A 69,780-nucleotide genomic window follows, 5' to 3' on the forward strand; every position below is an offset into this window, starting at 1 on the left:
GGTGCTTAAAGTTTTCCCAAGTTCAGCTTCTGTTAGAACAATTGCCCTCTTCTTAGATGAGGAGTTAGAACGTTTTGGTTGCAAATGAAACAAAATTCAAAATTCAACACAAGTGGGCTGAAACATTAATGGGAGTATATCGATTCACGTAACTGAGGAAGTCCAAAGATGCTTCAGGCTCAGCCTGATCCAACAGCCCAAATGATGTCACATGGGACCCTGATGTGGAGAACAAAGGCAAGAGGAATGTAAAAAATAAATAAATAAATAGAAATCTCCTTACAACTTGCAACCCAAAGACAGCCACTTGAGGCAAGCAAAGTGACCTTCCTCCAGGAATTCAACTGCCTTAATGCGAATACTTCGCTAGAGGGAAAAAGCAACGGTAGCTTGACATTAGCCCAACCTCCAGGATCCTGTAAGTCTTCTTTAAAAGCCCCTATGGAAATTTCCTTTATGTCTGCCACCCCCAAGATATATGTTAACAATCATCCTTCAAACATATGGCCCACTGATGTACATCTGAAGGGTCTCATGAACCTTATCTTAACAGCAGCCCCTTAAGATCCTGGAAGCCTTGCTCCAAATTCCTTAGAGACTTATGCTCCCCCTAAACCCCACTAACTAAAACGTATATAATCAGTCACTCCTCACAATCCCTGTGCAACTCTTTCTGCACATAGTTCCTGTCGCCGTGCTTTAATAAAACCATCTTTTTTGTACTGAAAATGCCTCAAGAATTCTTTCTTGGCTGTTCACTCCTGGACCCCAAGATCACATCAACCCAATTTCTTACCCAATCTCTGCCCTGCCCTTTTGCAATACGGGCTTCATCCCCAGTCTCCACTCTGTGCCCTTCCCCATCTTAGGCGACTCTAGACTCTTCACTCATGGTATCAAGATGGTTACAATTCCAGACTTCACAGCTTCACACCAAAACATCTGCAAGTGGAGACGGTATCCTTTCCGTAGCTCCTTCACATTCTGAGATACAATCTCTCATTGCCTATCCCTGAACCAATCACTTTGGCCAGGAGGATCGCTACACTGATTGGATTAGACTTCCCAACTGCCTTCTGTTTTCTCATCTATAATAACATCTGAATGCTTATCGTGTCCCAGGCCCTACATCACCCTTTACATGTGTTACCTACTATGTTTAACACTCACAAAAGCTATAGAAGTAAGTTACTAGAATTATCCTCGTTTTACCAATGAGAAAATGAAAGCTCAGAGAGGGTAGACACCTTGACCAGGGTCACACAGCCATCACTTGGCAGAACTGTTGATGAGCAGCAGAACCAAACAAACAAAAAAGCTGGAAGGGACCTATGGGATTCTGGAGCCTGAGCTCTCAGCCACCATATCCTGCCAGTTGAGGGAGGGTGTCACTCGAGAGCCCCCAGCTCTTTTTATTCCACATCCTGTTGCCATTCTGGTGACCCAAATACCCTCCTCGGAGGAAAATATTTTACCCATAGATTCGCAGGCTTCAGACTGAGTTTACTCAAAAGTCCTGCTCCCACCTCTGGGTTCCTCTGGACTCTATTCTCCTCCACCTGATCCGTTTCCATGGAAACTGCTGGGCTCTTGCATCCCTTTTATCCTCCTTTCTGGGAGGCAAGGCCAGCTTTCCGGCACCCAGGTAGCCAGGCCTGACCATTATAAAGACCAAAGAAGCAATATCTGGAAGAAATATTTCCAGGCAGAGGGAGGAACCGGATCAAGCTTGTGGTTTTCTCTTTGATGGTCTCCAAACTAACACCAGGTGCTCTGAGGAGCTCAGCCAATTACCTGGGCCCAGTGGGTGCTGGCTGCGAAGCTGTCATCTGTTCCCCAGCATCTCACCACCTCTCAGTCAGCAGGCCTCGCTCCCTTCGGAAGGTGATTCCAGGGTCTGAGCAGAGGGCAAGTCGGGCAAGTCCTCCAGCCAATCCCTGGCGTTAGCTTGCAGTATTCAGGGCGCAGCTGGTGGGCTGGGGGTGCAAAAGGGAGAATGTTACCAGATTTTCCCCTGCTGGAGAAGGGAGGAGCCAGCCATCACCTTGAACCCTGGAAACAGTGCACACGGCATCACTCCTTGCTGCAGGGAGGCACCCTGTGGTCAGGATCAAGGAAGCACATTGCACACACTACCCAGGGGCTTGACACCTGGTCTCCAAAGAATCCATATACCCTGGAAACAGGAAACTGAAGGAGCCAGAGCTTTTCAGGATCCCACCCCCACTGGATCTTGGTTGGGTGTTAATCTCTCCGAGCTCTGGTTTCCTTATCTGTAAAATGGGCCTAATTCTAGCGCTGCACATCTGCAAGGCTAGTTGCAAGGTCCAAGCAAGACACACCAAAGCCCTCTACAAAAGTACCTAAAGTAGTAAAACCTCAGACATCTAAAATGAATTACAAGACTCTCAATTCATTGAGATATAAGCATCATCATTTCTTTCAAATACGCTCCTCGAATCTCTCTCCCCATCCCTTAGCAATTTCCTGTTGTGAGTTCATGGTTTTCTGCTCAAGTTCAGTTACATAAATTTGGTCCAGTCTAGCCTAAGACTCCAGTCTTTTCTCTGAGTCAAAGCTTCCCATCTGCCCCACTGCAGACTGGATGAGGGTCTTGGCCCCACCTGGGCTAAGCATACCATGGTGAGGAAGGGTGTTCTGGGACATCTCCTTCCCCAGAGAAGCAGGGGAGGAGCTCTTCTCACCTCTCTGGTCCCCGTGCACTGGAGCAGCTACTGCTGCTGGTGTCTGGGGAGTCAGAGGGTCCAGCACAGCGGAATGCAGCTTTTCCTATTAAGGACTGACCGGCAAGTATATGCCTTCTGCTCCTTCCTTAAACTCTGTGCACCTTTCTCAGGAGGCACAGCAACCTCTAAAAGCTACACAAAACAGGAATGGGATGCAATCCTTCTAGGCACAGGACAAGACAGTGCAGGGCTTCAGACAACCCTGAGTCAGAAATGGCACCACTTCTGTCTTCACATGGGGCCCAGGTTCCAGAATTCTGCTCCAGGACCATCTGGCCTTGCCAGGGTCCTCTTACATGCAGATGTCCCCCCATGACCTGGAGAGGTCTTCTGAAGACCCCCCAAAAAATACCTGGCTTTAGAGGAGCCACAAATGCTGCTCCTCTAAAGGCTAAATCTCCCCCCATAGGCTCCCCACCCCATAGCCTTCTCTTCGAATAGCCCGTGGCCTTAGGTGGAAGTAAAGGACAGGCTTAATGAGTCCAGAAGACAGGAGATGCCTGGATTCTGTGGAGTAACTTTACAAGTGAGGTACTTAGTCCCTTTTCAGAACAACAAGAAAAATTCCTCCTGATACCTGTGTGAATATAATAACTACCTTTTAATTAAGCACCACCAGGATTCTTGCTAACTAATGTCTTGACTACATTATTTTGGTCTTTACACTGACTTTGAGTGACTAGTATCACCTTTATTACCTCTATTTTCCTAAGGTTCAAAGAAGTCAAATGGCCTGCTCAAGGCCCTCAAAGTAGGTTTTGAACCTGCAGCTTTCTGACCCGGAGCAGAGCTTATAAGTCCTATACATGACCGCTCCTGCAGTACTTGGCTGGGGACAAAGGACAAAGGGACTTGCTTGGGTTTTGCAGCCCTCTCTGTCTGCGATGGGCCCAGGAACAGACCTCTCAGAAAGACTCCAACCGTGCATCTAAAATGAATGATGCAAGCTGTCCCAATGCAGAGCTGGAGGTCACCGGGGCCACACTAAGGACACACCCAGGACCTCCCCCAGCCAAGCCAACATCTCCCCCTCACACCCAACCCCCATCTCAGCCGCTCTGGAAAGTACAAAGCTGGAGCTCCACTCTCTCTTCCGCATCAGGAAAATCAAAGCAACAAGGAGGTGCTGGCTTTGGTCTTTAGAGAACCAGGGATGGGCTCTCTGACCCCACACGTCTGGGAAAGGGGAGGCGCCCAAGTGACAGTAACAGAGCTGGAAGGAGCTGAGCCTGGACCCTATGGGGCTGTGCAGCACTGTGGTGAAGAGCTGCTGTTTAGCCTTCCCCCTTGGCCTCCCTCTGGGAGCCGTTCAGGAGCCGTTCACCACCCCAGGACAGGGCTGCTGGCCAAGGAATATCTTGCCAAGCTAATCACAGCTGATTCTGGCTCCATGAAGGGCAGTGGGAACACCAAGTCATTTGAATCTCAGAACAATTCTAAGAACTAAATACTCACATTCCCATTTTGCAGAAGAGAAAATTTGAGAACCAGATAGGTTATGCAGCTTATTCTAGGGTTCAAAACCTGGGCACCCAGATTCTAGAGTGTCTGCTCTTAACCACTGAGCTATCCTGCCTCCCAGAGCCAGTACAAAAGAGACCCAGGGGCTTTGGTGAATTTCTCAGCTCAGTACTCTCCTGTGGCACAAAGGCAAGGGGAATGCGTACAGTCCTCAAAAGCTGGCTTTTTAGGATTCCTCTCTCCCAGTCTGTTCTTGCCAGAACTCTGAACAGATTTGCTCTGAGCAAAATCAAGTGGTTTGGGAACCTTCACTCTGTATTTCTCCTTTAGCCTCGCTCTAGGCTTGTCCCTCCCTCCAAGGGACAAGCTTCCCCCTCTGTCTCCTCCTGGCTTCTCTGCCTCAGCGACCTCCTTTTGATTCTCACTTACTTACCTCCTTCCCTTTCCTTCTCCCTTTGGAAGGCAGTTCAGCTCACACTCATTAGCATGTGTTAATGAGCATCAATCCGTTTCTCAGTCGCTCAGCAGGAGAGGGGAGAAACAGGGACTAGCAGCTGCTCCAGGGGTAATGGGTGCACAGGCCTGGAGGCTCCGGGACCCAGGCTACTGGAGAGAGTGGGGAAGGAGCCCAGGGCCCAGCTTGGGAAGTCCTGTCTTCTGTCCTCAGGACTCTGCCCTCAGCAGTTGCTTCGGTTTTCTCTGAGACCAGCACAGAACATTCCTAGGTCAGCATTGGATATTCTCTGCTCACTGGCCTCGGCAAATTCCCATGATGTCCTTAGGTGGGTGTTGTTAAGACCCGGTTCCAGGAGGTAGTTCTGCCACTCCTTTAACAATTGCCTAATGGAGCGCCTGGATGGCTCAGTCACTTAAAGCGTCCGACTTCAGCTCAGGTCATGATCTCACGGTTTGTGGGCTGGAGCCCCGAGTCGGGCTCTGTGCTGACAGCTCAGAGCTTAGAGCCTGTTTCAGATTCTGTGCCTCCCTCTCTCTCTAACCCTCCCCTGCTCACGCGCGCGCTCTCTCTCTCAAAAATAAATAAAACATTTAAAAAAAATTTTTTTAAGCCCCTGGAGCCTGTCCAGGGTGAAGCAGGTAACCAGGGCACGAGGGGGATGGGGGAGGGGGNCTAACCCTCCCCTGCTCACGCGCGCGCGCTCTCTCTCTCTCAAAAATAAATAAAACATTAAAAAAAAAATTTTTTTAAGCCCCTGGAGCCTGTCCAGGGTGAAGCAGGTAACCAGGGCACGAGGGGGATGGGGGAGGGGGAGGGCAGCAAACAAGACCTCAGGGGACAGTGGAAGCCCCTCCTCCACTTCATCTGGATCTTCCCTGGGTGTCCCTGACCCCTCCCCCCTTACCTCCAAAGCCTTGAGAATTCGCTTCTCCCCAAGTATGGGCCCCATTTAGGGATCATGAGAGTAGGTTAAAGAGCTGGGTTCAAATTCTAGCTCGGCTCCCTCTTTGCTGAACAAGTCATGTAATCATTTGAAGTCTCAAGTCCCCTCATCAAAAAAGTGGTCCCTGTTGTTCCTGCTGTGGAAGGGTCAGACCAGGACAGGCATGATCGACACACAGTGAACCGCAAAGTGCAAACCCTGTTTGTCAAGCTTACGTTATTATTACTACTAGTGGTGTTGCTGTTACTACCGTTATCACTATTGCTACTGCTAGTAACAATACCTGGTAGCTGTACTCAAGGAGGTCAGAGAGAGGCAAGAGCAGCGTCTCCCCGCTCCGTGCGCCAAATGGCCCCTGCTTCCCTGGCCTGGCGGCGTGCGGTTTCAGCGTCCGCGTGCGCGCCGCCGCCGCCCGGCCGAGACCCAGGCTGATTCTCTGAGCGCGCGCGCCCCCTGCTGGCGGCCAGGCGCGGGCGCAGCCTCCGGACTGTATATAAAGGCAGCGTGGCGCGCAGGACCTGGCCGAGTGCGGGAGCGGAGCCGGGCGCAGGGACAGCGCTGTGCGCCTGAGGTCTCCGAGCGGCTCGCCATGGCTAGCCCGCAGCAGCAGCCCCCTTACCTGCACCTGGCCGAGCTGACGGCGTCCCAGTTCCTGGAAATCTGGAAGCACTTTGACGCAGACGGTCAGTAGATCTCTCAACTTCTGTGCCCATTCGCCCCCAGGGAGTCTCCGGTGGAGGGGAAGGGGACTTCGCTGATGCGGGCAGGTGTACGTATGTCCCAGGGGGGGTTTGGGCCGCAAAACCTGCTGAGGTCAGGGTCTGGAGTTTGGGAAACACCTGGCTGCCCTGGTGACAACTGTCAGCAAGTTTTCTTCCCTGACACAGACGGCAGAGAGCCCACTAGCTTTTGCAGCCTCATTCTGGGCAAGTTGGAGCTTTCCCAGAGAGGAGGCCTGGGCCAGCAAGGCTCCCCTTGATTCCCCCTGCCATCTTATCTTCCCCTCCTTTCTCTTCAAGGTAATGGTCTGCCTTCAGCGGCTGCAGCCACAGGTCTCAAAAGCCCACTTATTTCTTTCTTGAGGTTCCCCTTTTGTTTAATACCAGGTTAGCCCCCGTCACTGTCCTGGAAGCTGGGGTGAGCTGGGGGATACTGAAGGGAAACCCCTGGCCTCCCCAGACTGATTGGGAGCGGGAGTGGAAAGTGACATCGGGGCCCGGGGCCCGGAACATCCCGTGGGCTTCGGCCGGGGGGCAGATCAGTCCCATACGCAGCAGCAATGGGTGTGGTGGGGGCAGGGTTGAGGTACAAACCTGACATATTCCCTCATGGTGATAATCCTGGGTACTTTGGGTGGCACCATCTCTGGGTGGGGGGAGGCACATTCTTAAATGCAAACGAGACATCGATATACCCAGAAATCAAGGGCTGGACTGAATGACCTTTGGAGGTGGCTCCCAGTGCTGGCATTCCAAGAGTCTATGAATGATCTGACTCAGGTGGAAAGTGAGCCCCACCCCACCCACCCCCCACTTCGGGAGCTTTTGATATCACTAGAGATGTTTTCTCCACCACTCCAAAAAAAATTAAGTGATCTGATTCCCTCCTCTGAGGTCCTGGCTGGGGTGGGCATCCAAAACGTTCTGGCATCTCAGACCACTGGCAGGGTGGTGGCTCAGGGTGTTTATCCCGGGATTGACAGCGAGGGGGATGGGAACCAGAGGGAGGATCAGTCCGTGGTTCACTTAATTCTTCCCTCCTCCTTTCCTCACCTCCTCAGGGCATGAAAATGGCAAAACAGAGGTCCTCTGCCCAGAGTGCTTGAAGAGGCAAGGGTTAATATCCAAGGACTCTCATTAATAAAGTTCTGTTCCCTTGGAGCAAACTGAGAAAGCTGGGTAGGGAGCCAAGCAGAGGACTGGGCGAGCAATACCCAGGTTAGGACAGTGATCTGCCTGTGAATTCCTGAAGGAGGTGGGCAGACTGTTAAATCTGTAAAATGGGGCTAAGGAGGGGTGTACTTCCAATCCCCAGGGTGTGCCAGAAAACTCCTTTGGTGAAAAGGGGCTGTAAGGTGCAGCCTCTTAGCATTCCAGATGACGTGCACCTTCCCTAAGGATGTTTCTGCCAGTTAATCTGCACCAGAGACTTTCTTGATGCAAGGAAAGTTACCAAGTGGCCAAGGTTACACCACCTGCCTCCTGCCAGATGAGTCAGCTATAATAAACAGAGGACTCCGTAGATCTACTCCCCCCACCCCCGCCCGGCCTCAGGGGGATAACCAAAAACACTGTCAATAATCATGCGAATCCTTACATTTATCTGAGACCTTATACTGTTCAATATATAATCACACCTTCTTGAGTCCCACACTGTGAGGTGCTGGGCAGGTTGTGGTTCTCATTGTGCAGATGAGGAACCAGACACAAGGGGTGAGTCCTCTGAGGCTGGATAGCAAGGTAGTAATGGAGCTGGTTCCCGGCCAGTGTTTATTCCCTACTTTTTGGACATGTGTTTGGGATGGAAGAGGGATTTTTCCATGACGATAGTTACAAGTTGCCTATAGAAGAGCCTCCACCACCCCCAGGCTTGGAGGTGATTGGCAGTTCCTTTAGTCTCAGAAAGGGGTCCTTGTCTTGGCTGCAGCATAGCTAAGCTAGCACTGGACATGACAGTCTTTAGAGGCCTCCAAAGCCATTGTGCCTCTGGCTCCCTCCTGCTCCGATGTGAAAAGGGGAGCTAAATGCTTGCTTCTCAGTTCCTTGTCTGCCAGGCACCCCATTGCCCTCTCTGGCCACAGCCTCAGGAAAGTCCCAAGGAGCCGCCACATACCTAACAGAAAAAGAAGACAAAATGGCTTAAAATGCCAGAGATGGTTCAGAGGTGCTTTAGGAAAATGAGGATACAGCCAAGTTGGCATTCCACTAAAGTACCCAGAATTAGGCTGTGGACTGCCTCGCTCCATACCTTCCTTATCCTACCCGTTCCGCATACCCAAAGGCCACTGGGGAGCCCCCCACCCTCCCCTGAGGTGCTCCCTGCTATATCTGGGCCCCCCTTACTAACTCTGGCTTCTATTTTCATCTTGGCGTTTCTTCCTGATACAGAGTCCCCCTGCCACTCACAGACTTAAAGAACTCTGGCAGGTCCCTGGAGCCCAGTTAGGCACAGCCACCAGGGGGAGGGAGCCACCGCCCCACTCCTCCCGGACCCCCAAGAAACAAAGACAAGGAGACCCTAGGAGAAGCTGGATGCCAAAGAGAGTGGAGATGGGGTAAGGGGCTCTGACCCTAACTCAGCCCATTCCTAACCGGGAAGAAGAGTCATCCTGGTGACTTTGCTCTCAGAGTTAGATTCTTTTCAAAGTCATCGTTGGTCTCATGGTAGCGGAAAGTAGGAGTGGGTGTTTGAAGAGAGAGAAATTGGGACTCAGAGAGGCAAAGTTCTTTGTACAAGATCACACAGCAAAGTGAGGGGCGGGGGGACCAGGAATCCTATACCATCCCTGGACCCTTCCTCCTCAGTCACCCAAGTTCATGCATTTAGGGGTGGGATTTAGATGTCATCTCTCAAAGGCAGACATAGGGAAGACAGTGGCCAAGCACATCATATGGCTCACATGCCACCTCCATGCTCTGAGTGACCCTTCCATGGCCCTATATATCTGAGTCCACTGCCCTGTTGTGACCTGGTCACTTCTTTGTCAGGAACATCCTCACAGCTCAGAGCTCACCCTGGCCCATGTGGTTCTGATCAGATGGGCCACCAGGCTCCTGTTCTGCTGACAGCCAGTGGGAATGTCCATGGAGAGTCAAGGTGTGGCCTTAAAGGGAAACACCTTAGCCTTTAGAAGCAACAGAGATCATAGGGATTAGATGGGTTCTCTCCCAGAGGCCAGCAGACATTCCAGATCCAAGTAGGGACCCTGGCCACTGTTTATTCCCACTCACCCCAGAAATCAATCTGACATAGATATACTCATACACATGCAAAAAGTTATATGAGAAAGAGTATCTTACCAAGTTCTTTGGAATACTGAAAATTTGAGGGGGAATGTGCTTCATTAGGGAGGAGAAAAACAAATTGTGTCAGTCTCTAGAGCAGAATATTATACAACTAAGCAGAGTGAGGTGGGGCTTTTGTACTGACGTGGGAAAATCCCCAAGATGTACTATTAAGATGTTTTTAAATGAGAGCAGGGCTATTATAGTATGACCCCATTTTCCTTGTTCATGAGGCAAATATGCTGTAAGATACTTGACAGAATATAACAGAGAATAGAGAACGATGGTTCTCTCTTCTCAGAGTGACTGAGATCAAATTAAAAGGCATTTGCTTTTACTAAGTTCATTTCTGTAGTGTTTGAAAATTGTATAAGAGCTCGTGCTTCTCCTGTTCAGATGTAAATAAAATGTTACTTATCTCCAGGTGTGGGAATCTGCCCAGACTCTTCTGGGCATTCGTCTGCCCCCAGATGGCCCTGGTGACATGGGGCGGTGGTGGTGGGGGGGGGGTCTCTAAGCCTCTTGCAGGGAGGAAGCCGTGTTCCCTATTTGTGTGGGCCTGGAGACCCTTGAAAATTAGGAAGAGGAAGGCCCTGCCCTGTCTTCCCCACTCTGCCCTCCTACACCCTATGGCAGTAACAGAAACATCCCTAAAACCCACGCACCATGAACACTCAGGCTCTGCCAGAGTGTGGGTCACTGCTAAGTTTGTGACCCTGCAGGGAGCTAAGCCATAGGGCCTCTCCCAGGTGGAAAGAGAGGCCTGGGCAGCTTGCACTGAGATACTAAATGAAGGCTCTTGGACCAGTGAAAAAAGATACTTTCTTTCCCAAACAAGGTTACAGAATATCCGGTATATATTATTTACACAAACACTACAACACTTGCAATACCATAGAACTGTGCTATTCGTAAGGTGACTATAGGACTCATAAAAACGGTCACTGCTTGGCACAAAAAAGTCAGAGGGGTCTTGTGCAGGAGGCCGAGGCCAGAGTTGTCTGAGGGAGGCTTGCCCAGGGCAGCCACCAGCCCAGGGAGCTAGGGTCCCCTGCCCGCTCGCCCTGTTTATTCCCCTCTAGACTCCTGTGGTTGCACTAGCTGAGCCCCTGATAAGCATATCTGTCAGGTCCGTGTGTCTCACCTGGGAGAGCAGGGCACGGACTTGGGGTTCGTGATGGCAAGATGTGGGGTTCTTTGGGAGTGGCCTCCTGTCCTATGCAGGGTAAGCCCTAGGAATCAGTCCCCTGCTCTGCTTTGCCCCTAAACCCCCTATGGAGTGTCCACAGCGTGCTGGGTGGCCCTGCGCTGGAGGCCTCTGTGTGTGCCCTGGCCCCTCAGCCTGCCTCAGGGGGTGATTGCACCAGCCAGGGAGACCCTGTGTCTGTGAGGAGCTGGGGCTCCCCAGGGAGGCAGCCTTGGGACACAGTTTCACAAACAAGACAGTTGAGCCCGCCTCACCGGGGCAGCCACCAGCCCAGGGAGCCTGGGTCCCTGCCCGCTCGCCCTATTTATTCCCCTCTAGGCTCCCGTGGTTGCACTAGCTGAGCCCCCGAGGGAGGTTTCCAGGGCTGAGAAGACCCCCCCCCGGGAAATCCCTTCTCACACCTGGGGAGCCCGAATTACTAGAGCAGACGTGAGGCTCTTTGAAAACAGGGCCTGTCCCCTGATGGCTCTCTGGGCCAATCGTACCCATTCCCTCCTTTGCCCAGCCAGGCCCATCTGGGGCCTCTGGCCTCGGCCCTCCCCCACTCCTCCCTGGCTCTCTACTGTCCTCCCTCCTCTCTCGCCCAATCTGCCCACCCTTCTGGCCTCCCCCATACCAGGGAATCGGCCCAGCATTAGGCTGCCAGATGTCCACAGGTTCAGGGGACCCAGCCCAGCTCCAGAACCACTGTTCCAGAAGCAGCACAGCCCAGAAACACAGATTCAAAGTCGTGTCTGAACATTCACCCAGCAGCTATTTGCACTGTGTTTTTCCACCCCTAGAAGTCACTGAGAGAAGTATGTGCACGTGTGTGAGTACATATGTGTGCATATGACTGACAAAGAGAGAAGCCAAGACGAATACCCGGACAGATGTGGTCCCTGGATGAATAGGACACCAGGCTGTTGAATGTGACTGATCTCTTTCCCCCTCCCTCCCCCTGCTTACCTGGCCGGGTCCTGAAGACCAGCTGAAGACACTCTTTGCAAATGGTTCACACCATGAAAACTAATATTAATATCAGAGCAGAATCTCAGGAAGCCAATTTCTAGCCCCAAAGGGTGGTGTTTGACTTTCTCGAAGGGTGCTTAGGCTGGGAAGTACAGGGCTATTTGCCTTTCCATAAATTTGAACTGCAGACAAACAACCAAGTGGCTTGGACTCATGAACTCTTTCTTAATGAGGAAGTCTGAAACTTCATAACTCCTGTACTTCATTTTCGCTAGCCTGTGCATCCCAGAAAGACACAAACTGGTGAGTGCGCCCACATCCAGGCCAGTAGTCCTCAAACTTGAGTGTGTTGGAGGGCTTGTTAAAACACAGATGTCTGGGCCTCACTCCCAATGCTTCTGCCTCAGGGGGGCTTGGGTAGGGCCTAGAATTCTGCATTTCTAACAAGCTCCCAGGCAATTCCAATGCTACTATTCCACAAACCATGATTTGAACAGCAGGCCCTTATACTCCAGACCAACTAAATTAGACTCTCCATTTTAATAAGATCCCCAGGTAATTCTTGCACACCTTAACACTTGAGACTCACTGCTCTAAAGCAGTCCTTAACCCAGACTGCACGTTCGAATCACTGAGAGAGCTTTGAAAACATGCCCAGAAGTCCCCACCTCATCAATTAAATCAGAAGCTCTGGGGTGGGGGCGGGGGGGGGGGGGGGGGGGGGGGGGGGCAGTCAGGGTGTTATTTTAAATCTTCCCTGATGACTCTAATATACAGCCTGGACTCAGAACCAGCACTCTAAACTCTTTGAGCTAAAGAGTTTACAGCCAAAGACTGGTTCAGAGGACAGTGCTTTCCATTTGAGATTTTACATTTTCCAGAATCCTCCCACAACATCACCTTGCGTGGCTTTCACAACAGCTCTATAAAATAGAAAGGGCATAAATAGTTATACCAATTTTAGAGATCAAGAAATTGAGGCTCAGAGAGATCGACTTGCTCAACATCCCATGGATAGTCACAGAGCTGGTGGCTCTTACCTCTTACTCTGGTTTCCCTTACCTGTTCAGGTCTTAGAAAATCCGTATACACAAATCTCAGTGAGAAACAGGTCAGCCTCTTTCCAGAGTGGGGCACAGCAGCCTTTGGTCAAGGCTTCCCAAGTGTCTGTGATCAGCTTAATTGTAAAGAAGTTTTGTCTCTCTTTCAATTTGGGGAAATTGAGGCACAGTGGTGGTGAAGAATGGTAGCAAGAGTGCAATAAGGAAAGATGCAGGGTCCCTGACTCCCACCCAGCCCCTTCTTCCTAACGTTCAAGGGATGTGGTTTGATAGGAAGGTGAGGAGTAGCAGTTGCTATGGTAACCGCATTCTTATCAATTCCTATCCACACGAGATTTGCTTGTGTGGAGGCCGGTCACCCCACGCCCTGATAAGAGGGTCATAGATAAAGCAATTCATTTGTCTAGTGCTAAAGTTCTCCCTGGAAGGATGTCGGCCAGCCCATCCTCCACTACAGATGGACAGTACCTGCTGCCTCGGTGATGGACGGAGGTGGCTCTGAGGGGGACCAAGTAGCGAAGGCCTTTCCCCCCAGGAATGGGGGATGCCCCTTTTGGGCCCCACAGCCCCTGCCTCCCTGTCCCACCTCTGCTCCTCTCCCTCCACCTTCAGCTGGTAGATCCTGGCAATTCTTGTTTGGCTACCTCGCCCCACTGGACCATTAAATGCTCCCAGGGAACAAGCCCACATCTAGAACTGTCTACAGCTCCCTGAGCACCGGGCACAAAGCTGAATTGTTGTTTACTTCAGACAATATATGTTTGTTGAATTGAAGCACCTTTTGTCCCTTTGCTGGGGGCACAGAGAGGAAGCAAGGATGGGATTTCCAGAAGGTGAGAGGGGCTTGCCAGCCTCTGGGAGCATCCTGCTGCCCATGCTGTGCAAGGCAGACCCAGGGAGGGGACTGCTTTCTACCATGGCACTAACCTGGCTCCTCTCCCTACATCCGATTTTATGCCTCCCTTTGTCCTCCCTGCCCAGTAGCGGGGGCTTCTCAGGGAGGCTTCCCCGCCCACCCAGCAATCCCGGCAGATCCACCTCTGTTCTGTTACCTCATCATTCCTTCTCTTTGCTGTCTGTCTGCCCCCGCCTCATCCCCACCCATTCAGAACATGAGCCCCATCATGGCAGACCTTGTCTACCTCACATTTCCACCCCTGGTGCCTAGCATATGGCAGGCACAAAGTGGATGCTCAATAATTGTTGAATGAATGAATGAATGAATGACAGAAACCGAAATCAGGAATTAGGATACTCTAGTTCTGGTCCTGCTTTGCTGTGTGTTCCTGAACAGATTGCTTACCTTCTCTGTGCCTCAAGTTTCTTTGTCACAAGAAGAGGATTCTGTTCTGCCCTGTTGTGATCCTGTGTGTCTGAAAGCGTTGTGACAGCTTGGAAGACCAGAACTAGATCTTGTACATCACCGTCTCCCCCCATGGTAACCTACACAGGGCCTTACACATAGTGAGGCTTCAAATGATCTGCTGAAGCAAAGAAAGAAGCAAATGTGCTTTGAACAATTAAAAGTGTTGTATCTGTGAGGAATTACTGACATTCACAAGTGTCCATGCTGTCTTGCTGAGCAAGGTGCAGGCTGATTGTCTGGTTCTTAAGGTTGTTAAATTACCTTAAAACTTTTCTAGAACAAGAATAAATGCAAATACACGTATTCTTTGTAAATTTAAGAGAAACCTCACAAGTCTGCACCTTTCTGCTTTTTTTATTAAAACAATTTTTTTAATGTTTTATTTATTTCTGAGAGAGAGAGAGGCAGCGTGAGCAGGGGAGGGTCAGAGAGAGAGGGAGACACAGAATCTGAAGCAGGCTCCAGGCTCTCAGCTGTCAGCACAGAGCCCAATGTGGGGCTCAAACCCACGAACCGTGAGATCATGACCTGAGCCGAAGTCGGACGCTTAACCAACTGAGCCACCCAGGCGCCCTGCACCTTTCTGCTTTTCTTCTTCCCATTCAGATTGCTCAATGGGACATGGCTCAGTGCTGATCTCAACTTCTTTGGCCTCCCTCTGCATCCCAAACTTTACTAGCCGAAAGGAAGCAGCCCAAGGCCAAGGTGTTCCCCAGCCTGGGCAGCCGGCAGAAACACCAGCCATGCTGGTAACGACCACTGACATCTTGGAGGCTCATTGTGGGCCACCACATTCTGTGTGTTATTATCCCATGAGTCTTCACCCTCATTATTCCCATTTTATAGGTGAGGAAACTGAGATTCGGAGAGGCAACATCCCCGAGTGAAGCAGTGAGTGATAGAGGCGGGAGGAGAACGGGGTGTGGGTGCCTCCACAGGAAGTGCGGGTAAGCCCCCACCTCCACCCCTCCTCAGCAGGTGCAGGAGCTAGCAGAGACCTGACAGCAGTTCGAGGCTCCCACCATGTAGAGCCGGCAGCGGTGGTGGTGAGGGGCACTGTTCAGAGATGGGTGGCAGCTGCTCCTTCAAACCCCTCCTCCTGCACCTGGGGCTGACCCCCCACGTCCGTGTCAGCCTCCTCCTAACACACTCACGAAACAGACTCACACTCCTTCCTTCACGCATCCATCCCACCCCCACCTCGAGGCCCACCTCCGGGACCTCTGTCTCTTTGAACCCCAACATGTGCTCACAGTGCCGGCTCTGAGCCCACCCACTCCAACCCAGCCCTGGGCTTCTGGAACCTGTGCCTGGACCCAGAACTGACCTCAGCTTTCTGCCACAGAAATGGGAGAATAGCCAGACCATTTGCAAGGAGCACCAAGGAAGAGAAAAATTGCTTGTTCCTTCAACTCAGGGTTCTCATCAACTAGGCTGCCTTCTTGCCTAGAAAGCAAGCAAACCTTCCCTTGCTCCCCCTCTCCAGCTGGCCTCACAGGCCATGAGATTTTATGCCTCACGCTCACGAGCTTCCAACTCTCCCAAGAACGATGGCCACTCTATGGTGTGGGAAAGAAGGGAATACAGTCTGCAGTCACAGACCTCATGGCCTCTGCCCCTTGCCTTGCCCTGGTCGTCTCCCCTGCACGTAATCCCTGTGCCTGACTCTCTCAGGTGCCCCCTGATCAAAGGACAGATGCCCTGCCTTTCTCTTCCCACTTTTCCTCTCTGTGTTAGTTTCCTGAAGCTGCTCTAACAAAGTACCACAAACTGGGTGGCTTGAAACAACAGAAATTTTTTTCTCTTACAGTTCCAGAGGCTGGGAGTCCAAAATTAAGGTGTTGGCAGGATCGCTTCCTTCCGGAGGCTCTAAGGGACAGTCCCTCCGTGTCTGTCTCCTAGCTCCTGGTGGTCGCCAGCAATCCATGGCGTTCCTTAGCCTGGAGATACCTCACTCCAGTCTTTGTCTCTGTCTTTACGTAGTCTTCTTCCCTGTGTGTCTCTGTGTCTTCACGTGGCCTCCTTATAAGGACACCAGCCACTGGATTAGGGCCTACCCTAATCTAGTATGACCTCATCTTAACTAGACATGGATTTGTGGGGAAGGGGCGGACACTTTTGTTGAGGGGGGGAGGGTGCAAGTGAACAAGGAGTGGAGAGAGAGAGAGAGAATCCCACAAAGGGCAGAGACAGAGGGAGAGAGAGAAGCAGGGCTCACCCGAAGCAGGACTTGTGTTTCACCCAAAGCGGGGCTCCAGCTCACCCGGAAGCAGGACTTGAAGTCACAAACCACGAGATCATGCACGACCTGAGCTGAACTCAGATGCTTAACCAATTGAGCCACCCAGGCGCCCATTGTGGGAACACTCTTCAGTACCCCCTCCTACTCCAGAGACCCAAATTCTGCCTCAGACCTTACTCACCCTTGTGACCGGGGCCTACCCCCTGCTGACAAACCCGGATGCTGATGACCCATTGTCCCCTGTTGGATTCTAGCTCCTGCTGCTTGCCCAGCCAGTTACGGACAGTCCCAGCTCTGCTCCCTTCTACCGGCGTGGCCCAGATGCTGGTCCCTCCCGGTGTTCTCTGACTACTGAACGTATGCCCCCAAAGACACACGGCTATAAATCTTGCAGCTGTACGAGTTGCAAACACCCTGAGAGCAGGCACCACGTCCCTAACACTGCACAGTCCAAGGCTAACCCAGACACCTGCTTGTCGACCAGGGAGGAGAAGTTCTCCATGAAGCCCCTGACTTCCCCATCACCCCCACCCTCATCAGCCTCACTATTTAGCTCTGAGGTCAATTGCTCTTTGTCCTTTGCTTTCTTCACAGGAAATGGGTACATTGAAGGTAAAGAGCTAGAAAACTTCTTCCAAGAGCTGGAGAAGGCAAGAAAAGGCTCTGGAATGGTAAGACCAGTACTCTGCCCCATTGTTTGATTTTTCTATCATCCTGTCCATGGCTTTCAGCATTGTCTGTCCCAAGTTATGCATAAGCCAGCCTGACATCTGCTCTTGACCTTCCAAATGTTTCTTTTATTTGTAAGGATTTTTTTTTTTAACTGGAATCATCCCTTAAAAAGAGAACCTTGCTTCAATATCTTTGGGTGTCTGGGATTGAGAGGTGTTCATGAATGGATGCCAGGGGTTAATGAACCCCCCTCAAAAACAAAGCAAAGCTTTGTATATGTGTATATAAAAACTTTTTCCCCCTAAGGAATAATCCAGAGCCTAAGATTCTCAGAGGGGTCGTGACTCAAGATTGGATGCCTCAGGGGTTTCAAGTGCCTTTATTCTAGACCAGAGTTTCTCAGCCTCAGTACTAGTGACAAGGCTAGGTAATTCTTTGTCTTGGGGAGGGTGGGGCTGGCCTGTGCATTGTAGGAGATTTAGAGGTATCACCGACTCTCCCTATGAGATGCCAGTAGCATCGCCTCCAAGCTGTGACAATCAAAAATGTCTTCAGACATCCCAAATGCCCCCTGAGGGAGGGCACAGAATAATCCCCACTAAAGAACCACTTTTCTAGACCAACAGAGTCTGGAATCCTCAGCAAGAACCTTGAAGAGGATTGCTTCAAACCAGTATCTGAGCCAGATAGTACTGACCAGCCTCGTTCATGGAGGTGTCAGACTGCCTTTCTCAGCCTGCCTGAAGTGATTCCAAATCACGTCCCCACCCCTTAATGGCAGGGTCATTATTTCCCATAGTACCAGGCTGGCACTATTAAATTCACTAAGGCCTTTGGAGGACCATCTGAAATACTGAAAAGCTAAGGTAATTGGAGCTGTTTTGCTGTGATTCCCACGTCTGGTTCTCAAATATACACAATCAGATCCATTCCCTACCTCCAGCTCCCACTAGTCCTTTGGGGGTCTCTACTTTCCCCTGCTGCGTGTCTATTGGCCAATCCTCTGCTTATTAGCAAGTCTTCATGGTGCAGTTTGGGAGATGAGTCACAAACCCAGTGAAGAGCTCCTGGTCCAGAACTCAGCAGAGCGCCCAGTGAGGAGGAGGTCCAGGCGCTGGGCTTAGGCGATGGAGGTGATTCATGGGTTTGTTTATCAACTGTTCCCCCATCACCCCGTCATTACTAGGATAATGAAGCCTGATCACAGAAAACACAGGCTTCAAAACAGATTCTTGGATCATGGGGTAGGCAGAGGAATGTGTTTTTATGAAGTGCTTCCAGTCTGAAATCTTAGTCATTCCCTTCCTCAGAAGCCATCAGGGGTGATTCTCAAGTCTGTCAACAACAGTCTCAACTGACACCATCCAGGACTGGCATTCAGAGCAGCTGTTCTGTGGTAGAAGTAAGATTGGCTTTAGAAGCAGGAGTCACAAGTTCCAATTCTAGCTATACCAGCTGATGACCTCGGGTCACTTCACCTTAGCCTCCATTTGTGTGTGAAATGCACGGGACTCCCACCTCACCGAGGCTGTTGTTAAAGCTAAATCGGATGACCACATCTACACTAAGGGCCTAGGATCATTCCGTGCACACTTGTAAAGCAAAACATATTGTTGAATAAATAGTGGTAAATTGAAACCAGTTCCAAAGGTAGAAAGCAATTGAAGGGATAGAGAAAAGACTCTAAACTGAAGAATTAGTAGAATTCTCCTGGGCCCAGTTCAAGGAAGCACAGAGCCCACCCAGAGTCATCAGAGAGGCCAAGAAGAGGCATCAGCTGCTCAGGCAGATTCACCACTGGCTAGGGATGAGGATGAACTTGTTAATGCATAGAATTAATTCCTCAGCACCCAAACCAGGGTAAGATTTGAGAATTTCAAAGAGCCTTAGATTTAAGATAGGCAACAATGGGGTAAAGAAGCTTTTGAAGTTCTCTGCCTTTGTAATGGTCACAATAATCTAATGGATGATTTAAATTACCTTGGCTATCTGAAGACTTTTTCCTCACATTCCTCCTGGGATACAATCCAAGTGAAAAATATCGTGGATTGCCATTAGATCTGAAAGGAAAAAATGCGCAATTCACCTTGCTCTGGTGCTGTGNAATGTTGGGGGCTTAGTCCTCACACCTGAGGGATGGGAATAAGTCCTCACCCTTCTACTAGAGCTGTGGTTTAATCCCACCTCAAAGGCAGAGGGAGGGGCATGTTTAATTACACAAATTACATGGTACAGGGGCATATGTCCTGTTCCTCTTTGAACATCATGTGACTGAACCTCAACTAAGAGACTACATGGATTTGGAGGGACCTTGGCAAGGAGAAGAGTGCAGTCCTGACCACTCAGGGCGCCGGCCCAGCCTGCTTCTGTGCCTGTGTAGTTGGGGTGCAAAATGATTTGCAACGGTGCCACGCCCAGCAGGTGAGAGATCTGATGATTGTGCCCAGCAGCACATTCAGCCCTATTTGTCTTTCCCCAGATGTCAAAGAGTGACAACTTTGGGGAGAAGATGAAGGAGTTCATGCAGAAGTACGATAAGAACTCGGATGGGAAGATTGAGATGTCAGAGGTGAGTCCTACTGTCCAGGCTAATAGCTGTGTGGGAGGGACCATCTGGGGCCGTGGGCAAGCATCCTTCTAGACTTCCCAGGGAGGTGGTGGTCTGGGAGCCCCCACCCCACCTCCAGCACCGACCAAAGAGAACAGGTGAGACTTTTTCTGTGTCTCACAAGGAAAGAAACAACAAACACTGGTTTAAGACAGGGATGGAGACCTTAAATGCTCTCAAGGTCCCCAGAGCTATTGGAAATGTGTGATGAGCCCAGCTAAAGAGAGAAAAAAGAGAGATGACTGGAGAACAAGAGAGTTCATGCCCCACCCAAAGGTATCCAAAGGCAAAATTTTTAATTAATTATTGAAACATAATTTGCATATATAGCATGTATAACATATGTTTACGTATACACACATACATTTATACATGCATAGATACATACATATTGTTAAAATATAAACTGAAGCATATTAAAAATTTAAAGAATGGGGCACCTGGATGGCTCAGTCGGTTAAGCGTGCGACTTTGGCTCAGGTCATGAATCTCATGGTTTGTGGGTTCAAGCCCCACGCTGGGCTCTGTGCTGATAGCTCAGAGCCTGGAGCCTGCTTTGGATTCTGTGTCTCCCCTCTCTGCTCCTCCCCTGCCCACACTCCGTCTCTCTCTCTCTCTTAAAAATAAACATTTAAAATTTTTTTTTAATTTTTTTAATTAAAAAAAGAGTTTATTTGAGCAAAAATTGATTCGACTGAGGCAGAAATGGTTAGGAACACTCTACCAACAGTAGCTAGGGGAAATACTTTTATAGAGAAGTGGGAGCAAAGCAAGGAATTTATTTGATTGGCTATAGCTTAAGTGGTTGCACTATTTGGGAAAGCTGAGTCGGCTGTTTTGACTGCTTGTTTCAGCTTTGGATTGCTCACATAGGCCACTGAGGCATTAAAGCCACCTCTGTTTAATGGCTTCCTTGTTTAATTAAACAATTTATATGTATGCACCCACATGCACATACACATACAAATATGCATGTGTGTGTGCACCTAACCAAACACCTCTGGTAATCAGGTGGTGACCTGTGTTCTAGAGGTCATCAAGAATAATGATAGCAGCACATGAACCAGGGCATAGCTCCTCCCAGCGTGGACCGTTTGGGAAGCTGCCTTAGGTCAGTGCCCAGGAAGTGGAGACTGAGACAGAGATTCAAGCACATGGGATGTATTGAGAGAGCTCTCTCAAAAGAAGGGAAGAGCACAGCAGAACAGGGCAGAGGAAGGAGCTTAGGAAGGATGTGGTCTCAGCTGGATCCTGGTCTTGGCCTGATCTCACAGGGAGCTCTGGAGTGTGGACTGTGCCACACAGTTGGTCTCACCTTGAGGCAAAGCATGGGGTGGCCCTCTGTACCCCCATTTCAGTTGGTCGTTGGTACAGGCAGCTCCCTTCTGGTTGGGGGGGGGGCGTGGGGAGGGGCCAGCGGTGGTTTGGTAGAGGGCAGCTCTCCTGCCAGGAGTAGCTATGAGCCATTAGCAGTCATCCTTCACATGAGGGACGGCCCACCAGCCTAGCTTAAAGGGGATCTGAGAAACATACCAAGGGCACAGATTCCTAAAGCTGCAAGTCTCAGAACATCTGGACTCAAATGGGTTTAAACCAGGGGTCACCGGAGTTTTTTCTGTTAAGATCTAGCTTATGGTAGGGGCACCTGGGTGGCTTAGTCGGTTGAGCGTCTGACTTTCGCTTAGGTCATGATCTCGCGGTTCGTGGGTTCGAGCCCCGCGTCGGGCTCTGTGCTGACTGCCAGCTCAGAGCCTGGAGCCTGTTTCAGTCTGTGACTCCCTCTCTCTGACCCTCCCCTGCTCACGCTGTCTCTCTCTCTCTTTCTCCTAGAAATAAATAAAACATTAAAAAAAAAAGTTAAAAAAAAGATCTAGATTATGGTAAATGTTTTAGGGTTTGTGGGCCATACGATCTCTGTTACAAGTGTTTCAACTCAGCCACTGTGGCACAAAAGCAGCCTTAGACAATATGTAAATGCATGGGCGTGGCCATGTTCTAGTATAAGTTCATTTACAGAAACAAGAGTTGGGCCAGATTTGGCTCATGGGCCATTGTTTACAGACTCCTGGCTTAAACTATGAGAGGCTCCTAATGAGAAAATCCATGGGAAGGCTTGGCTCCAGAGGAAGGAGTCCAGGTCCCCAGCCCTGCTTCTCTGCAGTTTTTTTTTTTTTTTTTAAACAACTAGCCTGTCTGCAGGTTTTACTTATTTTTTTTAAATATTTTAAGTTTATTTATTTTGAGAGAAAGAGAGAGAAAGTTGGGGAGGGGCAGCAAGAAGGAGAGACAGAATCTCAAGCAGGCTCTACACCAGCAGCACAGAGCCTGATGCAGGGCTTGAACTCACAAACTGTGAGATCATGACCTGAGATGATATCGTGTTGGATGCTTAACCAACTGCGCCACCCAGATGTCTCTCTGCCCCTCTTGACTCTGTTCTCTGCCTCAAAACAGCTTCATCCTCAGGCTGGTAACAAGATGGCTGCAGCAGTTCGAGGCATCACATCCACAAACCATCACAAAGGATCCAGCTCATTATGTCACTCATAGAGACAGGGAAACCTTCCCCAGAAGTACCCATAGCAGACCTCCCCTCACATTTCATTGGCCAGAACCAGCACACGCCAATCACTAGATACCCATAAGCCAACCATTGGCAAGAGAAACAAGAGCACATATAGCTGACTCAGCCCAATCAGAATTTGCCTGTGACCCGGGGCCAGAGCGAGGTAAGTGGGGGGCGGCCAGCAGTGTTTGCTGAACAAGGGTATCTGTGTTTTTAGTATAATTTACATACGATAAACTGCATCGATTTGAAGTGTAGAGTTCCATGAGTTTAGACAGTTGTGTACAACCATGTAATTACCACCACGATCAAGATACAGCATTTCTATCACAGTCAAAATGTTCCTCCACCTGGTGCAGGCCATCCTATTCCAGGCAACCACTAAGCAAGGATTAGTTTGCATTTTTTAGAATTTTATATAGACGGAATGAATGAAAAGATAGTAAGCTTTTCAGACTGGATACTTACATTGTAAAGTGGCACCACTTTACTATCCCTAAAGCTGCTCATCCTCTAAGATCTGGGGTGACCCAGATGCACCTCTCAGAACATCTTTCTTCCCTTTTGAAGGACTAACCTCAGGAAGAAAGCAAAATGCAGCTCCCACGCCGCCTTGCTACTAGCCATTTAACCATCCTCCCCACAAGAATGTCTCCCCACTCCCCACTCCCCCAGCAGAGCCCTCTGTAATGTCTCTGTTGTTCTCTGGCCCCCACAGCTGGCACAGATCCTGCCAACGGAGGAGAACTTCCTTCTGTGCTTCAGGCAGCACGTGGGTTCCAGCACCGAGTTTATGGAGGTGAGGCCAAGCCGCTGCCTTCCCCCTGCACGCCGGGGTCTGCCTTTCTCCCATGTTCAAAGCCAGGCCCAACCAGATGCCAGGAAATGGTCCCTTGGGGGATAGGAAAGCCCTTAGATCTCCACTATTCACCAAGTAGGGTCCATGGACCAGCAGCATCAATAAGCATCACTACCCCCTGGGTGCTTGTGAGCAGTGCAGAGTCCCCGACCCACTGAATTAGAAACTACATTTTAACCAAATCCCCAAATGATACGTGCAAGTCAAAGTGTGGAGAATATGGAGAATTAAGTGTGGGTCAAGTACCTTTGGGAAATGCCATGTACATGCTTATCTCCCCTTCAGGAATTGGTCATTTTTTGGCTTCAAGATCTCACATACTTTGTTCTCAGTAACATTAGTGTCCCTTGAAGTCCCTCGAGCTTCCAAGGAGCATGCATGGGGAGCATGGACTTATGTGCCATCATAAAGCTGGGAAAACCCAAGGAGAATTCCAGCTTGCGGTATCTTCCAGTCCTGATTTTTTTTTACTGTAGTCTGTGCTTCACTACCCCCCTTTAAAATGTCTTTGCAACAGAAATTCTTTGAAATCTTCATGTGAAATAGACTATCCATACTCCTGTCTTTTGAGTAATAGTCAACCAATAGATTGAACCATGTGAAATTGTTGCTATTTGACCATTTTTGATTTACAAAAATTCCAAATTTCATATGGTTCAACCAGATGAATTACTAATCCTGATACCAGCAAACTATCAATATTTCTTGCTCTTTTTCTGGGACTCTGCACCCCTGGCCATTCAATGTATGTGTCCCTCACAGTGACACTCAACCCATACCCCACACACACTGCCTGCTATGGTAATGACTGGCCTTAAACTTGACTCAAGTTGCCATTCCTCGTGTTAAATCCCTTTCCAGACACCGGTAATCCCCTCTCCGTGACTTACTGCCCAGAACCTCACATGGCATTGAGTTCCCCACATGGATAGAAAGTTGGTTAGAAATAACTGATTCTCAGGGCAGAAAAGTCATTTTGTAAGTGGCACCTTGCCTAAGCATCTGATATGAATTTCATTTTATGGTGTTTTAAAGGATTTTCTCAAGTTTTTTTTTTTTCAAGATGGCAAGATTCCATAAGCTAGTAATTGACATTCTGGATTTTGTTCTTAGTCCTTCTCTTGCCTATGAGAGGGGGGGTGAGGAGTCTGCATATACTGGTAAGAATGCTGCTTTTGTGGGTGTCCATTTTTCTGTCTGTGGGAAAGGGAGCATTATGCCTGATGGCTCCTTCTCTGATAGGGAGGCAGCCAAAGATTGGCCTCTATTCTACTTCTGATCTGGAAAATGGGGATGACGACAGCTTGCTTAAATGCTTACAGAGAAGCAAAAAAATATCTTTCTGTCTCTGTGTGTCAAAACCATTAATGGCTTCTCTCTGTGTAGCTGACAAGATTCCATATTCTTAACTGTCTTTATCCTTTAATCCACAGTATAACTGCTGAGCCAACACCCCTACCAAGTTTCCTGGGACCCCACCATCCCACAGTACCACCCCCCTGGCGTTGTTCATTTGCTCCATTTTTATCAGCTGGAAACATGAATTGGTCCCTCTGCTGCCCTGAAAGGCTTGTGCTGTCAGATAGCTCTGTCCCACTGCTAAGCACAACATTGTAATTTCTAATTTTAGTGACGCCTCAGGATTTCTTTGAGATTTTACAAAGCCCGGGTCTCTTGAACTCTTTTCCTTGAATGGGAAGGGAATGACCCACTGATGGACCAGCACAAAATGCTGGTGGGGAGAGGAGTGAGCGGAGAGCGTGGGGGTGGATCCAGAGAGGGAGGGAGGTCAGACCCAGTGGGATGATCTCTTCCAAAAAAGCGAAAAGCAAAGTGATGCTTTGTTCTGAGTGAGGACTGGGGTCCCTTCAGGTTACCCTCCTTTTAGGCAACTTGGGGGGAGTCTGCCTTTTTTTCCAGTCAAGACTCAGATGAACTAAATTCTAATGTACTAAGTACCTGCAGGTGGCTGGTATAGTCATATTTGTAAACCTGCACATATTTCTTAGTACTTTTCCAGGCATGAGTAAGAATATTTTGATGGTACCAAAGAATTTTTTTCTTCAGAGAAAAGACACTCCCCTGTTAGATACCATCTATCCAAGTTGTCTCTGATATAAGTCTGCCCTTCTGTTGGGATTTGCTCGTGTCTCATAACTTTTTAAGAAATCAGGATGAAAAGAATTCTACCAAATTTCTTGAGCCACGACTATACCATGAGAATGACACAGACTTGTTTGCTGGTATGGAAGAAAGATCCCAGGATATTCATAACACTCCTGGCAATAAAAGGGAGAGATGACATGGAAAAGGGAAGGGAGGCAGGAGATCAAAATTTGGCAAAATAATTTAGTGATTGCTTGCTCTCAGAAAACCGAGTGTCACTGGTGGCCAGTGTGCAGTCTGGAGCTGAGGGAGAAATGAGGAAAAGTCAAGGCAAGAACTCTGGAAAGAAAATATAAGACATATGATCAGGCACCAACATAGATCAAAGATTTGGGGAAGTGGGGTTCTCTGGATTGAACAAGGAGAGGGATGGTTTCCTTAAAAACAGGAAAGGGAATGCTTTTTTATCACACAGATGGGGAGTGGCCTTGGGATACTCCAAACAAGCGGACTGTACGACCAGTTCTGCTCCCATGCAGACATGGCTGCCACGTGCACCATGATGGGAGTACAGGAAGTTATGTTTCTGCCCCTTCCAGAAAGTTCTTACCCTTGTCCCCAGCCCCCACCCAAAGAATGAGAAGCTTCAAGAGCAATAAAAGGACATGCTGTATACCCACAGCAAAAATTGGATCCACCAGATCCTAGTGCTAGAAGTGGCTTGGTTAGCACCTTAGAAAACCATAACCCTATTCAAAAAACAAAACAAAACATAACCCTAGTTACAAAATGATCCAAAAAGAGACCCGGGCTTGTAGCCAGATAGAGTAAGGAGACCTTGTCCGAGCAGTTGTGTTTTTTTTTCCTTCTCTATGTGACCTTGGCCAAGACACTTTCCCCATTTCTTCATCTTTGACTTGGAAGGGACTGGGCTAGACCATCTCCATGTCCCCATCCTACTGTAATATTCTTGAACATCAAGACTGGTCCTTGGAGCACATGTACCCCAATGTTCATAGCAGCACTCTCCACAATAGCTAAAACATGGNAGGAGGCTTATAGATGTTGACAGCTCTTTGCAATTGGGTTGGCATTCCCATTACAGGCTTGGCGGAAGTATGACACAGACAGAAGTGGCTACATTGAAGCTAACGAGCTCAAGGTAGGATAGGCCTTGGGGAGGGCATGGAAGGCATGGAGAAAGGGACTGAGACCACAGTGGTGGTAGGTGTAAGGAACCTGGGGAAGGAGTAGATGTTGGGTGAGGAACATGGGTTTGTGTTCTGCCTGGGAATACTTAAGCCTGGCTCTGAATTGATGGACATGGTCAGGACAGCCCTGTGAAATCAGTAACATGGAGCTGCGGGGCCATGGAGTTCAACCCGACTATACTCCTTTGCACGTCAGTGCCCAGGACAGGCACCTCCAGGGCAACCCTAGCAGACTGGCCTTCTGGCTTGTACATCTACCCTTACATTCCTGTGGAACTAGTGATCCCCAGGCACTGTTTAGACCTGTGTCTGAGACTCTCTGATGAGCCTATCTCATGAAGTGAAGTTGCATTCAGGAGCCACCTCCAGGCCTTCCTGGTCATTCCACAAGCATTAGGGATTAGGGAATTATGAAGGATGGAAACCATACAAATGGTAGACCTGAGAAAACAACGTTAACTAGCAAGTAATGAGGGAAGAACTGACTGCATGAGTCAGGAGCTCTGAAGAGATCTTTTGTATTCTAGGGATTTCTTTCTGACCTGCTGAAGAAAGCGAACCGGCCATATGATGAACCCAAGCTCCAAGAATACACCCAAACCATAGTGAGTGGTCAGACGTGTCCCTGGCCCCTCCAGAGGCACAGGACTGGGCCCCCAAGCCAGCGGGATTTGGGGTTTTCAGGCTGCCTCTTCAGGCCCAAGTGAAGGGACTCCAGTGCAACTGACAAAAGGGATGCTAGTTCGTGGCCCCACACACCCTCTCTCTGAGATCCTCACTGAGCCACTGTGAGACTGGGAGCCTTCGTTTCCATGACAACCTCCAAAACTAAGCTCCAGGAGAGGATGGGCTTGGGGAAGGTGGCCTTTGGTGCTGGCCTCCTGTGCTTCTGTGGCACTCGCCCCGAGAAGGGGAGGGAGGAGCAGTGACCAATTTAGACCATGCTGGTCCCTGACCTCCAGGTGACCTCAGAGGAGGCATAAGCACACCCCACTCATCCTCCTTCCTCCCTGGTAGAAGGGGATAGCAGGTCAAAGTCCCACATGAGAGGTCAAAGCAAATAACCCAGGCACCTCTGTCTATCCTGAACAGCTACGGATGTTTGACTTGAACGGGGATGGCAAATTGGGCCTCTCGGAGATGTCCCGGTAAGTGCCTGACCTCACCCCCATGGTCACTTTGACCAGTCAGCAGGGCGAGTGACCAAGCTAGATTTGAGGATCAAGACCTCAGTGTGTCCACCTCCCTCCTTGTAGAACTTGCCACCAATTCCTAAGTGCTCAGACACGGTTCCAGAACTATAGGCATTGCTTCCACATCCCCCCACGTGCAAGTTGTTCTCACCTCTGCCCTGTGTCTTAAGCTCTGCTCTAACACTTTCTTTCCAGACTGTTGCCTGTACAGGAAAACTTCCTGCTTAAATTTCAGGTAAAAGAGCCACTCTGTGTTTCTTCACTTCCTCCCTTCCCTCATCCCTGTTCGCTTCACTCTGCCACGCTCCTGTCCACCCCCACATGTGTGCATGCACACATACACGTGCACACTCAGACCCATGTGCTCACTCACTTGTACATGCATGCAAGCACACATACAGGTGCACACCTACACATACACACAGGTGCTCATTCACTTGTGCTTACATGCATGCAAGCACACATACCCATGCACACTCAGACACATCCTTGCTCGCTCGTGCACACATACCCATGCACATTCAGACACATGCACTTGCTCATTCGTGCACACATATTCATGTGTGCACACACTCATACACGTGCACACTCACATGTGCTCGCTCATTCATGCACATATGCACACAAACACGCATGTGCATAGACACATGTGCTCGCTCACTCATGCACACACGCATGTGCAGACACATGCTGCAGACACATGCACAGACACATGCACTCACTTGTACACACATATATTCAGACACATGCACTCACTTGTACACACATATACATGCAGACACATGCACTCACTTGTGCGCACATGCGTGCACATACATGTGCATGCGTGCACATAAATATCAGTGCAAACACAGACACATGTATTCATTCACTCATGTACACATGCATGTGCACATACTCGTGCACACACACACATGAGCTAGCTCACTTGTGCACACATGCACATGAGCGCACTCATACACATGCAAAAGCAGACCCGTGCTCACTCATGCACACGTGCACCCATACACATGCACACACAGACACATGCATTCATTCATGCACGTGCACACACACGTGCACACAAACACATTCCTTCACTCGCACGCACACACTCTCCAGGGTTTTTGCTTCTGTCTTTAATACCTCGTGTCTTATAGGGCATGAAGCTGACCTCTGAGGAGTTCAATGCGATCTTCACATTTTACGACAAGGTAAGAGGGAGGACAGTGTGGGATGGAAAAGTAGGGGCCCCCGTCAGCAAGGGAGCTCCCTGCCAAAGGGCTCGGTCCTGTCCTTCAGAATCAGGAGGTGCTCAGTACTGCTCCCTGGGTGCCAGGTCATAATTGTGCACTGGAGCCAATTGTTTCGCTGGGTGGTTGGGAGTGAGAAGGCCTCCGGACCACCCACCAGCAATTCCTCTGCTGCCCCCACCCCTGTGACTCCAGTAGTCTTCCTCATAACTGAAGGGTGGGGGGTAAACTTTAAATAGCCCCTGCATTCATCCTGACATCGCAAGGAGTTAGCTAAATCCTTCTTGAACCTCATTTATATTTTTTATGCAAATGAAAACACCAGAATTCAAATTTGCCCCAAAACATCCCGTTCCTGCCTTGACTGGTAAAGTCAGCAAGTTAGGTGTTCTGGCACCACCTGGTGTGAAAACCTTGGGCACAGAGTAAAGGGAAGGCTAGACTCTGCAGGCTGCCGGGATGAGCTGGGGGAAGAGAGGTCAGGTCAGGGATGGCGGGGCCTGAGTTCTAGAGCTCTGTGCTGCCTCTGCTCCCCATCACCAGGACGGGAGCGGCTACATTGACGAGAACGAGCTGGACGCCCTGCTGAAGGACCTATATGAGAAAAACAAGAAGGTAAACAACTGAGCCTGGACAGCTGGGGTGGGGCGGGGGGAGTGGCTCTGGGGCACGAGAGAGGCTTCTGAGGGAGAGCGGGTAAGGAATGTGGGGTGCATTTTGCTCTTTTTTTTTTTTTAATTTATTTCTGAGAGAGAGACAGCATGAGCATGGAAGGGTCAGAGAGAGAGGGAGACAGAATCTGAAACAGGCTCTGAGCTAGCTGTTAGCACAGAGCCTGATGCAGGGCTTGAACCCACGAACCATGAGATCATGGCTGAAGTCAGACACTCAACCGACTGAGCCACCCAGGTACCCCTCATTTTGCTCTTCTGATCACCCATAACTAGGCAATGCCAGTTTTGGGGTTGTTTTGTTTTTCTGGTTGGATGATTGGCTGATTGGTTTATGTTTCTTTTAATTGTAATAAAATAGACTTAACACAAAGCTTACCATATTAACTATTCAGCAGTGTTAAGTAATCCACATTGTTGGGCAACCATCACTACCACATGCCCAGAGCCCTCTGCATCTTTTTTAAAACTTTTTTAAACATTTATTTATTTTTGAGAGACACAGTGTGAGTGGGGGAGGGGCAGGGAGAGAGGGAGACAGAATCTGAAACAGGCTCCAGGCTCTGAGCTGTCAGCACAGAGCCCAACGGAGGCTCGAACTCATGAGCCGTGAGATCATGACCTGAGCTAAAGTTGGCCGCTTAATCGACAGAGCCACCCAGGCGCCCCCAGAGCTCTCTGCATCTTTCAAAACTAAAACACTATCCCCATTAAACAACTGCTCTCGGCTCCTCCCTCCCCCTCACCAACACCCGCTGGCACTCACCAATCCACTTTGTCTCAAATTTGACTGCTCTTGGTGCCTCCTAGAAATGGACTCATGCGGTATTTGTCTATGACCGGCTTCCCTCAGCATAATGTCCTCCAGATTCACCCATGTTGGAATTTCCTTCCTTTTTAAGGCTGAGTAATATTCCATTGCACGGCGATACCGTCTTTTGTTTTTCTGCTCGTCTGTCAACAGCCACTTGGGTTGTTTCCACCTTTTGACGGTTTTGAATGATGCTATGATGGGTCACTGGCAGCTGACTGGCACAGCTCATGGAGTGTCAGCCAAATTGCCATCAAAAAAGTCTTTTTGCACAAGGAGAGATTTGAGAGCGAGGGGGCCAGTGGGAGGTGAAGATATTCCAAGTCAATTAGCTGCATAGTCTGGGGCTGAACAAGAGGCTGATAGGAGACACAGAACCGTTTTTTGCCCTCAGAGAAAAGGCGGAGAACTATGCTTCCAGGGACAGACGCCAGGTGGCCCTCCACAGACTCATCCCGGTGCCTGGGGAGCGGGAGGGGCCAGGGGTGGCAGGTGGACCAGGATCCGGCAGCTGTTTTTGTAGCTGTCTTCCTTCACCTCCTGGAAAATGCCTTTCTCTGAGCAAATAGTTTTGCTCTTTAATTAGATGATGAACACTCTATACTTGGGTCTAACTGCCTCAGCTGCCAGGCAAGAGCTAAATTTACTGCTCAATTTCAAGGGGAGAAAATCATCGCAGCCTCTGAGTCTGTCTCCCCTTCCAATTTGCTTTCTGACCTCTTCCTCTTTGTCCTGAATATCATTTCTTTCATCCTACATTTGTTTTTGTTATCTTCAAGTGCTTTTTGAAAGAGGCAGAAAATAAATTATCAGTAAGCAAATACTTCTTAGGAAGGAGGACATATTCACCAACTGTTTGAACTCAGCAGACTTTTTCCTGGCATCAAATTCTAGGAGAAAATGATTTATGCACCCTTAGGTGTCCAAGGAGTGTTGGGCATCCTAATGGAAAATATCTTTAACTGTATTAATGAGGCATTATTCTTCTCCATATGGCCCTGCTGTACACCTGAGGTTGATCAGCCTGGAGGCCAAGCGTTAAATCTTGGGAGTGATCCACTTAGGCTCTTTCTTAATTACCACAAATTACACCTCATATGGCTGCACAGGTTCACTTGAGGTGTGGAAACAGAAACAGAGTCAGGGTTTGGGTTTAGGAAGAACCCCCGAAGGTTGAGAACAAAGATATTAATACAGTTGTTTACCTGGGAGCCTGCCACCTGTACGAAGCTCCAGACGTGGCCCCGGGGGCTGGAGAGGATGAGTCGGTAGAGAGAGCCCCAGGCCTGGAAGCCGCAGCACCTAGAGCAGGGAAGGGAGCAGCCCTGCTTTGTGAACTCACCTGACAGACCCACATTCCCTTTTGACAGTGCAAGACTGCACTGTGGTTTCTGAGCAGATGCATGTTTGAGGCTCCTGGGGAGACCCAACCTCAGCATTTCTCACCACTCCTGAGACAACTGCCGCTCACTAAAGTGTTCCTCCGCTCCAAGCAGAACTTCTAGACCTAGAAACTGCGTAGCCCTGTCCCGTCATGCTGCTAAGTTTTTTTTTAATTTTTAATGTTTTTTATTTATTCCTGAGAGAGAGAGAGACAGCATGAGCAGGGGAGGGTCAGAGAGAGACGGAGACACAGAATCTGAAGCAGGCTCCAGGTTCTGAGCTGTCAGCACAGAGCCCGACTCAGGGCTCGAACCCACGAACTGTGAGATCATGACCTGAGCCAAAGTCGGACGCTTAACCGACTAAGCCACCCAGGGGCCCCTATGCTGCTAAGATTCTTGATGCCACAGTGAATCGACAGTGAGGTGGGCGGGTGGGGCAGATCTCAAGTTCCAGGTTGATATATGGGGTCCCTTCCTTGGCTCCTAATTTGAATGGTAGATAGTATTATGAACTCAGTGATATTTCCAGGGACTTCAAAACTTCAGGGAAGATGCTTCCCAAAGCTAGATATGCTTGCAAAGTGCCCTTGGGGTGGCACAAAACCGGGAACTGACCACGTGAAGGGATGTCCTGAAACCACATGATAAAAGACCTTTGAGCACCAAAAAAAAGAGGTGACTGAGGACAGGTGAGCCAGGCAAATGATTAGAAAGACTTTGGGACTCAGGAGACTGAGGATATTTATGGCTGTAGAGTTGGTCCAGCCCTTTGGCAAATACCTTAATCTTTATACTAAGTCTTCTCATTAGTTGAATAGGGATAAAGACCATCAGCCTGAAAGGGGAGGTATAAAAAATAGATCTGCCAACATTTTCAAGATAAAAAAGGAGGCGGGGGAGGTGGATTAGGAGAGAGGGTACGTCTGAGCCAGAGAGAGGAAGAGAGAGAGAAAGACAGTATAAGCCATTGATGATCTTGCTATATTTCAGACCTATTGGTTGTGTTCAAATCAATTATTGTAAAGCATGTATTCAGCACAAGGCATATCAGGTGTTGATGTCCTATTTAATGCTGGCCTCCCATTTTACCTGAGACAATGGACATACGTCCATGGGTCACCTTAGTGGGCCTTGAAGGTCACAGAAGCTAGTGAACAAGAAGTAGGCAGGTGAGCTTTGCTGCTGGAGGAGACAGGAGTTAGAATTCCCTGTTTAAATGGGTGAGGTTTAGGAAAGGCCATGGGGCCTTGCAGACAAGACCAGGGCGCTTCCTCCGCATTCTCTTCCTCACATGCAGGGAACCAGATGGAGGGACTGGAGGCCCAGTGTGGTAGAGGACCTGATACAAACTATGCAGAAAAAATTGCTGCTGTCACAATAGCTACCAATTTGGGAGTGCATACCGTGTGTCAGGTGCTGCGCTACGTGTTCACGTCCATTCCCTCCACTAACCATTCTAACACCTCAATGAGGCAGACACTGTAGTTTACGTACCCATCTTACAGATAAGGCAGCTGAGACTCAGAAAGGTTCAATACTCTCCCTCAAAGCAATGCAGGCAGTGAGTGAGAGGGTTTAACCAGAGCTTTCTGACTCCAAAGCCCATGCTTTGCTGGGACAGGATAAGAGAAAGTCTGTGGCCCAAGTGTTTGTGAATTACTAGGTGAGCCGTTCTGGGGGGCCATCCAGTGAGGGGCTCTTACTCATTCCCTCTGTCTCCTAGGAAATGAATATCCAACAGCTCACCAACTACAGAAAGAGCGTCATGTCCTTGGCTGAGGCGGGGAAGCTCTACCGCAAGGACCTGGAGATTGTCCTCTGCAGCGAGCCCCCCATGTAAATGGGGTGGGGGGCAGGAGCTGCTTCTCCACCTCCCCCAAACCCTGCCCTGGCTGCCCTGTCACTTCTACCCGGACCCAGAGATCGTGAGCGCCCCTCCTCCGCCCCTGCAACCTGCACACACCAGCCTGCCGAGCAGGAAAGGGGAGCTGGAGGGAGGGTGGCTGACGGGCCCCCCTGGAGCCCCCTCCACCCTCCCCCTGCCTGACCCGGGAAACTGCTCCGCCTGCAGTTGGGCCCCAACGGAACGGAGGTGGGCGGGGCATGGGCGGAGCTTCCCTGCCCCTCACCGCTGCGATGCATGAGCTCCTCCCATGTACGATTTAGGCTTCTGTGTCTCTCTCGCAGTGGACCCTTCCCTCCCGCTCTGCTCCCTTCCTTCCCATGCCACCAACCCACCCAAACTCCCAAGTTCCACCCACACCTTGCTAATGGCATAGCTGTCTTCTCAGAGTCCCTGTTCGTGGAGGGTGCCGGCCCTTTGTCCTCTTGACTCAGCGTGCTCGTTTTCACTGTGGGTCCCTTGTCTCCTTGTTTACCAAAGAAGAGTTTACAGACAATAAAGTGGAAACGTTCTGCGTGGAAACTCACCTAGTTCTGGTCTAGTGGTTGACTTCTGTCTACAGTTAGCAGCTCTTACTGACAAAGAGGGAGCCAGTGCAGGGTAGAGCTAGGGGGTGGATCCCACAGATTGGATCCACATTCTTTCTAGTAGGGACGCCAAGTGGGTGTGGCAATAGTGGGACTAGGTAGTCTTCCCCAGGCAGGGGGCACCTCCAGTCAGGAGTTCTGGACCACCACACATTTAACCTCTCCTCCTCAAAGTGTAATTTACCCCAGACTCACCAGATGCCTCACATGAATCTACAGAGCTGAGATCCTAGAATAGAGAACTAATTTTTTCAAATGCTGTCATTCACCGTCTACAGGATGCATTTGGGCATTATCTCATTTAATGCCACAGCAATCCTACGGGATGGATCACATTTTCAGAAGCAGAACCTGGGGCTGAGACATTAACTTGTTCAGGGTGATGTAACTCCTAGGAACTGCTGACTGAAGCACTATACCAGCAAGGTGGGAGCAGGGAGGGGCATACTGGGATCAGAAGAAGCCTCATTTCTCTCCCAGCCACACCCTGCCTGATACAGCCCAGGAGGTCACCTGACCTCCATCCACCTGCTCGCAGCTAACTAGGCCAGTTAGAGTCTCCTGGGACCCGAGATGTACATTCAGGGCCATCAGACAGTGTGTGTGGCATTGAAGCTGGGTGGTGATCGAGCTTTGGGGGCGAGAGGTGGCAATTCCTAACCAAGCCAGAACTAATGCCGGAGAGAGCAGAACTCAGCGTCTAGGAGAGGGTGTCGACCAGAGGGCAGGAGAACACGTGCAGAGAAAAACACAGGGAAGAAGANAAGTAACTGTCACTGCCCCTGGGAATCCCTGCTTCCCAGTGTTCAGCTTGGGTGCCACACACGTGGGAATCTTGTATTCATTTGCTCCGTTGTCTTCATTCAATAACAAATATTTATTGAGTACTTCCACGGGAGCTTATCCTCTCAGGTGAAAGCCAATAAACATAAAATATCATGATGTAAAGTGGTGATAAGTGCTCTCAAGAAAAGTTCAACAAGGGAAAAGGACAGAAAGGGCAGAGGTGCTAGTATTATAAGTTCTCTGAAAAGGTGGTTTTCAAGCAGAGACTGAAGTGAGGAAGTGAAACTTGCTGCCATCTTAAGAGAGTCCAGACAGAGGAAAAGCCAAGTGCAAAGGCCCTGAGGTAGAAGAGTTTCTGGCATGCTCAGAAAGGAGTTCCCTGAGGCAAGAGCAGAATGAAGGTTGGGGGTGAACAGATGAGGTGGGGGAATAGGCGAGACCAGGTCAGGTGCTGTGTTGGGAGACCATGAAAAAGGACTTTGGATCTCATTGTGTGAAGGGAAGCCATCGGGGGCTACATCAGAGAAGTTACATAATGTATTTTAAAGGCCACTCTGGCTCCTCTCTGATGACTAAACTACAGGAAGCAAGAGGAAAAGCACCATTTACGAGGAGGATGAGGTAATACAGCTGAGAAATGCTGATGACTCCGATGAATGAAGTGGCTGGGGGGGCGGGGGAGGGAGGGGATTAAATATCAATCCCTGACCTGCCTCTGAGACTAAAGCAAAGGGGCTTACTGAGGACTGGATAAGTACTATAGGTGAGAAACCATCAAGAATGACTCCCAGGCCGCTGGCTTGAGCAACTGGACACGTGGCAGATGCCAGGAACCCAGGTGGGAGAGGAGCAAGTTGGGGGAAGGGTGCAGAGGAATTAGGATTTGGGACACACGGCCTGGTATTTAGTGTTTCTGGCGAGATCCCAACAGAAAACAGATGGCACGTTCACAGTGCTGGGTGTTCAACAACTCTGAGATGGATGCTGGATGCAGGAGGCATAGTAGTGAATAGGACAGTCCCTGGCTGCCCTGCAGAGAGCTTAAAGATGCCTGGGCCTGAGAGGTGAGGAAGCTGCCCACTCAGCCTGGTAGGTGTGGATCCAGGGAAGGCAACCAAAGAGGCCCCTAGCTTAGACTAGGGGGTTGGGGGGGGTAGGGGATTCCCATGTAAGCATTCCTACCAGAAAAAGAACAAAAACAAAAAAACATAAATGATGGTCCAAGGCAGCCCGGCTCATCTGGGGGAAGGAAGCACGGAGAGATGAAGCACAGAGGGCTTATTCACATTTATTTCACAAGTGAGAAATAAAGCTCTAGGGCCAGACAGGACCAGCTCCAGAGGGGCCCTGATGCCTCACTTCCCCAGACTCCACCCTTCCTCTTCTCCTTCTAGTCTCGCTCAAACGTCACCTCCTCAGAGAGGCCCACCCTGGTTAACCTGTAGCCCATCGCACCCCAGCACTCCATAGCTCCTCCCAGGCAGTATCTTTCCCCAGGGCACCATGAGCACCTGACCTGGTATGTGTTCGGCTGTTCCCACAGCCAGAGTGGGAGTGCCTGAGGGTGGCAAGCTCACCCTACACCGGTCCTGCCCAGGTCTGCTCAACCCACACACCTACGGGCACCATTCCTTCCAGGTTCCTCACCTAGGACCCCTCAACTCCCCAGAGTTATGCCCCCCACAATATGTCAGGATGTAGTTAATACATCTTACCTGGCAAAGGGGAATTAAGGAGGTAGAAGGAATTAGGGTTGCTAATCACCTGACTTTAGGGAGATTGCCCTCGTGGGCCCAAACTAATAAAAGGGTCCTTAGATGTGAAAGAGGGAGGCAGAAATCAGAGTGATGCAATGCGAGAAAGACTTAGCCAGCCATTGCTGGCTTTAAAGATAGAAGCAGGAGACATCTAAAAACTTGGAAAAGCAGGAAAACAGATTCTCCCTTGGAGCCTCCAGAAGCCCATAATACTTTGATTTTAGCCCATTTCAGACTTCTCACCTCCACAGCCATAAGATAATAAATGTGTGTAGTTTCAAGGCACCGAGTCCGCGGTAACTGGTTGCAGCAGTGATTACACAAGCAAAGGCACAGTCCACCTCCTAATTAGTATTTGTGTTCCTGTCACATGATGAAACGTGGGCAAGAATGGATCTTCCTCACTGTATTTGTGAGGACTGGGTAATCCTAGTCGCACACACACCGTGCGCAGTGCCTGGAGCCATAATATCTCTACATGGCGGTTGTGGGGTCATATCTACTGTGGCTTAGGGTCCAAGTGCTCCAGGATTCACGTATACTCAGTTGGGTCCAAATTTGGGAAGTCCCACTCACCTTTCAGAGAAGGTGCACTAGGTGCACTGCCTCCTCCTTCAGAGATGTGAGTCCTCCGAACCTGGCCGGCTCCTCAAGGGGACAGCTCCGTCTGCCATGGCCGAGGAGCTGACCTGACACACAGACCCACTGGCAGAGGCAGGGAAGATGCTGAGAAGTGCATATGAGTGGCAAACACACACACACACACACACACACACACACACACACAAGACTGACCTCCAACCTCAAGACTGAGAGGCCATTTATGAGAGCAGCAATTCAGTTAAAAGGGACCTAGATGGATGCTCATGGGATAAAAGATCAAACTTTCAATAAATGTTCATAAACCATGAAAAAATAAAAGAGGGACATCATCAGCCATCAGGGAAATCCAAACGAAAACTGCTACTCAGCAGTGGAAACCGAGTGTCATTTTTAAATGCCTTATTTCTGTTTACAAAAGCAGAGTCTACTAAATTGTGGGGGTTACAGGGAGCCAAGGAAGAGAACAGGCCTCCTCACAGAACCAGAAAATAGAGCAATAAAACATTACCAATCATTTAAGTAACCACAATAAAATCCCCTCATCATTTCATTCTTGCTCCCCTGGATCTTAGATTAGCAGTCTGCTTCCACCAAACTGTCTTAGAGCTTCTGGAATGGAGAGTCCTGGAAATCCTGACTTGGTCCACCGGGACAGTCTTGAGAGTTGCTCAAGTGACATCAGCTCAGAAGCCTACACCCAAGGGTCTATTCTTTAAAGGCTGGAAGGTTCGGAGTACCTAGTACAGTCCTTTATCACGAGGCTGTAAGATTGTCCTTTGTCACTGCAAACACAAACTGCAGCCTGCTGCTTACAGCAGAGCCTTCAGGGCTGCATTAAACTAAACCATCTGTAAGGTGGCACAGACTGCTTACAGTTTAATTTCTTACTCTAACCAATATTTTCAGAATGGAGGAGAGTAGACGTCTCTATCTGGGTATAGTACAGAACTTGTTCCTAAGACTTTAGTCGGGTGCTTCCCCTGAGGGTAAAATCATATGGGCAGTGAGAACACTGACAAACCTCCAGGGACTTCTCATAAAACACAGACACACATTTTCTAAAATACTTACATTAACATTGCATCCACGTAAGCTTAACTTCAGGAAGGCGGAATGTGTCTTCTGATCTGACAACCCTCTTGTGTGAATCTTATAACAGTAACACATCACACAAACCGAATTATTTCTAGCAGCTCTCTTTTTAATAAGGAGCAAACACAAATCTTTTGTGATTTTCCAGGGCTCCTCTGGGGCATCTCAAAGATCACTATAGGTTGGGGGCACCTGGGTGGCTCAGTTGGCTAAGCATCCGACTTCGGCTCAGGTCATGATTCACGTTCGTGGGTTCCACCCCCGCATCGGGCTCTATGCTGACAGCTAGCTCAGAGCCTGGAGCCTGCTTCCGATTCTGTGTCTCCCCCTCNAGACAAAATCTAAAGAGTTGTCAGAAGAGATTTGGACACTTGATTAACCTGTATCACAGGTGCCTGAGAAAAACCCTTTGGTTATTCAAGTCATTAAGGGGTAACACTTAAAAGTAAACAGGGGCACCTGGGTGGCTTAGTCGGTTAAGCGTCTGACTTTCACTTAGGTCATGATCTCGCGGTTCGTGGGTTCGAGCCCCACGTCGGGCTCTGTGCTGACTGCCAGCTCAGAGCCTGGAGCCTATTTCAGAGTCTGTGTCTCCCTCTCTCTCTGACCCTCCCCTGCTCACGCTGTCTCTCTCTCTCCTAGAAATAAATTTTAAAAATATATTAAAAAAAAAGTAAACAGACCCAAGAGTACTAGAAGACACGTGTTCACACAAAAACTTGCACACAGTGTTCATAGCAGCGTTATTCACAATAGTCGAAGAGTGAAAGCAATTCCAATGTCCATCAACTGGATGAACAAAATACGATTATATCCATACAATGGGATATTAATTGCCCATAAAATACAATGAAGTACTGATAAGCAGTACAGTATGGATGAACCTTGAAAACATTAAGTAAAAGAGGCCAAATGAAAAAGGCTACATATTGTGTGACTCCATGTATATTAAGTGTTCATGATAGGCAAATCCATTGAGAACAAAAGTAGATTAATGGTGGCCAGGGGCTGGCAGCAGGGGTGAGAGGGAAGGGGCAGTGACTGCTTAAATTAGGAAATGGGGATTCATTAGGGCCTTAACAATTAGAAATTAATTAATTAGGAATTCTACCTAGAATTGGGCAGAATTAGATGGAGGGGATGGCTGCACAACCTAATAATAAAAACCACTGACCAAGGCTCTTTTAAAAGGTGAATAATACCTTAGTTTTCTTTAAAAAAAAAAAAAAGCGAAATAAACAGGAAAGTATAAATATGGAAATGTTCATAAATGATGAGTTTTTGTTCTTTGTGTTTTAAAATCACCTATTCTAGGACATGAAAAATTAAACATAAAGCACCAAAAAGTATCCTGGTAAGACACAGAATCTCTGCTATCTAGAATAACCTTCCATATTGCAGGCAATGATCAGTAAGTCAAGGAGCAAGCCTATCAAACCTGAGCAAACTTTGCTGAAATACAATATATTTCATAGTTTCTTTTCCAATGCAGATATTTATAAAGTAATATAAATAAAATTCACTTCCCAAACTCTGTCCTTCATAGTGCCCTTTTTCACATTGTGGAACAAACTGACACTTTACTACAGGATAGGAGTCTGCAGGGTCAAAACTATTTTTATAACAATGCTAAAATATTACCTATGTTAATTTGCAATGCGTTCACCATTGCTATTTGCAAATGAATCGATAACTATTTAATGCAAATGTATGTTTCGATGTCTAATGTGTCAAGAATTGATAGTTTTAACCCACATAAACAAAAGCTCTTTGGGTACTCTCAAAAGGTTTTAAGAATGGAGAGGGAAAGATTGCATCTTGAAACATAGTGTTGAATGAAAAAGGCAACAGAATGAGAAATGGCATAACAATACCATCTTTTATGTGAATTAAAAGAGCTTATGCACAAGATAGCAATGATGTTTTGTCAGAGCATTAAAAAAGAGAAAAGACAAAAGACACCCATTGGGCATTCCAGAAAGACAGTCTCCCTGGAAGAGGGAGGAATGGCCATGGGAAATCTCATCCAAAGGAATAAAACACCAAGAGAAGGACCTTGCACAGACCACGGATAATGATCTGCCAGGAACTGAGGAGTGTTCCCACACCCCCAACCCAAAGGAAAATACCTGTGGGCTCCCCCACCCAGCTGCAGCTGCGCAGGACGGAGTGGACACCACACAGAGAACCTCTCACAGGCTCCCAGCACCATGTCCCTTCCTGAAGATGCCTCACCTGGAGGATTTTCTCCAGCAAATCCAGGCATGGTAAAGGAGCAAAGGGGCATGGGTGGCCTAGGGTAGGGAAGGCAGGTGGAGGTCGGCAGATTGCTCAAGAGCAGTGCAAGTATTTTTATTATGTTCAGATCACCAACAGCGGCCAAAGAGTTTGTTCAGTTGCAGGGATGAGGGTGGGAGTGCTGGCGGAGGGTGGGGAGCATGTGCAGGAAGCATCTGTCATCCTGTCCAATGGGCATTTTTGAGGTGCATGAGCTTGAGTGCCATGGTGCCCAGTTGGGGAGGCAGTGGAGGTTAGGAAAAAGGAACCTAGCAGAGACACAAAGAATCCTGACCGGACGGCCAAAGGCTGAGAGAACAAAGTTCTTCGGAAGGCACCCAATGATCCACGAGTTCAGGGCCACAGTCATGTATGTACCAAAGGGCGCATGCTCCACCATGTGAAACCAACAAGAGAAATATCAGTGATCAACACCAAGTGAGGGGCTGTCTAACCATTGTGCTGACAGGGAGGAAACTTGCCCCTTGCCAAAGAAGCACATCCCACTGTCATTCAGCTCGGTTATGAAGTCTGCCACCGTTCCCACAACTGTTCTTTGGAGCATTCGGTACGGGCGGTGAGTCATGCTACACCCACACTAGGGGTCATCGAGTGAAGAACCAGAGCAGGTCCATCCCTGCCCGCCTGGGTCTCCCAGTCTGATGAGAAAGCAAATAATCACTTGGCTGTTCTTGCCTTCTTGAGTCCCATAGAGAATGCCTAATCTCATCCTATTCATCCCACTGATTTTAAGATGGCTCCTTCCCTTCCCATCTGCATTCGCTTTCCTCAACCCCAGCCTCTTCTTCCCAGTGCTAAAAGAAAACACACAGCTTCCTCCTTCCAAAAATTATGAAGAATTTCAAGACAATGACAGCAGAGCATTAAACAGAGCAGAGACAGCCCACCCACCCTCCTGGGACATGGAGAGAGAAATGAGCTGGAAGCCACCAGCCCAGGGCAGGGTGGGACAGGCTGGCCATCAGTGCCCAGTTCTGGTCAGTGGGGCAGCAGCCCGTCAGCTTGTCTTGCCATGGGGAGGGGGTTGGTTCTCACCATCAACGGCTCCAAACAGGACCCAGAATCTCACCAACTCCCCATGAAAGGGACAGCTAAAATGTGTTAAGAGCAGAAACTGCAAACAGAACTGAAAGGTTAAAGGAAAAGCAAGGTTTCTGAATGGTAGTTTTAAAACCCAAAGTAAAGTTCTGAAGAGTTCTTCCTGAAGACAAAACTAGGCTCTGAATCACAAAATCCCGAGCAGCCCACCTGGCTTGGTGGCAGCTGGGGACAGGGCCGCATGTCTCCCAGGGGAGGGGGGTTACTGTCAGCTCACAGAAAGGGGAAGCTGATGGGGTGCCAGCTGCCCCCTGGAGTCACAGACTAGAGGTGACAGTCTCACTCTGAAGGTGGCCTCTGTGAGTCCTGGGAAGGGGCTGCTGCTCATGACTCCTTTTCCAGGGTCACTCTTCTTGGCCTCTGGTTTCGAAAAAATCATTGACTCCTCAGAAGACAGGATATTTCACTGAAGACTCTGCAGCTGAAGCCATAGTTGGCTTAAAGGGTAAGGAGATGAAGAGCTACAGGCAAAAGAAATTGGCCCAAAAAGGTGAGGAGGCTGGGAAAGTTCTGGAGAGTTAACACCCGCCCAGCACCCCTCCACCAAAGAGACTGGACACAGTCTGTGCATAAACACCAATTCCTCATGCCATTTACCACGACTCCCAACAATACCCCAGCATCCAATGTGCCACAAGTCAGAAAGCAGCTGAATCCCAGGATGAGAAAATACAAAGTCAGATGATCATGTCAGATCACAATCATCGCAGGACAAAATACTGTCCACAATGGTTGGAGAGGGGCAACCTTTTCTGTTCCAAAAGGAGAGGGGGACATCACTATGCCATAGCACAAAGGACAAAAAAGATGTACGGCCCACACGCTACCAAAAAAATTGAGAAGAACATCACACAAGCCTTCAGAAGGCCACCAGCAGCAAGTCAGGGCTCTGCAAAACAGAGTCAGGAAGAAAGAGAGTGCTTTGAAAGAGATGCAGCCTTCCAATCCCCAGTGAGATCATGTGTCCGGCGGGCAAGAACTGGAAGAAAATGTAAAGCAATGAAGGATGTGCTCCCTGCATTCAGTCAGTGCCCACTTGGAACATGAAGACAACACCACACAGGCCCAAATGAAGGCCATGGGCAACAAGTCACATTCAGGCACACACAGTTGATCAAGAAGGAGAAAGAGCAGAAGCTGCTTGAGGAAGTGAAAATGAATCAGCAGAAAGTCCAACACCTGGAGAAAAAAAAATTTTAAACAAGAAAGATGCTCTAAAATCTACATTTGTATTGTAAACAAGGAAGCCACGAAACCCTCATTCACAACACAGGATGTTAAAAGAGCTTTTGCCACAGAGAAGAGGGGACGTGCCAATTGGAGATATGCTGTAGGACAAACACACCAAGAGAGAGAGACAGACTTCAACAAACAGTATCCCTCAAAACAGCTCCAAGAAGTAAGCAGTCACCAGAAACTTCCTGGAAGGGAAGCACCCTCAACCACCACAGCGCTCCTCTGGCCCAGCCTCCAAAACAGGTGAGACCCGGCTCCCAGCACCAATAATGAGTCAGCCTGTGCAGTCTTTCTCTTCTTGCTGAAGGAGACCACCGTAGACCTGAAAGCCACGATACCAATTCCTAGGGGCCATGTGGGGCCTCAAGTGCATGGCATGGCTCCTAGCAGGCACCGGTGGGGTCCCACCAATAGAGACAAGGAATCCTTCTCCTCTGAAGAGCTGGATGTCATAGGCCACCTGTTGTTTCCACAATTTCCATAATGTCTAAGACTAAGATGCGCAGCCCAGTGGGGAGACCACTGTCCCACCCAAAGGACCTCCTGTCCTTCTACCTTTGGTTCTTAGACCTCCTGAGAAATACAATCCCCACTTTCCCCAAGTAAGAACTTCCTTTTGCCCAAGAGGGTACATGCAGACAACAATCTGAGGTTTGGGGTTTTAAAAAACGGTGTGAGCACTATAAAGACCACTGCTCACACTGTTTCTTCCCAGCACCAACAATGAGCCAAACTGTAAGATCCTCCTTGTCCCTTCTGAGAGCAGCTTAGCCTAGACTAGGGTCAAGGCCTGCTGAGCACACTTCACACCTAGTCCTGGGCTCATCTGAGGCCTCAGCTCCCGACCCCTATCTGTGTTGCGCCCAAACCCTTCACTTCTACAGGGAAGCACAGGAAAGCCACCGAGTCCGTCACAGTGTCAAAGAGGAACCAGCTCAGGGGACACAAAAAGGGCCAATCCTGGGCCAACCCAGTCAGCATCGTCCCCCCCCCTCCCCCAAGCCTCCTGGCTCTTCCAGATGAGAATGAGGAGATTGCAGCCGCACCCTCACAGGTATGGCCGCACCCTCCTCCAACACCAGCTCTACTGTCCACACAGCAAATGGGAGGACTCCACGCTGTTACGACAATTTGCACCGCAGTCTTCAGTGTAGTTTGCCCAGCCTGAAGAGACTCCTTCTCAGAGGGGCCATCCGCAACTAACTTCAAACCAGATACCCCAGCCCCGTGGCTGCCACACCCATCTGGGAAACAGAATCTCCCACAGCTATGACGATCCACAGCATCGACTTGGTCTACACAATGCAGCGTCCTAGTGCATCATTGAGAAACTCTAGGATAATAGCCACACTGGCCCTGAAGAACCGGCTCATTGCCTTTAAAACATTTAATATCGATGCTGTGGTGCACAACCCTTACCAACCCTGGAAACCTCTGTGTGTTACCTTTGTCATGGCACTGCCGTGGTGGTGTCACAAGGGGCTAGCTGGAATCCTTATCATTGAACTCACAGGACAAGCTGTGCAGATGACAGTCCAGGTCCACACAAATGCCAAGGGGACTCATACAGCCACACTCAATGTTACAGACACGCATCTCCAAGAGCCAGATTCTGTATGGATTCTTATACTTGGGGTCAGTGACAAGATCCCCAAACCCCACCAGGCGGAGGAGAGACTCAGGGCCAAAAGCAGCCCCTGGCCTCCTCCATCAGTGGCAATCCATCACCTGGAGCTTGCTGCAAATGCAGCATTTCCAAAGCTTGCTTCTGCAGTCTACGACCAGGCATCACAGTCCCAATGATGAGACCAATGTGCCAGCAAACCCACAATGGAAGGAATGTCCAAAAGCAAGCTCCAGGAGCNAGTAACACAAGAATTCCTGGGGAGGTGTTAGAGCAGACATACAAGGAGCTAAGCAAGAGAAGGAGAGTTGAACCTTACTCACCTATGGAGGAGGATTAATCATTTAAAAGGTGGGAGGTCAAAGACCCTCATCATAGACTGGATGCCTCCCGCCACAAGGGCACCTTGAGACCACCTGCTAAACAGAGGGGACCTCAAGTGCTTCCAATTCTTCTACCATATCTGCTTCCTACTGGGCCTTCTCCCTAAAACCCTTCTCTGGTCCTTTCCCTGAATGAGGAACTACCAGTTTGAGGTTTGTGGTGGTAAAAAAAATGTATTCACCACAAAAGAAGATTACCTCAAGATCTTGTTCTCCACAGAATGAACTGTTTAATTTTCATCGTAACTCAGGTTTAATCATAAACGACTGAGTGATTTAATGTATTTAATGCTCTAAAAACCCTTTAGGTTTAAGTGAAAAGAAATACAATAAAAATCAAGTTCCAATTGATCCAGCTGCCCAGCCAGGTTAAGGAAGCAGTAATTTATGTCAAACAGGGCTGGGGTTTGGGAAGGCTATGGTCCATCAACTTTGAAAAACCCTGTCAAGATGTCATTGGACCCTCCAGACAGCTCACAAAAGTAGCCAGACACACTGAGGTTCAGAAAAGTAATCTTGGTGTATGGACTTCAGCACAGCCAGCCACTCACTGTGGGCTCACAACATAGAAAGGCAACATTGCAAGGCAGGAGTTCTCCTCCGGAGGCAATTTGTCCCCCTCTCCCCTCCCGGAGGACATTTAGCAATATCTGGTGACATTTTTGGTTGTCACAACCAGCCTCTCCTGGGGAAGAGCTCCAGATGCTGCTGATCATCGTACAATGCACAGGATGCCTCCTCCCCTTCTCCTGCGACAAAGAGCTATCCGGCCCCAAATGTCAATAGTGCTGAGGCTGAGAGACTCTGGTCAGGAATAAAGATACTTGAACCCAAGGCATCTAATCTTGAGTCATGACCCTTTGAGCATCTTAGTCATAGATTCTGTGCTTGAGGGGGAAAGCTACTTGTGCATACAGACAGGGACACAAGGCTTTGCAGCTTGGGATGCGGTGGTTCACCAGTCCCTGACATCATTGAATACTCCCCCAATATCAGTCACCCAAAGATACTGAGGTCAGGGAGTCTTCTTAGGGAGTATTCCTGTTTTTTGTTTTTTTTGTTTTTATCCTTCTAAGTAAAAGAAACCCTGCTCTAAAGAACTTCTGCCATGTATTGGCTCATTTAAACATCACAGCCATCCAATCAGATCAGATCACTATGTGACAGAGAAGGACAGGGCTACAGAGAGGTGACACAGCCAGCGAGTGAGAGCCACAGGCATGGCCGGGGCGCTCCAGGTTCAGGATGGCAGTGGATGCCAGGCGCTCTGACACCAGTCAGGCTTTCCATGGGGTTCACACGCCTTGGCCGCCCTCCACTCACTGGGAGAGAAGTCATCAAAGATGCCTGGCCAGACACCCTATCATACTGGCCTCAGCAGGGACAGCGGCTCCAGAGGACAGCGTGGACGTGGACACCTGGCATAGAGCAGAGGAGGCACCCTCCCCGTGACCACTGAGTTTTCAGGGAGAGGGACTGTGCTCTGATTCTCCCGAGTTGCAGGTCTGGGCAGCTGCTGCCCTGGGATCGGGCAGGACAGGAAGCCGCGGTCTAGGTCAGATCCTTCTCATGTCCAACCGCGCTCACCTGTGAATGTGACCGCCGCACCAGCAGCCGATTCGTGGAGCCAGCACGTCAGCTCCGAGAAACCTGTGCATCTGCAACCACCAAAGCTGCCCACCCAGACTTGTACCAGGCCCGTCTCAGCACTCCTCAGAGGCCCACAGCCAGCCAATATCTGGAAAATAATAAATGATGGTGAGTCCCCAAGGTTTCCTCATTTTCCCTCCATTAAACCTCTCCTTGGTTCCCTGAATCTGCCTCTGCTTTTGTCTCATAGCAAGAGGTTGCTCAGGGGGCAGTCGGGCTAGTTGCTGTGAGGGACCAACTTTACTCTCCTCCAGCTGCGACTGTGCCTCGGGACTCATCCTCCGTCCTCACTTCCTGGCGGTCACTCTTCAGTCTCACCCTCGGCTTCCTTTGAAAACTGCCCAGCATGGCACCTGCGCATCCCTGGAGGCCTGTGACAGGCAGGAAACTGCATGCAACTGCACATTTTCCTCACAGTTTGCAAATACACATATTCAAATCTAAAGTTTCTGTTTCAGGGGCGCCTGGGTGGCTCAGCTGGTTAAGCATCCGACTTTGGCTCAGGTCGTGATCTCACAGTTCATGGCTTTGAGCCCCGTGTCAGGCTCTGGGCTGACAGCTCAGAGCCTGGAGCCTGTTTCAGATTCTGTGTCTGCCTCTCCCTTGCTCACACTCTGTCCCTTTCTGTCTCACTCTCAAAAATAAAGATTTTAAAAAAATTTTTAATAAAACTTCTGTGTCAGAAAACAACAGCCAACTCCATTTAGACATTACCCATTTGCCATGTGTGTACAATACTACCCACATCTGGACCCAGTTTGGGCTCATCTCTTCAGAGGCTCCAGCTCCTTCCCTTGACTGGCTATCTTATAACTCCCAGTCATGCACAGGTGGCTTCTGGGAAGGGGATGGGAAATGCTCAGTTCAGGACCAGTCCCCACAGCAGGGGAAGGTGGCTTTTCTGGACTCTGGTCCCCTAAAGGCACTGTCTGAGGCCACAAAGGATGGATGGTCTACAGAGCACCACCACATCCCGGCATGATTTGGGGGTTTCTGGATCCTGGAATAGGCTGGAAACTATGGACCCTGCCATGTGGTGGAGAAGAAATAGGCCCAGAGAGGGGAAGTGAATGTGTCAAGATCACATAGACAGTCAAATGTGTCAAAGTCAGGAATAGACTTGCACCCTTGGCCCCGGGGTCTTAGTGTATTTGTGAGCTGGTGGCATCATCAGAACCTTCTTACTTTTCATCCCAGAGAACAGGCCGTGAAGATGAGGGTCTCCTTCCCTCACACTCAGCCCAGCTAAGAGGAGCCAGGCCAAGTGCATCAGTGCTGACTTGTGGGCATCCTGCCACTGAAATCAGCATTTCTGCTCAAGATGGGGAGGATTGGAGCACCAGAAGTGGGGACCTAGGTGGGGCCAGAGCGCCCCCTGCTGTCTAATTGCTAAGCGACCCAAGCCTCAGGTCTGCCTCTCAGATTTCTTGGGGTCCCTGCCCAGGAAAGCTGAGGGCTGGGTTCAGGGCACACTCCATCCTGGGGATTTTCTCATTTCATTCTTGACAACCCAGGGGAAGTCCCCAGGCTCCCCGCTAGCGGGAGAGTCATGCTCACGGCGCTCTACTTTTTCTCTCTTGCTGCACCCATGCATGTGTCCAGTCAGCACCACGTACTGAGGGCTTTCTGCGGCCCAGCCACTGGGTCTGGTACTTTAAGAACCAGAAATGACAAGCCACTGTTCCGGGCCCCGTGGAGTCTCCAGAATGAGACAGATAACCAAGGAAACAGTGAAGCAAAGATCTGACAGAGGTTGAGAGCCGCGGGATGGAGGACCGATCAGGTACCAAGGAAATGGATCAGAGGGGCTCTAGTGGCAGACGTGGTGAGCTCTGAAGAGGAAACAAAGGCAGACGGACGTGGAGAGAGGGGAGAGGCATTTCTGGGGGCAGGAACAGACACAGCCAATGCCCCCACTCACTTGTTCCTTGTCCCAACTGCTTCCCCTTCCTCCTGTTCTTCCTCCTAACTCACTATGGGTCACGACGGCTGTCCACTTCAAGAATCCCCCCACCTCTCCTGGCTGGCCTCTCTGGCCAGGTTCGTGTCTGGTGGGATTCCTGTGACTCCCCCAGCCCTCTTACCTCGGCCCTGCTGAGGAACACATGGCTTCCTGAACCCTGCACAAAAGCCTGTCTGCTTTGTGGACACTAGAGAATTCAATACGTGGGACAAATTTCTTACGCAGGGGATTCAGAAGAATCTAAACCATCCTTTGCCCCTAAGCAAGGGAAATTGTCCCAGGGAACCAGAAAAGATCCAAAGGAGTCATGCTGAGGGAAGTTTCTCTACAAGTTAGGAGGAAGGAGCAAGTTCACTCTGGGCCAGTGCACGACAAGAGGAAGTGGGGAGGGAGGGACAGGATCCCCATGGAGAGAGGGAGTTAAGAAGCAAAGACATGGAGCCGGAAGGCTCAGGAGGGGTCTGGAGGACAGTGCAAGAAGGAGAATTGCCCAGGAGGCAGCTGAAACGTTGGAAGCAGGAAAGAGACATAGTAAAAAGTGTGCCTACAAGGATTCCCAGGACAAATGATACCCAGTTTCTCTGCCCCAGCTCTGATCAACCTGCACTCCAGGGGCAACTAGATGACTCGGCTGGTTAAGCGTCCAACTCTTGAACCATGGCCTCATGGTTCGTGGGATCGAGCCCCACATCAGGCTCTGCATGGACAGCACGGAGCCTGCTTGGGATTCTCTCTCTACCTCTCTCTCTCTCTCTGCCTCTCTTGCTCTCTCAAACTAAATAAATAAACATTAAAAAAATTTTTTTCGACCTGCACTGTCCAGAAGGGTGGGGACAGCTTAAGGTCACCAGCATTTAGCAGAGCCTCAGCCCTTGAAAGTATCCTGCAAATGACCATCTCCATGGGATGCCAGTCTCTAACCCAAGGGCNCTGTAAAATTAAAAAAAATAAAAAATTAAAATTAAAAAATAAAAATTTTAAAAATAAATAAATAAATAAAAGTTCCCTCGTAAGGTTACAGTGAGAATTGTCTGTGATAATACACGGTCCTACCTGGCATCTAGTGGCTGCGTGAAATCACGACGACTCGTTCTACTTCTTAAAACCTGCTCTTCTCAGGGCTTCGGGGGCTTTACACTGGCTTGGTAGCCTCTGCAGCCCCATGACTTGCTCCTTCAATCTCCTGTTGCTCCTTAAGGAAATGACAACCTTTGTGAGTACTGTACATACATGAAAACACTTTACATATGTGAGCCATTTAATCCTACAATCGTGCTTTGAAAACAGGTTCTATTCCTTCCAGATTCAAAGGCAGGAAATTCCAGGACAGAGCTCCCACGTACACACACTACGGGTCTGAATGGACTGGGATTGCTGGATCAAACGCCCCTCCCCTGAGCACGATTTCATACCACACTGAGACTGCCCAGGACTCCACACGGGCTCCTCCAGGACCCTCGAGTCACACTTTCTCCCTCCACAGCCCCTCCTTCTGGCTGCCGTGGGAACCCATCTCAGTCTGCTTTGAGCCTCCATCTCCTCCTTTGATCAACAGACCCACATTTCCAAAGGCGTGGAATAAATGCATGCAGATATCTGTCTTCCCCTAAAACCCACCCAGCTCCAGGCTCCTGACCCTGTCCTCCAGCCTCAGCCTCCGCACCTCCAAGAGAGCACTGGGTTCCCTCTATCCAGAAGTCTAGTTCTGTGTGGCCAGGCTGGCCTCTCGCCCCCAGGAGGGGTCCTGGAGAGCAGCAACATGTTCTCAGGGGCCACTCACCGACCCTACCACAGCGAATGTCGGACTCACCTATCTCAAACCAGTCAGCCCTCCCAGCTCCCCTACGACGGCTCACAGTGCCACCTCTGCACCCATCCTCTGAGACGGAAGCTGTCCCTTGGACCCATCCCTCCCTCTCCAGCAGCCTTCTCACTTCCTCAACAGCCCTCTCGCCTCGGAACTGCCTCCCAACTGCCTCTAGGACTATTCCATTCCCCAACATTCCAACTGACCAACCGCTCATCCATACCCACCACAGCCCCTTGAATCTTGACCACACTCTGGCTTCTGTCAGAGTCAGTTCCCAGGGTGCATCTTACCCAGTGAACCATAAACTTGGGGACAGGAACTGACTCTACTTATTTTCCATCCCCACGAAACTGACTGCCCTGGCACACAAGTAAATTAATTTGGGGGTTTAGTTAAATCAGAAAGTGTCTGATTCAGAGGGAGCATTTGATTAAAAAGTATTAGTCTCGGATGCCTGGGTGGCTCAGTCAGCTAAGCGTCCAACTTCAGGTCATGATCTCACAGCTCGTGAGTTCAATCCCAAATGTTGGGCTCTGTGCTGACAGCTCAGAGTCTGGAGCCTGCTTCAGATTCTGTCTCCCTCTCTTTCTGCCCCTCTCCTGCTCACACGCTCACACGTGTTCTCACTCTCAAAAATAAACATTAAAAAATTTTTTTTAAATTAGCCTGGAAGTTCTGTGTACTTCCTGACACAGAACCATGAAATTGCCCACACCACAGCCCGGCCACCATGCCCCTTGTCATGCAGACATCACGCCTGCCCTGTTTTTATTGATTCATGTGTTTATTCTGTTTGAATACTGACTAGTCACTCAAATATTTCTTGAGCACAATGAGTAAAAGAGATGTTTAAGTTCACCTGATCCGGGGGACTCTACACTGGAATACTAGAAACACCTAGGGAGTTTGTTAAAAATACAACCCCTAGCCCCGTGTCTAAGATTTACTGAATCAGGGGGCACCCGGGTGGCTTAGTCGGTTAAGCGTCCAACTTTCGCTCAGGTCATGATCTCGCAGTTCATGGGTTCGTGCCCCGCGTCGGGCCCTGTGCTGACTGCCAGCTCAGAGCCTGGAGCCTGTTTCAGTCTGTGACTCCCTCTCTCTCTGACCCTCCCCTGCTCACGCTGTCTCTCTCTCTCTTAGAAATAAATAAAAAGCATTAAAAATTTAAAAAAAAAAAGATTTACCGAATCAGAATCTCTGGAGGAAGACCCAAGGGTTTCCACTTTTATTCATTTTTAATTTTTCACTTTTTCTTTTAATTTTCAGACTTACAAAATAGTTTGACAATAATAAAGTTCCCACATGCCCTTCACCCATCTTCTCCAGATGTTAACATTTATGTAACTGTTAACACAATGATCGAAACCAGGAAATTAACATGGATATGTTTAATCTACAGACTTCATTCAGATTTAGCCAGCTGCTCATTCATGGTGTTTTTACATGTTCCAGGAGCCAATTCAGGTTACCATCCAGCACTCGGTGGTTTTAATTTACATGTCTCTGCTTATGATTTCATGCTTTTATATGTTTTCATATGTTTGAGGACCCTTTTAATTTGTGCATTGTGTGTGAATTGTCTGTTCAAGCCTTTTCTCATTTTTCTTTTGGATCATTCATCCTCTGTGCTTCAACTTTTACGAGTTCTCTACTATTAGGGATTTTAGCTCTTCGTAGCGAAGCCCTTAGTTTTGAGTGTTGCAAATCATTTCTCCCAATTTCTTAGTTGTCTTTTTCCTTTGTATATGGTGCGTTTTGCCATGTCCAAATGACTCATTTAATTGCCTCTGGATTCAGAGTCATGGTTTGAAATCCCTTCCTAACACTGAGGTCAAGTGGAATTCACCCATACTTTTTGTCCTTCCCACTAGTACTTACTATGGTTTCCTTTTTTACATTTAAATTCATGATCCACTTGAGCATATTCTTCTGCATGATTGTGTTATGGATTTAACTTTATCTATTGAAATGACTCCCCAGTTTTGCAGCACCATTTATTAAAAAGCCTATCGTTGCCTCTGAGATTGGGGATCCACCTTTGCCATACATGAAGTTTCCATTTGTACTTAGGTTTATTTCTGTACTTTCTATTCTCTTCCACTGGTCTGTCTATTCATGTGCCACAGCCTCACTGCTTTCATTACAGGGGCTTTATGATTTGTGTTAATGTCCTGTGAACAAGACATTAAAAGACCATCTTTCTTTTCAATGCTTCGGTGTTTCCCTGGATATTCTAGCAGATTTATTTTTCATATGAACTTCACTATCAACAAACCATGTCCCTAAAACAGCTCCAAGAAGTAAGAAGTCACCAAAAACTTCCTAAAAGACACCCTCAGTGACCAGAGAGCTCCTCTAGCCCAACCATCAAAATGGGTGAAATCTGGCTCCCAGCACCAACCTGCAGGGTCTTATTCTTCTCGCTGAAGCAGCTCCACCTGGACTGGAGGCCCCAAAACCAGTTCCTAGGGGTCATCCGGGGCCTCAAGTGCATGGCATGCCTCCTAGCAGGCACAGCTGGGGTCTCACCAAGGGATGCAAGGAATCCTCCTCTAAAGAGCTGGATGTCACAGACTGCCTGTCATCTCCGTGATTTCCATGATCACGCCAAAACAAAGGTGCCCACTCCACTGAGACGCCCACAGCCGCTCCCAGGAGGACCCCTGTACCCCCCACCCCCATGCTTCCACATATAGTTCCCTTAGACCCACTTAGAAGACACAATCTGTGCCTCCCCTGAGTAAGAACTTCCTTTTGCCCAAGAGGGTGCATGCAGACAACAATCTGAGGTTTGGGTTTTAAGAAACTATCTGACCACTATAAAGACCATTGCCTAGGGGCACCTGCGTGGCTCAGTAGGTTAAGTATCCGACGTCGGCTCAGGTCACGATCTCGCAGTTTGTGGGTTCGAGCCCCGCGTCGGGCTCTGTGCTGACAGCCAGCTCAGAGCCTGGAGCCTGTTTCGGATTCTGAGTCTCCCTCTCTCTCTGACCCTCCCCTGCTCACGCTGTCTCTCGCTCAGAAATAAATAAAACATTAAAATTTTAAAAATTAAAAAAAAAAATAAAGACCATTGCCTACACTATTTCCTCCTATAAAACGACCTTTTTAGTTCAGCTCCTCCCAGTTCTAGAAGTAACTTCGAAATTTACAATGAATGTAACACCGAAAAGAAGTGCTTTTCATAGATGAAGAGCCAGCATTCCACAGTTATTCTGATGTGCAGCCGGGTTTGGGAACCAGGGGAATATAACCAACAGGATCAGGATGTGGTGGCTCTGGGGACTGCTGCTACTCTCACAGGGGCGCTCGAGAATTGCTGGACCCTCCACACCAGCAGTGAGGAAGGAAGCTCAGCGAAGCCAGAAAAGGTCCTCCAGCTCACAGTGGTCAAACGAGCAGAGATGAGTAACAGTCCTCACAGCTGCCGCTCCATGCTAGGTGGATACGGCACATTCTAGAACAATGTCTTCCTTCAATCTGCCAGCAGCCCAGCAAGGTAGATTCGGGTATGATCACCATTTTACGGGAACAGAGAGATTAAGACAACCAATCACGGCAGACCTGGAGATGAACAGAGGCATGTGACTCTGGAAGGCACGCACAGTTGTTTCTAAGACCTGGTCTTCTAAAGGCATTATGAGAAGTAGAATGGCGCCAGCCCTGGAGATTTATGGGATGTCAGTATCCCAGAATAAGCTGGAAGGGGATTGATCCTGTTGCTTCACAGAGGAGAAACAAACCCTGAAAGCGAGGAGACTTTCTTCAGCTCACGCAGCCAGTCAATGTCAAAACGGAAACCGGAGTCCAAGTCTCACAGGCAAGATGCTTGGCATCCCCTGCAAAGCATTTAGGTGTCAGAGGCAATGCAAGGCTGCCTCCTGGAGGAAGGGCTGGAAAACTGCAGGTGCCCCTTCCCGAGACCCTTGGCAGCTTCACTTTGCATACTGGTAGATTTCATGACTCTGCCCCTCCCAGGCGCTTGGGGGGGGAGGGGGGAGGGTCTCCTTTCTTTACTAGTGCCCCCCCGCAGAATCCCAGGACCCTGTCAATGAAGTCCCATCAGGGGCCCAGGACACACAAAGCAGTTTTTTCCTCTCACTGTGCCCCTGAAATCATGGACTCAAGAAACACCTTGAAGGAATGGATTTTATGTAAAAGGCATGGCGGTGGGGACAGTGGGGACAGAATCTGAGAAGATAAACCTGTCAGCCTCCTCAGAGGTTATGACCTGTTGGGTGTCCCAAGCATAACCTGTGATGAGCAGAGCTGGAGTGGAACAGAGGGGAAGATCAAATACCAACTGAAGAATCAAGGGAGGGGGTCGGGGCAGGCATCATATCTGAACTAAGAGTGAAGAGGCCAAGATTTCAGTAATGAAGAAGACAGTGGGAAGGTCCCGGGGAAACAGAGAAGGCAGGGCCTCGCCACACATTCCCTGGTGCCTGCTTTCCCCCTCAGCCCCTCACTCCCGCCCGCACCCCCAAGTCCTGGGGCAGCTCCAACACTGACTCCTTCCGGTGCGCCCCCACCCCCTGCTGCACCTGCCTCTGCTCTCAGGCTCTCCCCTCTCAGGCCCCATCAATAAACTAAAATAGTTCTTTTGTACCTGCTGCAGAGGACCCAGAAAAATTCCAAACCAACCTCTGCCCCCAAAGAAAGAAAATCGATCGCCTCAGGGAAATAGCAAAGGTTGGGGAGAAGTGACGAAGACAGAGAAACATCTTTGCTAGTTCCAGGCCACCGTGCAAGAAAGTCCCGGAATGAGATTAGGATGAGCACACAGAAAGGGAGGAAGGCAGGAAGGACCTGGGTGGTTCTGCGGGACAGTCTGTCGCGTCCGGCTAGGCAGCCGAGGGTCAGCCTTATCACTGCAGGGCCCCGACGGCTATTTCCCCTAATGGGCAGTGAGGAACCGCTCAAGCCTCAGTAACAGGATGCCCTGCAAAATGTGTTTAGAGAGACTGCTAGAACAAATCGTGTCCTGCCCTCTGCAGCTACTCACGGCGAAAGCTTGGGCTTCACAGCGCTGACAGTGCCTGAGAATCCCTGCGGCTGGGGGGTTGCCTGTCTTGCAGCCAAGTTTTCACCTCCAATTCTGGGGGCAGAATTTGTGCCACCCCAGGATGAAAGGGAGGAGAAGCCACAAAGCCAAGGTTGGGGAGGGACTGAGAGAAAACCAAAGCGAAGCCGCTGGCTCTCCATGCAGTGCTCTTTGCTCAGTGCACACTCTCCCTCCAGCTCAGAGTCTGGGCAGCAAATGGCGGCTGAAGGTGGCTTGGGGTGGGGCCTACGGCCCCCACCAACCATCCTTCTGAATGTGGTGTACTTAGGGTGGCTCAGATCCTGTCCCTGGATCACAGAACACCCAGTCAACGGAGGCAGGACAAACATACAAGGAGCAACTGAGAACAACCTCGAACCCCAGGCTGTGCTACAGGCACTGAGCGCCCTAGGAAATCGGGGCAGTAAGGGAGGGAATCAGTGGGAACTGTGATACCAGAGGCAGCCTGAAACCTGTTTCCAACTGAGCACCAAAACCCTTAAAGACACAAATAGGAGGAAGGGGCTAGTCCTACCAGATATGAAAACATATTATTTATTACTCTGGCGAACGCAAGAATTCCTCAAGAGCTGGGGAACCAATAAGCTGGCAAGTCTAACCCAATGCTCTTACCACGTAATAATCGCTGGGTAAATGGGATGGGAGATGAGTCTCTGGAAGCCATCCCTTCTGGGAATCCACAGCAGAAAGTTCCCTGCAGGAATAAAGAAGTCGGGGCAGGAATAAGGAAGGAAGGCCTCCTTGGAAATGGTTGTATGTTCTGCCCACCCATCCAATCACCCACCCACCCCGCATTTTTATCACAATGGAATGTGAAACCCTGCTTGGTGGAAATGATGCCTCTTCTGCCCTTCACGAGAGATGCCCCGGGGCGCCTGGGTGGCTCAGTCGGTTGAGCCTCCGACTTCCGCTCAGGTCATGATCTCACGGTTTGTGGGTTCGAGCCCCGCATCGGGCTCTGTGCTGACAGCTAGCTCAGAGCCTGGAGCCTGTCTTCGGGTTGTGTCTCCCTCTCTCTTTGACCCTCCCCTGCTCACGCTGCCTCTCTCTCTCTCTCTCAAAAATAAATAAAACATTAAAAAGAGAGAGAGAGATGCCCCTATTTAATTAAGGAGTATATTATTGTTAAGAGGTTACTAAAACACAGAGTTTAATAAACTGTCAGGTCCAAGGTAACCATAATTTCTTCCCTGTGTTTTCCTACTGAATTCAACTCCCAAGAGTCTTCTAGAATCTTCTCTCGCTTCCACTACGTCACTCCCACCCCATTCCCAACCTGGGCCAGGAGACCTCACACCCCCAAACACCCTCAGCCCCACTCTCGTCCTCATCCCGCTCAGTCCCCGCCCGCCCGCCACCAGGGCACTACCCACCCCTGGCTCAGGGGCGCCCCCTGCCGCCTACCCGCAGCCGGTTCCAGCCCCTCCGGCCTCGGTTCCCGCCGTCAGCACCGCGAGCCTCAGGTCCGTCCGCCCACGCGCCAGCCGGTCGCTGTCAGGACTGAACACCTCGGCTCGGACAGCCTCTGGCACCTGCCCTCCGCCGGAGCCAGGCGCGTGCCCTCTGAGGGTCCGAGCGCGCCGGCGGGGTCATCCTCGGAAGCTGTGCACCTGACGGGCGCGCGGCTGCTCGGGGCCGGCTCCGCGCAGGGCTGCCGGGGCCCGGGACGCATTCCGTCCGCCAACGCCGCTCCTCTCCCGGGAAAGCGACCCTCCAACCCCGTGTGTCCGCACGTAGCGGCGGGGACTCCCGGGTCTCTGCCGGGAGAGATGGACGCGAGTAGGTAGCTCGGGCGGCGGAAGGGGCTGTAGGCACTTCTCTTTAGTGATAAAGAAGTCCCTGACTTCAGCGGCCCTCTTGGCGCAGTGGGCAGCGCGTCAGTCTCATAATCTGAAGGTCCTGAGTTCGAGCCTCAGAGAGGGCATTGCAATTTTGCTGTGTTCCAATGGGGGCGTTTGTAGAAAGACTTTAAGCCGAAGGTGCTTAGAAGCACCACAGGAAGAAGAGGGCATAGAGGAACGGATGTCTCTGGCAGCAGCGTACTGCCCCAGGCCCCTGAGGAACTAACTCCTGGGTCCACACTCAGATCACCCAGCTCAGCTTGACTCAAACGAGAGTGCAAGCCGCAGGCCGCAGGAAGGACCGCAGCCCCACTCCGCCAAGAATGAAAAACCTCTAAATGAGAAAACATGCCTTGTTGACTCGACTGCGGGGAGATGGACATGGCGGTGCCGAGGTCGTGCGACCCCTTTTGCAACATCTGTGGAAAGCAGTCTCCTAGACCACTTCCGATCTCCCTTTTCCCCGCAGCTTTCTCTACTTGAGGCGAAGCCGTGTCCCTCCACGTTCTTTTTCGACTTGTCTCCAGAGACTGTACCCCCGCTCCATTCCAGAGTGGGCTTCTGAGAGCCGGGGAACCGGGGTAGTCAGCGCTGGTCCTCCGCGTGGCCCGGGAGCGCAAGGTGGGGCGTGGCACTGACCGCCCAGGCGAGGCCAAGCTCCACCCACGGCTCTAGCTGAATCCTTCAACTTTTGATTATGCGGTGTAGCTTCCCGATTACTTTTGATTAACTGGTAGCTTCCTATTACTTTGTGATTTAGTCTCTAGCAATTATTTAGAAGTATATTTATTTTCCAAAATAAGGGAGAGATCTAGGTTTCTTCTTATTCATTTCTATCTTAATTGGTTGCGTTGTGGATATAGGATATATACAATGTGATATCATGTATATTTATTTCTTTTTAAAGTAAGTTTTATACCCACTGGGAGGCTTGAACTCACCACCCAGAGATCAAGAGTCACTTGCTCTACTAACTGAACTAGCCAAGGGCCTGAGTCATAGAATATATTCTTTAAGAATTAAAGCCTCTGAAATTATAAATAGCTCAATGTATGGTCATTTTGTAAATGCATTTTGTATATGTGGGGGAAAATATGTATTCTGTACTGGTTGTATGCATTGTACTAAAATTTCTAATCACATTAATCTTCTATATTATTTTTTTAATTCTGTTATTTTTTGTATGTTTGAACTATTGGTTGATAGATTTTTCGATGTTGTCAATTTGTATATATTTTGAGGCTACATAAATAAATGCATAAAGCATAGAATTCTTATATCTTCCTTGTGAATTGAACCTGAATTGAATACTTAGGAAGTGTTCATCTTTATTGTAAGTATTGCTTTTCATTTTAGACTACATGTGGTCTAATATTAATGTAATATCACCTTGTTTTGATTTCGTGTGTACAAGTAACATCTTTTTCTATTAGTTTCATACTCTGTTATCCTTATGTTTTAATGCCTTTTTTATTTTATTTATAATTATTTTTTTTAAATATTTTTTTATTTATTTCTAGGAGAGAGAGAGACAGCGTGNTCAGTTTGTGAGATACAGTCCTGTGGCAGGCTCTGTGGTGAGCCTACTTGGGGTTCTCTCTCTCAAAAATCAGTAAACACATACATTTGAGATATTTGTAATCCAGTCAAATAAGCTCTACAGATTCATAGGAATATTTACTCTATTTACTTTTAATATAATTACTGATCTATTTGGATTTAAATCTACCTTTTTAATAAGGTTTCCCTTTTTGTTCTGCCTGTTCTTTGTTGTGCTTCTTCCTTTTCTTTTTGGTTGCTTTATTTTATTCCTACTAATAATAAATAAATATATTAATGAGTTAATAGATTATATTAATTATAAAGATAAATAATAACATTAGTGTTATTATTATTTTCTATTATGCCAGTTATTTTCCCTCTATTTGGAAACTGTACCCTTGTTTAATATTCTTTTAGTAACTGACCTTGAAATTCCAATGCTACTACTTGACTAAATGAAGACTGCTATTAATAGAGNGGGGCTTGAACTCACGACCCCCTGAAATCAAGAGCACCCTCTAGAGACTGAGCCAGCCAGAGGCCCCAGCACTTTTTACCTTTTGTCCCCCCAAAATTTTTTAATTCTTTTCCTTTATCACTATGGTTATGACCCTCTCAACTTACGTACTTTTTCTTTTTCCAATTTCTCTTGGACATAGATTCCTAACAGTGGAACTGCTGGTTCATAAGCATTTTGAACTACCAAACTGTTTTTCAAAGCAGCTGCACCTTTCTACAATCCCAACAGCAGTGCATGGGGGCTCCAGTTTCTCCACATCCTTACCAACACTTGCTGTTGTCTGTCTTTTTTATTCTACTCATCCTTGCAGGTGTGAAGTGGTATTTCATTGTGGCCTGAATGTGCATTTCCCTAATGACCTTGTTGAGCATCTTTTCCCGTGCTTACTGGCCATGTGTATACCTTCTCTGGAGAAATGTCCATTCAAATCCTTTGCCCTTTTTTAAATTGGCTTAGTTGCCTTTTTATGGTTGAGTTATAAGACTTCTTTATACATTTTGGATATGGACATAATTCCCTACCAGAAATTGGATTTGCTAATGTTTTCTCCCCTGCTATGTGTTGCCTGCCTTCTTTCCTGTCTCCCTTGAAGAACTTTTTATTTTGATGAACTTTATATTTGAAGAAACAAACATTGTTGAGAGTTGAAGCTCCTGTCTATGACCTAATTTCTCTGCCTCCCTCCCCAGAGATGACCACTATTCTAAACTTGATCTTTATAATTCTCCAGTTTTGTTTTTAATTATGTAAAATACACATAGAATTTAACATCTTTACCACTTCGAGGTGTATGGGGCAGTGGCATTAAGTATATTCACACTGTTGTGCCACCATCACCACATCCAGCTCTAGAGTTTTTTTCATCATGCACAATTGAAACTCTGTCCCAATTAAACCCTAACTTTTCATTTCTCTCTCAGGCCCTGTAACCACCATCCTGCTCTCCATGAATGTTTTGAGTACCTCCTATGAATAGAATCACAGTATGTCTTTGTGTGATTGGCTTACGTCAACTTAGCCTAAGGTCTTCAAATTTCGTCCATGTTGTAGCACGTGTCACAATCTCCTGCCTTTTAAGGGCTGAATAACATTCTATTGTGTGTGTACACTACATGTACATCCCATTTGGCTAATCCATTCATCTATCAGTGGACACTTATTATTATAAATTCGTGTCTATTTGTCTCTAGCCCAGTGGGGCCCAGTAGATTTACTGTTGACCTCTACCCTCTGTATCCTGTTTAATGGATTTCAGTTATGTATATTATTTAGAGGCACTCTGGCTCTAGCAGGGGTTGGCAGACTTTGACCAGCAGACTCAATCTGTCCCACTGCATGTTTTTACATATAAAATTCCACTGGAACATAGCCACATGCATTCATTTATCTATTGTCTATGGCCACTTCATGCTACAACAGCAGAATTGAGGGTATGGGGCAAAAAACATATGGCAAAACCTAAAATATTTACTAGCTGGCCCTTTAAGTAAAAGTCTGCTGTTTCCAAGGCAATAGTAACAAATTGATTCCGAAATGTGTAACAACCCAAACACCAGCTTACTTCTCTTCCACAGGACAGTCCAAAGCAGGCAGTTTTCTATGTTTAATTCATGGACACAGGATACTTCAACTTCACAGCTCTGCAATCCCCAAGGGCCTCCATGTCTTTGCCAGGAGCAGGTAGAAGGAGATGGAGAATCTGGGGGGAGGGGAGGATGCCCCCTAATGCTTTAGCCTCAGTCCAGGAACGAGACTCATTCCTCACTCATGATCCATCCGCAAGAACTAGGTGCCTGACAGTATCTCGTTCAAAGGATGGCACACTTGGTCCCTGGCTTTGTGCCTCCTCCCAGTGTCAACCCCCAAAGCTACAAACTTTAGTGGGCAGCCAGCTGTCTCAGCCATGCCAACACCCAGCAAGTGAAGAGTCAGAATGAGCAAAGACAAGAAACCAAGAAAGCAGGCCTATATGGCTTGATTTCCAGAGCTGGGCTTTTTCTACCTGGCGAGGGCCAGAGAAAATAGTATAGAAAGCCAGAATGAAGAGCAGGCCTTTGAAAGATTCAGATAAAACCAGGGATCATCAAGCAGGAGCTAAAAGGAGAGAAAGAAAGCTCTTCCTTGGGATATGGTTAGACCAGCTCATGGAGTTGTAACCTGGATCAAGAATTGAGTCTTGGGGACGCCTGGGTGGCTTAGTTGAGTGTCTGACTTCTGCTCAGATCATGATCTCGTAGTTCATGAGTTCGAGCTCCACGTCGGGCTCTCTGCTGGCATGCAGAGCCGGCTTTGGATCCTCTGTCTCCCTCTCTCTGCCCTTCACTCGCTCACATTCCCTCTCCCTCTCCCTCAAAACAGTATTAAAAAAAAAAAAAAAGAAATGAGTGTTGTTGGTCTACTGACTCCCCAATACAGTCTAAAAGTTTATACAGATACGTATGTTTCTTCTTGAGCTTCCTGAAGATTCAGGGATTCTCTAACTCCCCTCCAAAAAGTTACAAACAAAACGAAGTATGGTCTAAAATTCCTTCCACACCCTCGAAATTGCTGAGTGAGGGCATAAGCAATCCATCACGAGTTTGTTATTTGGAAAAACTGACCACATCTTAGGCCATTTTGGTTTTTGCATTTCTATTTTGTTAATTATAAAGACAGGTTTCCCCACCAAAACCCAGACATCAGTGGTAGAAAAAACAACAAAGGAAAAACCTCTAAGCCATCTCATAAAAACCTGGGAGCACCGGCTGGCTATGTGCCAGGGGTGGGATTGGGGGGCGAGGGGAGAGAATGGACAGATGAAGGACCATCGAGGGTAAGGCAGAGGTATCCGAGGCACTGACGTAGTCATCGCTCTGCCTGCTGACCTTCCCTGGGTGTTCACCAGCAGGGTCACAGCACGCGAACTTTCAATACAAGAGCTGATAAACTGTGGCACTCTTCTTGGAGCCCGTGACCAGATACTGGTTGTCAGAGGACACGTCACAACACAGGATATCTGTAGACTCCTCTGCCTACAAGGAAAGAGAAGCCAAGAGTGACTACAGGCAGGTCCCACGCTTGGGCCAGAGATGAAGGCCTTGCTTAGGGCTGTGTCAAGGCTAAGGACAAATCTAAGGCTCGATCTGGAGACAACAGGGCAGGTCTCGTGGCTCAAGCTGGAGCCCATGAGTTCACTGGACCTTGGGTCCTCATTCCCCTTGATGTATTAAACGGCCCAGATACCACCCTAGAGGTACTTTCCAGCACAGTCCTTGGGACCTTAAGTAACTGGGATCTAAGGCTATGAGCTCGGAGTGCCTGGGTGTGCCCATCCCTCCTCCCAATACCTGAAACAACCTCTGTAGAGAAGGTGCAGTTAAGCAGTAGATGGATTCATCCCGCGTGGTCACGAAATAGCTCCCTGGGGAAAGAAAGGTAGATAGAGAGGCCAGACACCAAGCTTGCATTCCAGTCCCAGCTCTGTTCCCAAGGGAACTAGGGAAAGGGCAAATCTTTCTCTGCCTCAGTTTCCCCATCTATAAAAACCAGAGATAAGACCCAAATCATTCCTTCATCTGGTCCTACCCTCCTGCTACACGTGGGATCATGGTCAATATCACTGAACAAAAGGACTATCAGACGGGATCATGCCTCTTCTGCCTGCTTCTAACTTCCAGTTGCTGTTCTGTGTAGAAAGGCACCATTACAGAGAGAGCCAGAAAGGAGAGGGATGCAGACTGAAGACAGGCAGGGCGCCAGACCACAGCGGGAGAGGAAGCAGTGAGGAAGGGTAGGTGGGTGCAGAGGCGAGAGCGGTAGCAGGAGAGTGGACATCTGGGTCTTGGCTTGGCCGGGCTTGGGGCTGGAGGGGGAGGAACAGAGCCTGCAACAAGGCTGGGCCCAGACTCTGCAGATGGGCAGACACCCTCCGGTGTGACAGGACCCCTAGAGGTATCACCTGGCTTCGACTTACCACAGGAGGCAAACTTGAGGTTGTGGTGATCTATGTATTTGTCAGAGGCGATCTTAAACTTCTCCTTCCGGTGCATGTGTAGGATTATGATGTCACTGTTTCTCAAGCCTACTAACACCCACTCCTCACTGGGATCATGGGTAATGCTGAGGATCTATTTGAGAAAAAGACTGGAGTCAGGAGCGCCTGGGTGGCTCAGTCGATTAAGTGTCCAACTTCAGCTCAGGTCATGATCTACCAGTTCGTGGGTTCGGGCCCTGCGTTGGGCTCTGTGCTGACAGCTCAGAGCCTGGAGCCTCCTTCAGATTCTGTGTCTCCCTCTCTCTCTGCCCTTCCCATGCTTCTGTTCATGTTCTCTCTCAAATATTGTTAAACAATTTTTAAATAAAAATGCAAGAAAGAAAAAAGGACTGCTGGAGTCAGTGCTCCAAGCTGCCAACCTCGTCACTTGTGTCTCTTCTTGAAAGCCTGCCCCTGCTCCCGGCCACCGGGACCGCCCTGAGCCCAGATACCTCCTCTTGTAAGTGGTACTGCTGCAGCCTCTGGTAGCTCCTCAGGTCCCAGGAATACAGCCTTGCGTTTTCACCTCCTGTCCAGAACTTATTGCCTGCAATGTCCACGCATCGGGACCCATATTCAGGGACTTCGTGCTTCCTGGTGAGAAAACAACTCAGATTCACGTGCTGGTTAAACACTGGGAAGTTCCGGGCCCAGGAAGCCCCCAGGAGTGCCCCCCCCCCATAGTCTCTGCACAGGCTCCCCTGGGCCTACCGCACAGAGCAGGGAAGCACAGGCCAGAAAGGGACATAGGCTTTCCCAAACACCTTACTGTCAAGCCCTCCCCTAGGTCGTACCTAATCAAGATTTGGTTCTGTAAGTCCCAAATCTCCACAAATCCTTTGAAACAAGCCAAGCAGATCTGGGCGTTGGAGGAGAGAGCCAGGGAATAGCACCTAGGGCCTGTGGAGGCCAGCTGCGCCCTGACACGGGGCGTGGGTGCCAGATCCCAAAGAGTCAGGCTCCGGGACACACCTCCAGCGATCAGGCTCTGCTCGTCAGGCAGCAGCTTACAGGCAAGGACACAGCTCCGACGGTCCTGCAGGGACAGTTCAACCCTCACATCAGCGCCTTAAGGCGCAGGCTCCGAGTCTCATGACGGAGATCCTACCTGGGCCCCCCAGCCCTTCCCGCATACCCCTCACCTGGAAGTCCAGCTGGGCCTGTGGGGCCTTGTTGAAGGCATGCAGAGCGCTCTCTTCCCACACCTTAATGTAGCCATGGCCACACGTGTACACGTGGTGAGTTGAGCCACTGATGGCAATGGCATAGACATTCTTTCCGTGGCAGACCTTGCCAACCTTCCAGAACTTCCATGGGACCCTCTGCCTGACTGCCACTTCGTCAGGAATGGGAGGCTGGGGACAGGAGGCAGCGGGTGGCTATCAAAGGGCATAGCCCTGGCCTACTGTCATCCACGGCCTGCCTGTCCTCTAAATTCCTAACTGTTCACCCAACAGTTCTCTCTGACCCCGGGTGAAATCATGTCCTCATCTGGGGACCCCAGACTACGGACATCCTCCTTCACCAGCCACATGGTACCCAGGTTTCCCTCACTGACACATAGAGCCATGTTTTGAGACAATTCTGTACGCCAGCAACAAGAGCAGGGTCCAGTGCAGAGCCCCGCCGCAGACACAGCTCTAGAAGAGGGACACTGTGAGCTGAAGGCCCTACATCTTGGTGACGAGGGCAGGGCAGCCTAGCTCAGAAGAAGCAGGGAGCTGCAGGACACCCCCCCCCCCCCCGGCCACACACACACCTATGGGAGAGAGAATGAGGACACACTGCACACTCTCACCTTCTTACTAGCTTCTTGTCTGGGGCCAGGCAGGGGAAGGCAAAAGTCCCAAGTTTGGAAAAATAACACACTTACAATTGTCCTGAGGAATGACGAGACTTCTTCGCTGGGAGCTGACGAGGGGCAAGGCTGGCCTGCAGGGAAATATCAAAACCCACCTACTCACAGAGACGGGCAACGGACAGCAACAGAACCACAGGATTCAAGGAGAGGGCCGCTGTCCCGACCCCAAGCCTTGAGTCTTGTCCCCCACCTTAACCTGCCCACACATCCCAGGTGGGACTTACCGCACTTGGGTCCTGGCAGGAAGCTGTGACACATAGAAAGGAGAGAGGGGACAGGGCATGAAATGGAGAGCTCTGTGCTGGGATCCCCTCTCTCACCACCAGTCTTGTTCAAGGGAGACCTACCTGGGGTCCACTTCTGCTGCGGCTTCTGGCTCCACCTCAGAGAGCCAGCTGGCCTGGAGATCAGATCTGTCTGGAGCCTGGAGGACCCACTGCTGCCGGGTCCCAGAGCTCATCTCCTGATAAACGGGGCCATGTTGCATCTGGGGACCTGGGGACTGCTGGGCCATCCCATACGCCCCCTCTGCTTGAGGCTGCGCTTGGTGCTCATGCTGGGAGGAAACGCCAGAGCTTTCTGCCACATTCCTCCTTTCCTCTGGTTCATCACAAATGTTGACTATACTAAACGAGTCCTTCTCCTCTCTACTCATGTTTTTAGATCAATTAAGTATCTGAGTCACCTGGTTTTGGGCTTCAGAAATGAGTCCATCAAACAGTTTCTGGGCTTACCAGTTCATTCTGATCACCTGTAGCAAGAGAGAACAGATGCAGAGACACAGATATGTACCGTTTAAGGCCTATTTAGGAGGCTCTAAGAACATGTCTCTTGGTGAGGGGATTCAAAAACTGGTGGCTTGCTGATGTTTAATCCTAAGTCTTGGCAGTGATGGTGTCACGAGTGAACGTTTCTCACAGACATTTTGAGATGTTAGTAGCAGGTGTTAAGTTTTTCCTTCTAGACAGACAGATGGCATTTCCAGTCCTTTGAAATCCCAGTCACCCTTTAATCTGGCAATATACCTTTCAGATGAGGACTCACCCCCAGTGTTAACATGGGGCAACGGGAAACTCCACTCACACCACAGGCTCTTTCCCTGACTTGAGGGGATCCCCAAAGAAGGCATGCAGACATGATGTTCCATTTGGATGGAGCTAGGTCACACAATGATGAGTTTGCTCGTGGGTATATTCAACTCTCCCACCCTATGTGGTCATTCTGAGTTCTGAATGGAATCCCATGTAGAATACTCAGGATTCTGTAAGGCCACTGGCAGACCTTCATTGAATGGCAGTGAGTGCATTTTTTTGTGGACTGTGCCAGGGACCAGAGCTTTGAGGATTTAAGACAGACTACCTGCTTTCCCCCAGACCGCCCAACGGGTGAGCCCCAAGACAGGCCTGGGGAGACCCAGCATCCCAGAACAGAACGAAGCAAAAGCTCAGCCACAAAATGAGAGGTGGGCTGGGGAGGAGGTCTTCCCCTGTGGGTACCATGCCTGGATGACCAAGCTCAGTCCTTGGTTCTCAGACTCCATCCTCTGCAAATGCCCCATGGTCACCCCAGAGAGGCCAGCTGCCTGCCCTGAGGAAGGCGCAGTTGCATCCCCAGACTCCACTCCTCTGGACACTTTGAGCTCTCACTATGTGTTTGGCCTTGAACCAAACAGACTCCTCACAACTGTGTGAGCCACATTTCACAGATTTTAAAAACCGAAGCTCAACTCTGGTTAGTGAACCAGAAAGCACAGGGAAAAGGTTCAAATCCCACCCTGTCTGGCTCTAAACAGTCTCCTTTCCTGCCTCCCCACAAGGAGAAGGAAGACAAATATCCACTGTCATTACAAAAGTGGCTACCTGAGTGGCTCAGTGGGTTAAGCATCCAACTTCAGCTCAGGACATGATCTCATAATTCGTGAGTTCAAGCTCCACATCAGGCTCTGTGCTGACAGCTCAGAGCCTGGAGCCTACTGCAGATTCTGTCTCCCTCTCTCTGCCCCACCCCTGATCTGTCTCTCTCTCTCTCTCAAAAATAATTTTAAAAAAGCATTAAAAAAACAAATGTGGTTACCCTCTGACCTAACACTTCCACTGTTAAGGATTTAACCTGAAGGTACCCTTTAAATATACAGAAAATGTGAGATATGGAGGTTCCTCAGGAAACTAACAATAGAACTTCCCTATGACCCAGCAATAGCACTGCTAGGAATTTACCCAAGGGATACAGGAGTGCTGACGCTCAGGGGCACATGTACCCCAGTGTTCATAGCAGCACTCTCAACAATAGCTAAAACATGGAAAGAGCCTGAGTGTCCATCAATGGACGAATGGATCAAGAAGATGTGGTTTATCTATACCATGGAATACTACATGGCAATGAGAAACAATGACATCTGGCCACATGTAGCAACATGGATGGACCTTGAGGGTGTTATGCTGAGCGAAATAAGTCAGGCAGAGAAGGACAAATATCATATGTTTGCACGTATAGGAAGATTAGGAGGAACTTAATGGAGGACCAGGGGGGAGAAGAAGGGGGGAAGTTAGGGGGGGAGGGAGAGAGGCAAACCATGAGAGATTCTTGAATGCTGAGAACAAACTGAAGACTGATGGATGTGGGGGGGAGGAGGGATGGGCATGGAGGAGGGCACTTGTGGGGATGAGCACTGGGTGTTATATGGAAACCAACTTGACAATAAACTATTTGTAAACTGAATAAGTAAATAAACAAATAAAAAGAAGAGAAAAGAAAAAAAAATCCAAAAAATATACACAAAAGACACCTGTACAAGTGGAAGCACCACAGCACTGTTTGTGACAGCAGATGCCTGGACAATTCCATTGGTCACAGGAAGGGACTGGTGAAATATCACAGTATGTGCATACAGTAGAGTACTACACAACTGTTAAAAATAACAAAGACACATCTGCAAGGACCCGGGGAAAATGCCCAGGTGTGTTAACGAGGGGAGGGGTGGATCTAAGGTTCAGACCAATGTGTATAAAAGCAGCTTTGGTGAAAAAGAAGGATAGAAATTAGAACCTATCTTTGCATATGTTTGTATGCAAGAAGAAATTAGGGAGAGCAGTTGCCTTTGGGAATGCAAATTGACCCAGAGGAAAGAAGAATGGAAGAACGTGGGATAGTCTTTGTGGCTGTGTGGCTCTTGGAATCTAAGTTTGAAACAGTTAGACCTTGAATCTTTTTCTCCACCAAATTCTTCTTTCTCACCTTCCCCCAAATGATAATTTAGGGTCCTTGTAATGCTCAGTTACTTGTTATAAATGATTTAACCAATTCACTCTGACACCTTCAGCCTCCTTTAAATGGGCCACCAGGGCTGGCTCACCCTGCTGAGGGTAGAGGCCCAGAGCACACACATTCCCAGCCAGTGTGATGAGGATTGGCAAGCAGGGACTGGCAGCGAGCAGCCCTTGGGTAAAGCTTAAAGGCATGCAGCCATTTAGCCAGGTTTTCACCCTAAAAGTAAGACAAGACTTTCTAGAAAGAGCAGAAGGAAGAGTCACTATCACTGAACCCAGCTCTGCTCTCTCCCCAGAGCTGGAAATGCAAAGATCCCACCCCATACCAGGCAACTCCTGCCCAAGCTTCCACACAAAATGCTAGTGCTGGGGCTCCATCCTGTCCGCAAGGCAAGCACTCACCAATCCCCCACGGCTGGAAGGTAACCCCCGATGGCAGAAGGTCAAGCCCCAGAAAAGGGAAGGCAGCAGAACAGACATCTGACAAGTGCTGGAACTCTCCCTCCCACACCCATGTATGACCCCCTCCTTCCAGTCTGGCTATTTTTAAACCTCAGCTTAATTGATAATCAAGCCCTGGGTCAGAACCTGGGTCAGGTGTCCCGGCCCTGAATCGTTCTTCAATTCCCAATTGGGCGTGGCCACACACTGCTGTTTCCAACTAATCCTTGTGCCCTCGGAAGAGAGATAAGATGGAGGTCTGCCAAGTAAAGTCAACGCAGGAGGCCAGATGGAGCAGGAAACTTTTTGGGGGGAAGCTTCTGGATTGGGTTTGGGATGCCCACCAGAGCCAGCATTTATGCAGAGGGAGAGAGATGGGTAGAGCTGTTCCCAAGAGCTAGTTCAGGTTCCTGCTGAATCCCTTTGGGACTGAAGGCTGGTTTGGGGCTGAGGCCAATAAGGGCTTTGATGGAAGGGGAAGGGAGCCACTAGAAAGGAAGACCAAGGAAGCCTTTCTTTTCAGGTGCCTCTCATCCCGCGGCTCTTAAATGTGACTCCTGGAGCACAGGGCCCACCCAGAGACTCAGATTCTGTAGGTGTGGGGTGGGGACGGACACTCCTTTCTAACAGGTTCCTGGGTGCCACATGTGAGAACCACTGCCAGCCCCTCGGTCTGGTGGTCCCCT

At 49.2% G+C, this 69,780-nt stretch overlaps 3 protein-coding genes and 1 non-coding gene across 11 annotated transcripts in view; 2 read left to right on the top strand and 2 right to left on the bottom strand.

The window, feature by feature from the left end:
- The first annotated feature begins 6,146 nt into the window (after positions 1 to 6,146).
- On the top strand, positions 6,147 to 34,182 carry CALB2 (calbindin 2). Its single transcript, XM_077756340.1, has 11 exons — positions 6,147 to 6,291; positions 17,034 to 17,110; positions 19,591 to 19,680; positions 23,004 to 23,084; positions 26,356 to 26,412; positions 26,989 to 27,066; positions 27,554 to 27,609; positions 27,850 to 27,889; positions 28,794 to 28,847; positions 29,430 to 29,501; positions 33,477 to 34,182. The coding sequence occupies exons 1-11, from the start codon at positions 6,198 to 6,200 to the stop codon at positions 33,591 to 33,593; spliced, it is 816 nt and encodes a 271-aa protein (XP_077612466.1). The 5' UTR covers positions 6,147 to 6,197; the 3' UTR covers positions 33,594 to 34,182.
- On the bottom strand, positions 7,909 to 56,267 carry LOC144225171 (uncharacterized). 8 transcript variants are annotated; one of them, XR_013333222.1, is made up of 7 exons: positions 50,544 to 50,650; positions 49,787 to 49,925; positions 46,708 to 46,858; positions 31,574 to 31,670; positions 30,324 to 30,727; positions 19,092 to 19,171; positions 7,909 to 8,440 (listed from the first exon to the last, which is right to left on the bottom strand). XR_013333222.1 is itself a non-coding variant. In XM_077756341.1 (5 exons), exons 3-5 carry the CDS (start codon positions 46,776 to 46,778, stop codon positions 30,563 to 30,565), a joined length of 333 nt encoding a protein of 110 aa, XP_077612467.1. In that variant the 5' UTR covers positions 46,779 to 46,858; positions 49,787 to 49,925; positions 56,224 to 56,267; the 3' UTR covers positions 30,047 to 30,562. The 8 variants fall into 8 exon arrangements, 1 of the variants encoding a protein (XP_077612467.1); XR_013333221.1 differs by lacking the exon at positions 7,909 to 8,440 and adding an exon at positions 17,269 to 18,502; XR_013333226.1 differs by lacking the exons at positions 7,909 to 8,440; positions 19,092 to 19,171 and adding exons at positions 34,017 to 34,122; positions 37,363 to 37,491 and having other exon boundaries at positions 30,047 to 30,908.
- A 1,195-nt stretch (positions 56,268 to 57,462) lies between these two features.
- TRNAM-CAU (transfer RNA methionine (anticodon CAU)) lies at positions 57,463 to 57,535 on the top strand. The gene has a single exon. It is a non-coding gene; the product is annotated as a tRNA-Met (tRNA).
- Positions 57,536 to 62,353: 4,818 nt separating this feature from the next.
- The window catches only part of TLE7 (TLE family member 7), an 11,647-nt gene continuing 4,220 nt past the window's right edge, over positions 62,354 to 69,780 (bottom strand). The window contains exons 2-10 of the mRNA XM_077756352.1: positions 65,735 to 66,138; positions 65,612 to 65,634; positions 65,400 to 65,458; positions 64,669 to 64,881; positions 64,321 to 64,562; positions 63,979 to 64,120; positions 63,467 to 63,620; positions 62,841 to 62,914; positions 62,354 to 62,525 (exon numbers count right to left, since the gene is read on the bottom strand). Coding sequence (XP_077612478.1) covers positions 62,421 to 62,525; positions 62,841 to 62,914; positions 63,467 to 63,620; positions 63,979 to 64,120; positions 64,321 to 64,562; positions 64,669 to 64,881; positions 65,400 to 65,458; positions 65,612 to 65,634; positions 65,735 to 66,042 — 1,320 coding nt within the window. The 5' untranslated portion in view covers positions 66,043 to 66,138 and the 3' untranslated portion in view covers positions 62,354 to 62,420. The remainder of the gene's footprint in view (positions 62,526 to 62,840; positions 62,915 to 63,466; positions 63,621 to 63,978; positions 64,121 to 64,320; positions 64,563 to 64,668; positions 64,882 to 65,399; positions 65,459 to 65,611; positions 65,635 to 65,734; positions 66,139 to 69,780) is intronic.

Source organism: Crocuta crocuta, unplaced genomic scaffold (genome assembly GCF_008692635.1).
Source record: "Crocuta crocuta isolate KB4526 unplaced genomic scaffold, BGI_CrCroc_1.0 scaffold388, whole genome shotgun sequence".
NCBI lineage: Eukaryota > Metazoa > Chordata > Mammalia > Carnivora > Hyaenidae > Crocuta > Crocuta crocuta.

What these genes read in the sequence shown, in the direction of transcription:
- LOC144225171 (XM_077756341.1), bottom strand. Translation starts at nt 46,778, where the DNA reads ATGCACAGGTTTCTCGGAGCTGACGTGCTGGCTCCACGAATCGGCTGC. An exon ending in TGCGGCGGTCACATTCACAG is followed by an intron (nt 31,671 to 46,707) that starts GTGAGCGCGGTT and finishes TCCCTGCTCTAG; the next exon opens with GTGCTGCGGCTTCCAGGCCT. An exon ending in TACAGGTGGCAGGCTCCCAG is followed by an intron (nt 30,728 to 31,573) that starts GTAAACAACTGT and finishes GTCTCCTATCAG; the next exon opens with CCTCTTGTTCAGCCCCAGAC.
- CALB2 (XM_077756340.1), top strand. Translation starts at nt 6,198, where the DNA reads ATGGCTAGCCCGCAGCAGCAGCCCCCTTACCTGCACCTGGCCGAGCTG. An exon ending in CCAGCACCGAGTTTATGGAG is followed by an intron (nt 23,085 to 26,355) that starts GTGAGGCCAAGC and finishes TTCCCATTACAG; the next exon opens with GCTTGGCGGAAGTATGACAC. An exon ending in ACTTCCTGCTTAAATTTCAG is followed by an intron (nt 27,890 to 28,793) that starts GTAAAAGAGCCA and finishes CGTGTCTTATAG; the next exon opens with GGCATGAAGCTGACCTCTGA.